Source organism: Bos grunniens, chromosome 2, assembly GCF_055505025.1.
Source record: "Bos grunniens cultivar Pamir isolate PY7600 chromosome 2, Bosgru_T2T1.0, whole genome shotgun sequence".
In the NCBI taxonomy this organism is placed as follows: Eukaryota; Metazoa; Chordata; class Mammalia; order Artiodactyla; family Bovidae; genus Bos; species Bos grunniens.
In genome coordinates, this window is record NC_141166.1 from 11,437,861 (window position 1) to 11,498,808 (window position 60,948).

Here is a 60,948-nt window from a genome sequence, read left to right on the forward strand (position 1 = left end):
TTCCATTTACCATAAGCTCACAAAATGCAGTCTTCTATGGAAACACTGAGGTCATACATTACAAGCTACTTAAGGGAATGATTTTAAAAAATTGAGAATCTAGTTCTCCAAGAAATCCTGGTTTGGGATATAGATGAAGAAGCTATTTGGAGGGATTTAGATGGAGAATGAATTTGGTAATATGAGAATGCATTTTAAGGACATAGCAAGATGACAATACAATTAGCTTAGTGCTTGGGTTTTGCAGTCAAATCTCAGAAAAGCAAATTAACCTCTGTGGCATTAACTTTCTCACCTGAAATAGGGAAAATGATCATGCTTGTTCTGTTGTTACTTTACTTCAACATTTAAAAATCGATTGTCCGTTATCCATGACTTCCTTGGTGGCTCAGATGGTAAAGCATCTGCCTACAATGCGGGAGAGCCGGGTTGGGAAGATCCTCTGGAGAAGGAAATGGCAACCCACTCCAGTACTCTTGCCTGGAGAATCCCACGGATGGAGGGGCGTGGTAGTCTACAGTCCATTGGGTCTGTTATCTAGTCTGAAGGTAAGAATAGTTAGGACATCGTCCCTTGGCGTGAAACAGCTTATGAATAACTGAACTGCAGTGGGGGGGGGGGGCGGGGAGGGGGGTCACACATAATACGTGCTTTAAAAATCTTTTCATTATTATTTTATTGTTAGGCTTCCCAGGTGGCGCACTGATCAAGTATCCGTCTGCCAATCCAGGAGACACAAGAGACGCTGGTTCGATCCCTAGGTGGGGAAAGATCCCCTGGAGAAGGAAATGACAACCCACTCCCATATTCCTGCCTGGAAACTTCCATAGACAGAGGAACCTGGCGGGCTACAGCCCATAGGGTTGCAAAGAGTCGAACACGACTGAGCGACTAAGCACGCAGACTAGAAGAGGGGTGGAGAGAGAAATGAAAGTGATTTGTAAACCATAAAAGTGCTTCAAAAATCCTCCCAAAGCCCTAGGGGATGAAAAGAGTGAGGAATCTCAGGAGTTTGGTTACGGATCTGGGTTTCAAGGTTGTCGAATTCTCCATATTTGGGCCTGAGTTCTCAGAATAGAACAGGATAGGATGTTAGGGCTGAGATCATCTGGTACAATTTTATGCTAATTGAAAAATTCTTGCCTTCTGTCGCCGTGCCATGACAATAAACAACACCGCCACCCCAGACTCTCCCATCCGAGTCCCAACGGCATGACGTCATCGCTCCGCCCCGCAAACTCCAGGGCGTCGCGTCTCTAAGCTACCTTTCAGCCGCCAGGTCCGGCAGCGCCTGCGCAAATGCGGGGCGGGTCGAGCCGGAGCGGTCGCGAGCGCGCCGCGAGGGGGCGGGGCTAGTGCGCACGCAGCTTCATCCCGTCCCCGCCCTTTCTCTTCCCGGTTTCCCTGTCAGCCTGCGGGTCGGGTCTGGCGGCTGTTTCCGGTAGGAGCGCGGTGCAGGGGCTAGTCGCTGTCTGCTCCTCGTCATGTCCTACGGTCCCTTAGACATGTACCGGAACCCGGGGGGCTCGGGGCCCCCGCTCCGGGACTTCAACAGCATCATCCAGACATGCAGCGGCAACATCCAGCGGATCAGCCAAGCCAGTGAGCCGGGGTACCGCGGCGGCTGGGGGGGCGGGGGCCGTCCTGACGAGGCTGCCGGGACGGCGGAGCCCAAAGCCACACCTGAGGCCGTCTCGGGCGCTCCGCTCTGGATACGGTGGCCTGCCATCCGCGAATCTGCCAGGCCCAGGCACCCTGAGGGTCCGGCGCCTCAACTGAAGCTCGAGTTTCTTCTCAGGAGTTCTGCCCTTAAGGTGTTTTGGGGCTAAGACAGCAGTCCTGACAGCCCCAGGGTGGGAGGGTGTGTTTGTCTGCTCCAGAGCAGTGAGTGAGTCAACCTGATGCAGCGGTCAGCCGAGTTTTTCCTGTCATCTGCTTCCCTCCACCCACTTCTCTTTGACCAGTTTGGATCGGGAGTTGTTTACTGGTTTAGACTTTACATTCTGCTCAGCTTCTGGCTTCTTGAAAGTCAGCTGCTTTCAATTAAGCAGAGTGGAGAATGCATGTGTTTTGGTGACTTTAATACAGTTCTTCCTGTAACGTTTGAAAGTCAGTTACAATGACTTGTATTCAAGGGGTCAGATGACTTCTACTTTAATAAAGAGAATTCACCAAAGACACTTCAGTTTACAGTATTTTGTCTTTTGTAGCAGAAGATTTGCGTGTTTTTGGATTTCAAGCTGATGAGTCTTTTGTTTTCCTTCCCCATCTAGTTACTCTTTTGAACAAGCATGATACACAGAGAAGCTCAGGGACATGGCCACAATCACATAGCAAGTAAGACATGGTAGAATTGGTGGTGGATTTCAGAATGTCATTGCTTGTCTTAAAACTGCCTCCCCACTGTTAGGGTCTAAATGAGACTGTAGATGAATGAGTTAAATCTTGTGCCTGAAGATCATCTCAGAGCCTTATAAACAGGAGGTCAGCAGCAGCAGCAACTACTTGGAAGGAATGGTATCATCATCTTTGTTGTTTATTATTGTGTTTTTGTGAGCTTGGCTGTGCCTTGTTAATAGGTAGAACTAGTTGGTCCTGAATCACAATTATGTTCTATATTTTAAAGAAAAATACCACTTAGCTTTTAAATTTAATATGTAATGTAGAATTTGAGAGAGGGAAAGTTTCTGATGGAAATCATTTGAGTCTTGGCGCCTTGAGAGTGGAAAGAAGACTATGTGATCTGTGAAATCCGAAACAAAAATTTACATGACCACTGGTGGGATTTTCCTGGTGGTCCAGGGAAGTTAAGACTTCATGCTTCCACTGCATGGGGCGCAGGTTCAAACTGTGGTTGGGGAACTAAGATCCCATATGCTGCATGGTGCAGCCAAAAAATATTTTTAAAATATATGACCATTGGTTCAGAAGTATAGTACTTTGTGTTCCAGTTTCCTTTTGTGAGGGAGCTGTAACACAGGCTAGATCAGAAAATTCTGATTCAAAGCCAAAAATTTATTGTTGAGACCAATTCTAATTTTAATGTCTATGTGTGAAATGTTCATTTTGTATGCATTTGAGTATCATGCATGTACTGTGTATAAGAACTGGCAGGGAGCCTTTGGCACACATAGCAACTGAAAGGATTTGGTGCTATAGAAGAGATATAATAAAATTATAGGTAGTCAGGAGAGACATCTTTTTCACTTGGGAGGGACCAGGGAAGGCATTATGGCATTTGAGTTAGGTCTGGCTGGAAAGATGGTGGAAAGGATTTGAACTTTTTACAGTAAATAAGAGAAGGGCATTTAAGGAGGGAATTAAATGAACAAGGCATGGTAGGGGGAAAGCATGTGCTGTGTATAAAAAAGTAGAGTGGTTTAATTTGGCTAGTGTGGTGGATTCTAGAATGGAGTGCAAAGTAGGCTTGGAAAGGTTAAGCTGGGACCTAGATATGAAGAGCTTTAATTGCTAACGTAATGGGTTTGGATTTAATTCTGTAGAAATGTGTAAATCGAGTTGGAAGGGAGAGACTGGAATCAGAGACACCAGTTAGGAACTGAAAATGAAAAGAAAGAAAGGATAGGAGAGGTGTCTTTGGTGATAGAGTTCATAAGATTTAGCTCTTGGTTAGGCATCAGGCTCAAGTAATAGTTGGATTCAGCCATTAATAACATTAATAGCTAACATTTTTGGTGCTTACTGTGTGCCAGGCGATGTACGTGCTTTACAGCGATGTAAGTGTTGATTTTGTAACAACCCTTTGAAGTAATTACCAGTATTATTTCTTTTTATGGGTTAGGAAACAGGATAAGAAACTTGAAACCAGATCTGTCTCTTACGACCAACATTTAGCCTTTTTATAATTTTTAATTAATATTACAGTTTTGTAGCAGCTAACACTTCAGCAGGTTAGAAGTGACTTTTTTTTTTACTCTTCATAGGAAGCTATGGGGAATGCCTGAGCTGTGGAACTTTCTCCTCTTGTGGTTGGTCTACCTCTCCTGCTAGATTGTTAGTTCCTTCGAAGAAATGAGACATGACTTATTCATCTTTATATTTCTAGTACTTACCTAAGATCTACCCATATGATAGATTCACTTATTCGCTGTTCAACAAATATTCTTTGAGCACCTGCTATGCACAGGGGATGGAGTGATGAGCAAGATAGACAAAACCCTGCCCTGATAGTGTGTGTGTGTGTATATATGTGTGTATGAATGTGTGTATATACATACATAGGCATACATACACATATATAACTAATGTTGAGAAATAGTAAGTGCTATGAAGGAAAAATAAAGCAGGATAAGGAGACACAAAGTAACCAGAGAAAGAAGTGCTATTTATTCTTACATCAGATGGTCAAGGAGGACCTCTCTGAGTAGACCCCTGAATGAAATGAGGGAGCCATGTGAGTAGCTGAGGGAAGGCATTCTAGGCAGAGGAAACTGCAAGAGCAAAGACCTCAGTGCCTCCAAGAATGGCAGGGAGACTAATGTGTCTGGACTGCAGTTAGAGAAGGAAGCATAGTAGGAAAAGAGGCCGTGGAGATAGCCAGGGATCATACTATTTAGGGTCTTGAGGCTCAGTAAATTGTATTTAGTAGATTTGAATGAATGAGATTTTTTCCACCATCTTGAAACTCTCCCTGCCTCATTTATCTTGTGCTATGTGGTTCCTACCACATCTTATGACCCTAGGCAGTGTGAGTTGGAATTTTCCCTTTGGGATTGTTTAGTGAGGCTCTGGGAGTTGGAAATGGGTAGGGTGACATTGTCTCTACCCATTTACCAGGCTGGCACCCATTCCCCAAACTTGGCCAGTGTACCTAAGTATACAGTATGGATGTGACACCCACCCCCCTCCACCCCCTGCTTCAGACATATGCCCACGTCCATATAGTCCTGCAAGGACCTGTATTTATTGAAAATATGAGAGAATAGCTTATTCTTTTTTCTCAACTTTTCAGCTGCATTTGTGGGTTTGGAATTGCTGAGCCTTTCAGGCTGAAATACGGCAGGCCACTGTGTGGGTTGTTACAGGTACAGCTAAGGTTGACTGCCTGGCACAAACGGTTGTTATCAGTATGTGTGGGCAACAGAAGAAAAATGTTTGACTCCGCCTGTTGTGAAATGAAGGGTCTGGGCAGATAGAGGGCAATAACCTAACAGGCTCCAAGTTATCTCTGAAGAGATTAAAGAACAGCATGTCTGTTCTTTAATGTTGCTAATTTATTGATATGATTTTGTTTACTAAAAACTTAAAAGCAGCTAAACTTTTAAAATTGACTGTTGTGTGAAATCCTGTGGGCTGTTCTTTTAAAATTGTTTGCCTTTGCTGTTTATTTTGTTGCCCACTTTGTGAAGTCTTCATGATCTCAACATCTGTATCCAGCAGCATAGTCTCAGTGTTTCCGTTTCCTTTCTAGTTCACCCCAATAATGCTATCAGCAGTATGTCTAAAATCCCTCTTACCTCCTCAAGAGCCTACAGTGCCTGGCTGTTGTTGCTGCATCAGGTCTTAGCATTCCGCTTTGCTTCCATTGTCTTTGTCATCTTAATCCAAATTAGCCATATTTTCTCCTATTCGTCACCCTTTGCTCCAGGCAGGCTATTTTTCTTAACATCCCTAAACATTGATTTCTGCAGCAAGTTTTTGCTCATTCTATTCCTCCTTTCTTCAATCGTTCCCTACCTCGCAAACCACCTAAATTATACAAATCCTTTGAGTTGTGCTTAAATCTTGCTCCTTGTAACTAAGCTTTCCCTTGCTTTTCAAAGAATGAAGTCAACAGGAGCCCGGGAGTTAGGCTCAGCAGATCTGTGACAGAGTTCTTGCTCCTCTATGTTGTCCCGTTAGCCTGGAGCAGTTCCCCTTTCTGTCTGTTACCCTATCTGTAAAATGAATGCTATTGGTAAAATGCGTTCTTTGAAAGTGCCTAGTATAGTGCCCGGCCGGAATAGCATTGGTTGAGTCCCCTGCTCCACCATAGTTTAGTAGTTAAGTGAGCGGGCTCAGGAGTCAGACGGTCTGGGTTTGAGTCCTGGATCTGCTTCTGACTAGCTGTGTAAGCATATTGCTGTACTTCTCCGTTTCAGTTTCCTCATCTGTAAGATAGAGTTAATAACAGTCTTTACTTCATAGGATCATGAGAATTAAATGAGGAAATTTATGTAAAGTGCTTGAAGCAGGCCTGCAGCATTGTTTAAGAAATGTTAACTGTCATTTTGTTTTTCTTTCTGAATTCGCAAGCTTAGCACTTACTTTATTGTGTATTCTGTAATTAATGCATGCTTTTTGACCTTGTTATTCCAACTGAGAGATCACTGTTAGTGTTGTGGGGATAGCAACCGTGCATTGTACAGCTCTCTCTTAACTACAGGGCCTGGCACTGCAGTGGATATGTGTTAATAGTTGGCATTCAGTATGTACTTAATTGATTTTTATCATCGCTAAGTACATTTTTCTTGGTCTCGAGTTTGATAATAATAGCTATGCTTGATTGAGTTCTTTTAAGTGCCAGACACTGTTCTGAATTCAGCTTCATATTGTCTTAATGTCAGCCTCTCAGCAGCCACACGAGGATTCTCTTGTTATTCCCATTTTTTAGGTGAGGAAACTGAGGCACAAAGGAGTGGAGCCTTTTACTAGGAATTGTGGAACTGGGAATAACACACAGGCAGTCTCAATTCAGAGTCTATGTTCTTAACCCGTTGTGTGTTCTGTCATGGGTGTGGTAAATAGAAGATTATACCTTCGATATTCAGTGTTTGTGTTCAGTTTAGTTTAGAGCTTTCCTATCATAGTGGCTAAAAAGTCAGGTCATTTTCATGATAGCTTTGCAAAAACGATGCAAACCTAATTTTCAGAGTAAGACGCTGAGATGACTTCATTGTCATGACTTATGTCGTAACGTAAGCTATCATGTTCTCATTTTATGTAAATACGATTCTTTCCTTGAATATATGTTTGCTTGTTTACCTTTATGGTAGTTGCTTTCAGTGTGTCTAGACTTTGATATGAACTAAGGTTCATTTGGAGATTCAGATTCTGCTAAAAGCTGATCTCAGCTAAAAGTCCACGAAGAGTGTTCAGTTTAGAGCAGTTCCTAGTGTGGATGTTAGCTGTAATGTGCAATAAATTGGTTTGCTTTGTAGTCTTATAAAAGTTTTAGCCAGGACATGCTTTTAAACATGAGAGGTCAGTGATAGGAGAAATTGAGGCCTAGTTTTAAAAATAACAAAATTGCTTACACAGAACTGAAGAACTTGTCTTTACATTTGGCCTAGTCATCTGGTTTCCAGATTATGTAGCATTTCATAGAGGATAGATACCCAGTGATTTTCATCCAAAATGTAACAAATCAGTCTAAAAGTAAAACTTTCATTTACTAGAATGCTTAGAAAAGGAGTTTTCTCATTAACTAAGCTGACCAGAAAACTCTTTAGATTTAACCCATTTTGATAAAAATTATTCCAAAAAGTATCACTTTACTTTTTAACATCTTAAGTGCATTCAAGGGAAAAATAAGTGTGTATGTAACTGTTTCTTTTTGTGCTTTAGGTTTAAGGGATACAGTTCTTTTCTTTTTTTAAAAAGAGTTATTTGTTTACTTTTGCAGCTGGGCTCCGTCTTCCTTGCTGCCCTGAGCTTTCTCTAGTTGTAGGGAGTGGGGGCTATTCTCTGGTTGTGGTGTGTGGGCTTCTCGTTGCGGTGGCTCCTCTTGCTGTAGAGCACAGGTTCTAGGCTCTCAGGCTCAATAGTTGTGGCACACAGGCTGAGTTGTTCCCCACCATGTGGGATCTTCCTGGACTAGGGATCAAACCCATGTCCCCTGCAATGGCAGGTGGTTTTAACCACTCGACCATCAGGGAAGTCTCAAGTGATACAGTTCTTGGTTGTGAAACAGATGGGTCATTGAGTCACTATTTTCAAATAAACTCTGATGTTGGTGGTTATGGAGGGCATTATACAAAGAATTCTACTTCCAGTAAACAAAGACATTACTGTCCTTATCATTTGAGTTTTGGGGCATCTTGCTGGAAACTTTTAGGAAAATATCAATATTCAGGAATTTGAATAGAATTAATGAAAGCTTGGATTCATTCTGGTGTTTAGCTAACAAGTGACGCTATAAAGTCCTCCTCCCTCCACCCAATCCCCCCATCCCAATTTATGTATCTCAGCAAACAAAAGAAGTCAGAAAAGACTAGGTAAAAAAAGTTCTCAGCTGAGTTTAAACCAAGAACAGCTGATTTTAAATTGACTTTTCCCCCATAGTCTGTAAAATCCCCTTTGCTGTCTAGGGCACTTAATACATTTTGATTGGTGATTAACAACTTGAAATTTTGAAATCTCTAGAGTTTCTAAAGAGAATGCTCTATGTAAAGACAGTCAATAAGATGAGATCTGTTTCTTTGAACTGCCATACTAGTAACATTTACCTCTATGTGTCACCCTGTAACCAATTATTTTCTGGAGGAGTGTGTATGCATGTGTGGTTATGCAAATACAAAAATGAGTAGAATGTGGTCCCTCCTCTCCAGAGGTGTATAGTCAGTCCAGTCCCATTTGTACAGAGAAGCAAAGTCTCTCTCAGCCAAACTCAGTCTTGCAAAAAAACTGCTTGGTTACACAGCATCATTCTGGGACTAGAGCTTCTTCATTATTGTTGACTTTTATCATTGAGCAGTGGTGGGAGTACTTAAGGGTCATTTAGTCCTTATGTAGTCATAGTAATTGAATGAGGAAAAAACCCCACCCACACAAATAGTAAGTACTGTGACAGACAAAAAGTACTCAATATGTGTTAGTTAAACCTGAATATCATATACAATTGGTGAAAGAGACCCAGCAACATGAAATGATTTATCTGGTGCCGTACATGTAGTTAGTGGTCCTGTTTGGCTTTAGAATTTAGGTCTCATTATTCCTAGCTCATGTTCGTTCGTATCTGCTGCCTTGAAAGTGGCATGACATAAAACTGAGGAAGTAAAGTCGTTCAGTTGTGTCCGACTCTTTGCGACCCCATGGACTGTAGCCTACCAGGCTCCTCCCATGGGATTTTCCAGGCAAGAGTACTGCAGTGAGTTGCCATTTCCTTCTTCAGAGGATCTTCCCCACCCAGGGATCAAACCTGGGTCTCCTGCATTGTAGGCAGATGCTTTACCGTCTGAGCCACGAGGGAAGTCTCAAAACTGAGGCTAACTGAATTAATCAGCAATTGCTTCCTGCTCCCTGGGTGCTGGCACTCTGCTGGACTCCGGTAAATATGCAGGAACCTTCCCAAAGGTGGCAGGGCCTTAGGGAAGGGAGCGGGTTGGAGCAAGGGCATCAGCCTATCTGGAGGACAGAGCTGTTAAGTTAGGGAGCTGTCAGATAAGCAGGGTGGGGCAAAGTGCAACACTGGCAAATGGAAGCCTGCCCTAAGTCACTACATTCTGTGTATTTCCTCTAAAGGAGGAAATGTAGTCTGCCTGTGAGAGAGTCTCAGTTCAGTTCAGTTCGGTCGCTCAGTTGTGTGAGTGTGTGTGACTCTTTGCGACCCCATGAATCGCAGCACGCCAGGCCTCCCTGTCCATCACAAACTCCCGGAGTTCACTCAGACTCAAGTCCATTGAGTCAGTGATGCCATCCAGCCATTTCATCCTCTGGCGTCCCCTTTTCCTCCTGCCCTCAATCTCTTCCAGCATCAGAGTCTTTTCCAATGAGTCAGCTCTTCGCATGAGGTGGCCAAAGTACTGGAGTTTCAGCTTCAGCATCATTCCCTCCAAAGAAATCCCAGGGCTGATCTCCCTCAGAATGTACCGGTTGCATCTCTTTGCAGTCCAAGGGACTCTCAAGAGTCTTCTCCAACACCACAGTTCAAAAGCATCAATTCTTCGGTGCTCAGCCTTCTTCACAGTCCAACTCTCACATCCATACATGACCACAGGAAAAACCATAGCCTTGACTAGATGGACCTTTGTTGGCAAAGTAATGTCTCTGCTTTTGAATATGCTATCTAGGTTGGTCATAACTTTCCTTCCAAGGAGTAAGCGTCTTTTAATTTCATGGCTGCAGTCACCATCTGCAGTGATTTTGGAGCCCCCAAAAAATAAAGTCTGACACTGTTTCCACTGTTTCCCCATCTATTTCCCAGGAAGTGATGGGACCGGATGCCATGATCTTAGTTTTCTGAATGTTGAGCTTTAAGCCAACTTTTTCACTCTCCACTTGCACTTTCATCAAGAGGCTTTTGAGTTCCTCTTTACTTTCTGCCATAAGGGTGGTGTCATCTGCATAGCTGAGGTTATTGATATCTCTCCTGGCAATCTTGATTCCAGCTTATGTTTCTTCCAGTCCAGCGTTTCTCATGATGTACTCTGCATAGAAGTTAAATAAGCAGGTTGACAATATACAGCCTTGATGTACTCCTTTTCCTATTTGGAACCAGTCTGTTGTTCCATGTCCAGTTCTAACTGTTGCTTCCTGACCTGCATACAGGTTTCTCAAGAGGCAGGTCAGGTGGTCTGGTATTCCCATCTCTTTCAGAGTTTTCCACAGTTTATTGTGATCCACACAGTCAAAGGCTTTGGCATAGTCAATAAAGCAGAAATAGATGTTTTTCTGGAACTCTCTTGCTTTTTCCATGATCCAGTGGATGTTGGCAATTTGATCTCTGGTTCCTCTGCCCTTTCTAAAACCAGCTTGAACATCAGGAAGTTCACGGTTCACATATTGCTGAAGCCTGGCTTGGAGAATTTTGAGCATTACTTTACTAGCGTGTGAGATGAGTGCAATTGTGTGGTAGTTTGAGCATTCTTTGGCATTGCCTTTCTTTGGGATTGGAATGAAAACTGAGAGAGTCTAATGTGACATAAAAAATATAGTTATTGGAATTAGCCCTGGATTTGAATTCTGGTTTTTATGGACTTCCCTGGTGGCTCAGGCGGTAAAGCGTCTGTCTACAACTCGAGAGACCTGGGTTCGATCCCTGGGTTGGGAAGATTCCCTTGGAGAAGGAAATAGCAATCCACTCCAGTACTATTGCCTGGAAAATCCCATGGACAGAGGAGCCTGGTAGGCTACAGTCCATGGGGTCACAAAGACACGACTGAGGGACTTCGCTTTCACTTTTATGACACTGCTTAAAACCATTGGTGGCTTCCCATTTCATTCAAATTGGAAGGCCTTGCTCCAGTTTACAGGGTCCTATGTATTCTGGCTCCCCTCCTCTCTCATCTCTCTCTAGTCACATTGGCCCCCTGTTTCTCCATCACAGCAAGTGCTCTTGCCTTGGGGACTTTGTGCTTCATGCTCTCTGCTGGAAAGCTTCTCCCCCAGATATTTTCATGGTTTGATCTTTCACTTCCTTTAGGTCTCTCCTCTGTGTCACCTTATCAGACAGGTCATCTTTGACTACCTCCTGTAAACTACTATCTTCTCCCTACCCTGTTATTCTGGCCCTTACCTGATTTTGTTTTTCTTTATAGCACTTACCACTACCTGATACATGCTTATTATCTCTTCTCCTAAAAAGGAAAGCTTCTTGAGAACAATATCTTCTAGAGCACATATCTGTAGAATAGGTATTCTAAATGAAGGAATGAGTTTTGCAACAGCGTGAGCCTCAGTGTACCCACCTGTAATAATGCTTATCTAAGTAGATAAGGGGCTTCCCTGGTGGGACAGAAGGTAAAGAATCTGCCTGCAGTGCGGGAGACCAGGATTCAATCCCTGGGTTGGGAAGATCCCCTGGAGAGGGGAATGGTAACCCACTCCAGTATTCTTGCCTGGAGAATCCCATGGACAGAGGAACCTAGCAGGCTATGGTCCGTGGGGTTGCAAAGAGTTGGACACGACTGAGCAACTAGCACAACAACAGTAAGATAATGCTTATCCAGAGTGAAGGAAAAGCACTCTTCTTCTGTTTCCTCCACTCTCAATACTTCTGACACCAGGTGTGTGGGTTTACCACACACCAGTGGTCAGTTTCTGTGGACTTAAGTGGGGTGTCCTACAATTTAATTCAATTCTGACACTACCTGGAGTTAGCATCAGATTCCACAAATTAAGGGCTTAGTCCCACAAGGCTCCCCCGACCCCACCCCCTTCAGATGCCAATTGTAAGTGTAGGTTCTTATCTGTCTTTCTGACCAGTGAGCTGTATTGGAGGTGTTCCCATGAGCCCCTCTTCAGGTTCAGCTCGTTTGCTAGTCCAGCTCACATAACTCAGGAAAACATTCACTTACTGGTTTATTATAGTGAAAGAAAGTGAAGTCGTTCAGTCGTGTCTGACTCTTTGCGACCCCGTGTACTGTAGCCTGCCAGGCTCCTCTGTCCATGGGATTCTCCAGGCAAGAATACTGGAGTGGGCTGCCATTGCCTTCTCCAGGGGATCTTCCCGACTCAGGGATTGAACCCGGGTCTCCCGCATTGCAGGCAGACGCTTTACCCTCTGACCCACCAGGGACTGGTTTATTATAAAAGGACATAATTCAGGAGCAGCCAGATAGAAGAGATTCCTAGAACAAGGTATGTAGGAAGAGCTCAAAATATCTATACTCTCTATGGGCACTGACACCCTCCCTGCATCTGTGTGTGGTCACCAGTCTGTGCTTGTGTGTGTGTGGTCACTCAGTCGTGTCTGATTCTTTGCGACCCCATGGACTGTGCCAGGCTCCTCTGTCCATGGGATTTCTCAGGCAAGAATGCTGGAGTGGGTTGACATGCCCTCCTCCAGGGGATCTTCCTGACCCAGGGATCGGACCTGTGTCTCTTGAGTCTCCTGCATTGGCAGGTGAGTTCTTTACCACTGAACCACCTGGGGAGTCCACCAATCTGGAAGCTCATCAAATCTAGTTCAAGAATTTATAGAGTTTAATCTGTACTTCCTCTCTCTACCCCCAGTTTCCCTTCTCAGAGGTTGGTGGGTGGAACTGAAATTTCCAACCTGCTAATTACTTGGTCTTTCCGATGACAAACCCTGCCCACCCTAAGGCTGTCAGGGCTTAGGTCACCTCAATAGGTAAACTCTGTATGCTCCAAAGGAGCCCTTTATGAATAACAAAGGACACTCCTATCACTCAGGAAATTCCAAGGCTTTTAGGAACTCTTTGCCAGGAACTGAGGACAAAGACCAAATATACTTTTTATTATACCACATCAACGGAGAAGGCCCTGGCACCCCACTCCAGTACTCTTGCCTGGAAACTCCCATGGATGGAGGAGCCCGCAAGGCTGCAGTCCATGGGGTCACTAAGAGTCGAACACGACTGAGTGACTTCACTTTGACTTTTCACTTTCATGCATTGGAGAAGGAAGTGGCAACCCACTCCAGTGTTCTTGCCTGGAGAATCCCAGGGACAGGGGAGCCTGGTGGGCTGCCGTCTATGGGGTCGCACAGAGTCGGACACAACTGAAGTGACTTAGCAGCAGCATACCACATCAAGTACATAGCCCAGTGTCTGGCACATGGTGAATGCTCTGTAGATGCTAATGTCTGTCCTCTTTCTTAAATTATTTGTTTGGCCAGTCAGTTGATAGCTTTGGTTCTGATTCCCATTAGACTTAGGTAAGAAGGACATTATACATCTTAGTGATGAAAAATGGTTATTTATATCTTACATAATGCTTTTTTAGCAGAATGCAATCTTCTATAGTGCTTTACATTTTCCTGTGGAACCATTAAGCTAAAAAACCCTCACTTAATAGAATAGTTATATTTTAGGAAAGTTTGTCAAAAGGCAACTTTTTAATCATGTGAAACCTATATTTCTGTTATAAAATTGGAGTTATATTTTGCTTAAAAGATGGTCTTAAAATAAGATAAGATCATGATTTGAAGTGTTACACACATATATATTCTTGACTGTGGAAACTTTTGCTTTGTAACACCCATTATGGCGCAGTGATCTGGGCTAAGGATGTTGACCTAAAACAGAAACTGCCAGATATTTCTCCAGCAAAGACAGGTTTATTCAGAGTTACCAGAGAGTTGCAGTTTGGGGTCTGCAATCAGGGCAGGCCAAGTGCAAGCCCCCTCCTAGCAAGGGAAGGGTAAAGAAAGTTGGGAAGAATACAGCAAACCCAGAGTCCAGGGCTTCTCACTGGCTTAGAGGCGTCTTCCTGCTGGGCTCTGCTGTCTGGTAGGTGTGAGAGCTCCCCCTTGGGATCTCCCAACTCTATTTAATTGAGGTTTCCGTTTGTTAATTTTTTGCAGGAGAAATAACTCCTAGACACTGTTAAGGGCTAGGTTGTTCAGTTTCCCTTAGGTGTAGAGTCACTCAGCAATCACCTAGAAGATTTTGGCTAATAATTATTTCTTAACAGACTTAGAAGCTATTAACACATCTGTGTTTCTGTAAGGTACTGGTCCTTACTAAGCTTGCCTTTTTACTACTCTTGGTGACCAAATTAAGGTCAGTATTATGACTGTGACCCCCAAATTTTTTATTTAAGAAGTACCCTATCATAAGGAACAATCAATTTTTAAAATTTAAAATTCTAATAAGTGGTTTCATTTTTATTGGACATTGAAGCCTTGTATATAATCTGTTCCTATAATAGATACAAATTGTTACAGTAAGCATTGGTTTCGTCATCTTCTTCCCCTAAGCCAGTCATTTAGCAGTCTGGTGTTTCACAAGTGGAACTGGATTAAACCTGAGAGGGTAGGAGAGCCCTCACAAAGGAACTGTCTTTTGGCCAGAGGAGCCCTGTACCTATTGTGATATATTATCTCTTGAAGTCCTGGTGAAACTTGGAGATAATTATGTTCCACTGGACACAAAGTACTTTGTTATTGTGTTCTGTATTCCAGTTTCTTGCAATAGAAGACACTTGTGAAGTTTCTCAGTCATGTGCAACTCTTTGCAATCCCATGGACTATAGCCTACCAGGCTCTTCTGTCTGTGGAATTTTCCAGGCAAGAGTACTGGAGTGGGTTGCCATTTCCTTCTCCAGGGGATCTTCCTGACCTGGGGATCGAACCCAGGCCTTCCGGATTGTGGGCAGACGCTTTACCCTCTGAGCCACCAGGGAAGCCCTATAGAAGACAGTGAATGCTTTTAAAATGCAAGCACGCAAACAAACAAAAAACAAACATACAATAAAATTTCAAGCTCACTAAATGAATGAAGCTCCCCCATCTTCTCTGCCAACAGAAAAAGAAAATAGAAAGTAGGACATAGGAAATCAGGGGCTCTATTCCTGTTGTAGAAGTCAGTGAGCGACAAGGGTGTTCAGATTCCCAGCCAGACTATTTCTGACTATCAGTTCCTCCGGAACTCTGCTTTCCTAGTCCAGGACTAGGGCCTTAAACATCTAGGATTCAAATATGACCATTCCTGATCTTAGCACAATATCTTGGTAGAGTAATCTGAACAAAGCCATGTACTATTTGTCTACAGACAGCATAATTAAAAGAACATAGGCATTGGAGTATGATGTCCCTGGGGTTGAATTTTTTGCTCTACTTCTTTTTGTGTGTGTGCTTACATAAGATATTTAACTTCTCTAAATCTGTTTCCTCATCTGCAAAATGAACATACATCTACTTCAGACTGTTGCTATGAAAATGAATAAGATTATGTATACAAAGCTCCTAATATAGTACTTGGCACATAGAAGTGCTCAATTAGTGGTAACTTATTATCAATAATAAATGTACATTGTCTTTCCAAAAATGTTTGCTGTAGAAAATTATTTTGTATTCATGAATTTAAATGTTTATTGTTGTGAATTGATACTTGGTATCAAGGCCATTCCAAAAGAGACAAACATTTTAACCAGTGCCACTGGAAATCTGGTAGAATGTGGAAGTTCTTTGGGAGTGACGAAAACCACCACCTTCTGCTTAGTGGCATAGTTACTCTCTAGGAGAAAGGTAGATCTCACAGGTAGATTTAGAAGAGAATAGTTTAGAAGATCAAGACCAGGGTCTTGATCATAGCATGCTTTCTATTAGTTGTACATTCTTATTCAGGATATGGGGAGAGACCAGTGATCTGAGAATTAGGGTGCTTGTTTTTTTAAAAAATTTTTCTTGGAGTATAATTGATTTACAATGTTGTGTTAGTTTTAGGTGTACAGCACAGTGAATCAGATTTTCCCTTATAGACCATTGCAGGGTATTGAGTAGAGTTCCATGTGCTCTACAATAGGTCCTTATTAGGTATCTACTTTATATATAGTAGTATGTATATATCAATCTCAAGTCTCCCATTTATCCCTTTCCCTCTCCCCACGGTGCTTGTGATGAATGTATTTTTCTTTTTAATAAATTTTTATTTCCTCCTCTCCCCAGCCGCTCAGATAAAGAACTTGATGAGCCAACTAGGAACTAAGCAGGATTCAAGCAAGCTACAGGAAAATCTGTGAGTAGCTTCCTAACAAGTTTGGGATTTGTGAGGGCCTTTTGGGGACACACTTAATGCTCTTGCTGCTTGGCGGCTTAGGTTTCAGGCCTGTGAGGTCAGCACAAGAGGCAGTGGGACATGAGGTCACAGCTGGATCTAGAAGAGGAGCAACAAAATACATTAATGGGTTGTGATCTCCCTTGCCTCTCAGAGTCCTTGGACTCTGCTTTTCTTCCTCCCTTGGACAGCTTAGCAGAACAATTTAGGGAAGTAGAGGGGGAATCCCTACGACTCTTAAACTGCATTCTCCCTACAGGAGCTTCCTTGTTGGCACAGGCCTCCTGATGATCTACAGTGCTTGTCTAATCTGTTGGATTTCCAACTGTATATAATATTAAAGAAGTGTATTCGGAATGGCCCGAGAATAGTGGAATAGATTCTTTTTATTATGTCCTGCTTGACTCTATTTCTGCTGTTAGAAGTTCTAGTTTCCATCTTTAACACTATTTTTGTTTCCTGTCCTAGACATTGGGAAGTGAGAGAATGACTTACTGTTAGTACTTTGAGCTTTTTTGATGGAGACATGAGGTAGCTGTTGGTATGTTAGTACTGTCCATGATGCTCAAGCTTTGGATTGACTCTTTTTGGGGGCTTTTGATTTTTATTTTGTTATTGTTATTTTTTTTGCTGTACCATATGGCTGGTTGGATCTTAGTTCACCAAGCAGGGATTGAACCAGTGCCCTCTTCGGTGGAAGAGGGGACCACTGAACCACCAGGAAATTCCCATTTTTGTTTTTTGGTTTTTTGATTCCCTCTTGGTTTTGACTCTCATGGTTTTTTAAATTTTTTTGGTTTTGCTTTTTTTTTTCCCTTCTATCTTGGAGACCCCTTTGCAGTGAAAAAATATTAGTAATCAGTAGTGTGGTTTCTCTGTCCTCCCTTAAAACCGTTGCAGAAATGGCCAGATAGTAGAAGAAACCATGACTGAAAGGAATCTTTTTTGTATTTCCAGTACCTTTCAATCCCACACATTTTTCCCTCTTTAATTTCCTTTCCCCTCTGCTCCTTACTTTTTTTTTTTTTTTTTTAAACACAGTATAGGGCTTCTTTGTTTTGGAGAAAAGAGCCAGAAAGTCAAGCATAAAGCATAGGTAGGGAGCCAAGGGTAAAGCTGAAAAAGCACCAGCTTTAAGCACAAACGTGGGAGTTGATCTTTGGAGGTTGTTCCCTAGGGTAGAAGCTCTGCTTCTAATGCACATTTCATCCAACCCCCAGGGCGTGGATTCTGTCACTAGTCAGTGGCCTGTGACAGACAGTAACCATGCGGAACTCTTGGGCGAATGAGCGTGAGAATTTTCAGAGAGAGTTCAGCGTGTTAAAACTATTAGATTGAGGTGTGGGGGCAGCTGCTTTTGTATTTCTATCAGAACTGCTGAGAATGCTTTTCTTTTCTCCCCAAAGAATTAAAATACCTAATCAGCAGTTTTCATTGAGGTAGGTTCTTTCTACTCGGTAATGTGAAGACAACTTAAAGTGAGTTTGACTAGGTGGTACTTCTGGAATTCTGTTGTGAACCTGAGCATCTGGGAACATCCTTCAGGTGCCCTTTCATTCCCTGCATCATGAGACACTCTGAGAACAGACTGATGCTAACAGCTCTCAAGAAGTGAGAATATCCTAAAACACATCTTTTCTCTCTTAGGCAACAGTTACAACACTCTACAAATCAGCTTGCCAAGGAAACAAATGAATTACTGAAGGAACTGGGGTCCTTGCCCCTTCCTTTATCTACTTCAGAACAGGTTGGTATTTTCTGGGGTTTTTATTTATTTTGAATAAGAAAAATATTGGTTTTTTTGGAGAGGCGGTATGTGAAACAAACTTGGCCTTCAAACTGAACCTCAGTTTCCTTATCCATAAAATAGATAAGTGTCTACTGTGACAACAGAAAGAATGCAGCTACCAGATCTTGGAAGGTATTAGTAGCTGCTGCGATAATTAGCAATAATATATTAGTAAAATGGGTTTAACTGAAGAAGAATCTCGGTGTTTGCATCTTGTTGGGATTTGATTAGCAGCTTTATGCTTTCTGGCTTGATTCTAGTTTGCTTGTATCCAGTGTCTATAAATTTCAAGCAAATGTCTTTTTTTACTTTGCAGTCACTTTCATGTCACATTTTTGTAGGTTTCCAGTTAAGGAAATGCTCTGAGAAATAGATTTCTCTGCTCAAGTCGTTTTCTTCAGTGGCCATTTAAATCCTTGAGAGACACAGTTTCTGTTGGAATTCATTGTTCCCTTGATTTGCCATGCCTTTCCTTCACTTGTTCTTGAAGTCAAATGTGTTCCCTCCGTCGTAGTTTGACTTTTTAACCTACCGTTCGTGGTCTGCCTCACATCCTATCTCTTCCAGGACAAAAATCTTCTCTATCTTAGACTATTGTGATTTTATTTTGCTTTAGTTTCTATGCCGTTCATGGGAGCACTTAACTTACGTTGTTTTTTATTAGTGAATTCTTTAAATGATGATATTTCATCTCTGATGGCTGTAAAGATGAAGCCTACCACTTCCCCTTCCTGGGTTGTCTGTGAATTGTAATTGTTGGAACATAATATAATTTTAGTGTATTGTGATCGCCATTTAAAAGAAATGAAAGAATAGAAATATCAGAGTGTGTAACCATGTAATTAAGGGAAGTACTGTTACATGAAACTTTTTTGTTTCACACATATGTGTATATACGATGCTAGATCAAGATGTCACATTTTTATTCTGGATCTCCATTAAAAAAGCTTGAAAATCGTCAGTTTAACTCATTCCTGACAAGGCGTTTAATGAAGTATGTGTTCAGTCTTTGGATTCTTGGCATCCCCTCGCACAAAAGACCAGAACCCAAACTAGGTGCTTTGTCATCGCGCTGCAAAGTAGTAACTTTAGCATAGCCGCCCTTTGACTCTGCCTGTGTGCTGTTTGTGTTGGTTGTTTCTCATACTGGACCAGTTCCCCTTGCCATTCATTCTTTCAAATTGTTCCCAAATCAACCCCTTTCCTCTCCCAGCTGTACACATAGGGAATACACTCTTGTAGATAGTTTTAGCAGTAAAAAAAGGGAATCTAAGAGTCTGATGTCAACAGAATGTGCTGTAGTCCACAGGGTCTCAAAGAGTCAGACATGACTGAGCAACTGAACAACAGCAAAGTGTTAAATAGTAGCCTAAGCAACATAGAAAGTTCAATCGCCTTTAAAAAAAAAATCTAATGTATTCCAAAATCAAATAGAAATTATTTTTGGATTATGCATCTTCTTGTTTCCTTCCATTATCTTGGATCATTCAGTTCGGTTCAGTTGCTCAGTCGTGTCCAGCTCTTTGTGACCCTATGGACTGCAGCTTGCCAGGCCTCCCTGTCCATCATCAACATCCAGAGTTTACTGAAACTCATGTCCATTGAGTCAGTAATGCCATCCAACCATCTCATCCTCTGTGGTCCCCTTCTCCCGCCTTCAGTCTCTCCCAGCCTCAGGGTCTTTCCCAGTGAGTCAGCTGTTCGCATCAGGTGGCCAAAGTATTGGAGTTGCAGCTTCAGCATCAGTCCTTCCAATGAATATTCAGGACTGATTTCCTTTAGGATGGACTGGTTGGATCTCCTTGCAGTCCAAGGGACTCTAAAGAGTCTTCTCCAACACCATAGAGCAAAAGAATCAATTCTTCGGCGCTCAGCTTTCTTTATAGTCCAACTCTCACATCCATACATGACCACTGGAAAAACCATAGCCTTGACCAGATGGACCTTTGTTGGCAAAGTTTGGATCATTAAGAACATAAATCCACAGAGGTATTATTTCTGGTGAAATATGAATCCTGGATTCCCTTCCTCCTATTGTGCTGAATATTCTTTTCCTTTTCAGTTGTTTCTTTATCTAATTAATCTTAGCCCTGTCACTCATCTTTTTGCTACTGCACTATCAAAACATACATCGTACTTTCACATTTCTTTCATACTTATGCACTATTATCAGTGATCTTCTAATTGCCAAATCCAGTGGGGTTTTTCTGCGTTTTTATTCATCTCTCTTTGTTTTATTTGATCCTCCTGTTCATCCTGTCTTTACTGAAACTTCCTTTTTCTTCCCATGATTTCCATAGTAAAGACGACAAAATAGTTTTCATGTCTCCCGACTCTGGTGACTCCTTTCTGGTCTTTTGTCTCTCTTACCCCAGGTTGAGTCTCAGCTTCTCTGACTCTGTGTCTTCCTAGAAGTGGGTGTGCCCCAAGGCACAACCAGTGATCCCCTAATTTTGTTATTTTATGCTTTCTCCCCCAGGAGTCTCTTCTACTTTTATGAGCTTCCTGTGACTTTTATGACTGTGGTCCCCAAATCTTTTTCCGTCCCTCGCCCCTGCACCTCTGAGTACTTGGCCCATATCGCTAATTCCTGCTCTGACATCTCCTCTTTGATACGCTAATAAATCCCTTCTGTTTCACCCAAACCCCTCACTAAGCTGACTGACAGTACTTACTGTCATAAAAAAAAGTTTGTGCCTTTTGACCTAATATTTCCACTCATGCAAATGTTCCAAGTTCTAAGGGAAAAAAAACCAGCTATGCACTCTGGAGCCAGGTTTCCTGGATTTAAATTCTACCCCTGCCATTTACTATATGATCCTAGGCAAATTGCTTAACCTCTGTGTGCCTCATTTTCCAGATCTGTCAAATAGGTACTTTAATAGTATAGGTTGATATATGGATTAAATGAGTTATTATATAAAGTAGTTATAACAATATGATATGTGATAAGCACTGTATAAATATTAGCTGTTACAATAGGCCTTACTTTAGCTTTATTTATTTGTAATAGTTAAAAATAGAACAATCTAGAAGGAATGCTTACTAGATCAACTTAATGGAGTATTATGTAGCAAAGCCTTCCTCAGTGATCAATGCAAAGAAATAGAGGAAAACAACAGAATGGGAAAGACTAGAGATCTCTTCAAGAAAATTAGAGATACCAAGGGAACATTTCATGCAAAGATGGGTTCAATAAAGGACAGAAATGGTATGGACCTAACAGAAGCAGAAGATATTAAGAAAAGGTGGCAAGAATACACAGAAGAACTGTACAAAAAAGATCTTCACGACCAAGATAATCACAATGGTGTGATCACTCATCTAGAGCCAGACATCCTGGAATGTGAAGTCAAGTGGGCCTTAGAAAGCATCACTATGAACAAAACTAGTGGAGGTGATGGAATTCAGTTGAGCTATTCCAAATCCTGAAAGATGATGCTGTGAAAGTGCTGCACTCAATATGCCAGCAAATTTGGAAAACTCAGCAGTGGCCACAGGACTGGAAAAGGTCAGTTTTCATTCCAATCCCAAAGAAAGGCAATGCCAAAGAATGCTCAAACTACCACACAATTGCACTCATCTCACATGCTAGTGAAGTAATGCTCAAAATTCTCCAAGCCAGGCTTCAGCAATATGTGAACCGTGAACTTCCTGATGTTCAAGCTGGTTTTAGACAAGTCAGAGGAACCAGAGATCAAATTGCCAACAACCGCTGGATCATGGAAAAAGCAAGAGAGTTCCAGAAAAACATCTATTTCTGCTTTATTGACTATGCCAAAGCCTTTGACTGTGTGGATCACAATAAACTGTGGAAAACTCTGAAAGAGATGGGAATACCAGACCACCTGACCTGCTTCTTGAGAAATCTGTATGCAGGTCAGGAAGCAATAGTTAGAACTGGACATGGAACAACAGACTGGTTCCAAATAGGAAAAGGAGTACATCAAGGCTGTATATTATCACCCTGCTTATTTAACTTCTATGCAGACTACATCATGAGAAACGCTGGACTGGAAGAAACACAAGCTGGAATCAAGATTGCCAGGGTGTATATTATCACCCTGCTTATTTAACTTCTATGCAGACTACATCATGAGAAATGCTGGACTGGAAGAAACACAAGCTCGAATCAAGATTGCCAGGAGAGATATCAATAACCTCAGATATGCAGATGACACCACCCTTATGGCAGAAAGTAAAGAGGAACTCAAAAGCCTCTTGATGAAAGTGCAAGTGGAGAGTGAAAAAGTTGGCTTAAAGCTCAACATTCAGAAAACTAAGATCATGGCATCCGGTCCCATCACTTCCTGGGAAATAGATGGGGAAACAGTGGAAACAGTGTCAGACTTTATTTTTTGGGGCTCCAAAATCACTGCAGATGGTGATTGCAGCCATGAAATTAAAAGACGCTTACTCCTTGGAAGGAAAGTTATGACCAACCTAGATAGCATATTCAAAAGCAGAGACATTACTTTGCCAACAAAGGTTTGTCTAGTCAAGGCTATGGTTTTTCCTGTGGTCATGTATGGATGTGAGAGTTGGACTGTGAAGAAGGCTGAGCACCGAAGAATTGATGCTTTTGAACTGTGGTGTTGGAGAAGACTCTTGAGAGTCCCTTGGACTGCAAGGAGATGCAACCAGTCCATTCTGAAGGAGATCAGCCCTGGGATTTCTTTGGAGGGAATGATGCTGAAGCTGAAACTCCAGTACTTTGGGCACCTCATGTGAAGAGTTGAGTCATTGGAGAAGACTCTGATGCTGGGAGGGATTGGGGGCAGGAGGAGAAGGGGACGACAGAGGATGAGATGGCTGGATGGCATCACTCACTCGATGGACGTGAGTCTGAGTGATCTCCGGGAGTTGGTGATGGAGAGGGAGGCCTGGCATGCTGCGATTCATGGGGTCGCAAAGAGTCGGACACGACTGAGTGACTGAACTGAACTGATGTAGCAAAGACCAAATTGTGAAGAGTATGTTAACATGGAAAATGTTTATGATATACTTAAAAGATAATATTTTTGGATAGTGAGAGGGAATGATGTTTTTTCCCCTCTCTTATTTAATGTTTATGTAAAAATTAAAACCTCAGGAATGGGATAAAAAGTCCCTCATCTAAATTTGCTTTCAGTGTTAACCATCTCTCTCCCAGGTGTGAAATGTGAGTCATCCTTTGACTTTATTCTCCTTTCCCCACAGCCAGTCGCATGTTTTTTAGACTCATTTCTTTGTGTTCTCATTATTGATACCATGTCTTCCTAACCCTAAACCTTGATTATTGTGGTCATCTTTTTGACTTATTTCATTTTCCCATTCCATTGTGTTCACCATCGTGGACTCATCTTTCTAAGTTATCATTTTGTACACATCATGTTCCGCTCATAGAAATCTTCATTGCTCTTTGTTATTTAGAGGTTGAATCCCAAACTCATTAGCTTGGCATTTAAAACCTGCAGCGGCTGGGCTTCCTTGGTGGTCCAGTGTTTAAGAGTCTGCCTGCCAATGCAGAGGACACGGGTTCAGTCCCTCATCTGGGAAGATCCTGCATGCCACAGAGCAACTAAGTCTGTGAGCCACAAATACCGAGCCTGTGTTCCGCAATGAGAGAAGTCACTGCATTGAGAAGCCTTCACACTGCAGCAAAGAGTAACCCCCGCTCTAGAGAAGGCCTGTGTGAAGCAGCAAAGACTTGGACAGCCAAAAATAAATTTAAAAAATAAAATAAAACCTGCTGTGGGGACTTCCCTGGTGGTCCAGTGGCCAAGACTCCGCCCTCCCAATGCAGGGGGCCCAAGTTCGATCCTTAGGAAACTAGATCCTGCGTGCCACACCTAATAGTTCACATGCCACGACTAAAAACTCCACAGGCCACAACTAAAGAACCCGCATGCCTCAGTGCATGCGTGGTAAGTCGCTCCATCATATCTGACTCTTTGTGACCCTATGCACTGTAGACTGCCAGGCTTCTCTGTTCATGGGATTCTCCAGGCAAGAATATGGAGTGGATTGTTGTGCCCTACTCCAGGGGATCTTCCAGACTAGGAGTGGAACCCCATCTCTTAGTCTCCTGGGTTGGCACGCGAGTTCTTTATCACTAGCGCCACCTGGGAAGCCCTGCATGCCACAATGAAAATCAAAAATCCTGCGTGTGCCACTAAGACCCAGTATGGCCAAGTAAGCAAATCTTTAAAAGATAAAAATAAAACCTGCCGTGGCCAGCCCCTTCCCTATTTTTTCAGTTTTATCTTTTAGCTATTCTCATGAAAAAAACCTTTGGTTCCAGTCAAACTACCTTTTTATAAATCCTCTGCAAATTTCTGCCAGCATACCTTTGCTCGCACAGTTACCTTGCATGGCTTTGCCTTTCGCCTTCTCTCTACCATTCATGCCTTACTCTTCCCTAAGTGTCCACCACCTCTTGAGGCCTTGACCACTTGGATTCTTACTGATTATACTTGCCTCTGTATAACCTGTAGTACCAATTGACTACAGCAGGTGCTCTCAGGATGTGCTTTTTGAGACATAGTATCAGTCAGCTAAGTAAACATAGCCTGTAACTCTGCAGAATAAGTTTTAGGTTCTCAAAGATTTTGAACCTCACTATAGTGTGAAGGCAAATGATTCTATGGTGTTCAGGTAAGCTGTGAACTAACTATAGATGAATACAGTTTTTAACATGTTGGCAAGGAAACAGTCTCTATTTGAGTCCAGTCTAAATCCATAGGTGTTTATTCTGCTTTTAGATTCTCCTGGGAACCAAAATTCTGAACTGTGGTTCCCTCTGAGATTCCCTTACAAGGTAAAAGACACCTAGTTCACAGGTTTGTCAGAATGAAAGAAGGAAAACTCTGACTTGGCCTTTAGTATTAACTAGAGATTTGAGTTAGAAAAGAGCAAGTTCATTCATTTAAGGAAGAGCCTATTTCATAGTTCTTTTCCTAGTTGGGAATTTTTAGGGGGTGTACTTTTGCTTTTAAAGGGAATTAAAACCAAATGATTCTGGGTTAGTATGAAATTTTAAGTTCTTGTTTAATTTCCCAGCGCCAGCAGAAACTTCAGAAGGAACGTCTCATGAATGACTTCTCTGCAGCCTTAAACAGTTTCCAGGCTGTGCAGAGAAGGGTGTCTGAAAAGGAGAAGGAGAGCATTGCCCGAGCAAGAGCTGGATCTCGTCTTTCTGTGAGTTTATTTCCAAAAGAAGACCTCTGTAAATTTCAGGATGTTCTTTCCTAAGTTTAAAAAAAAAATTTTGACCATTTGTCTTTACTTTCTATCCCTCCAAATAATAAACATGGACATTAGCTGCTATGAAAATGTCAGATTGGTATAACCTTTGTTAAAAAAGTGTATATACGGTCAAAGACTGGAAAGGAGTATGCACAAAGATTTACAAAAATGACAGGTAGAATTATGTGTAATTTTCTTTTTCCTTTCTCATTGTCATATTGATCTTATGTTAAAAGCTTTTTAAAAAGAAAGGATAAATCCGTTTCCTAGAATGTAGCAGGCTAGGTTATTTGGACTAGCCTTCTCTTTGAAAAGAATTAACAGATACTAGATTTTAACAACCCAACATCTCAAAAATATTGAAGAGCCATGAAAATATTAAGATCAAAGCCTAAGAGAAGGTGTGAACCCATAGAGATAAGCAGAGCACTGAAAAAAACTACTTTTCCACTGAGTACATTTACTGAGGGCAAACGTGAATTCAGTTTTGATGTCCTTATGGCATGAAGTCAAAGTAATGGGTCCATGCAAGGTGGATATTGTAAAAGAAGGTGCTGCTCAAATTAAACTGGGCCCTAAAAGAAATGAAAAGTAAGCCTTCCTTTCCCCTAGCAGACTGCTAAAAAGATTGCGTTAGCACTGAGGACGGCAAGAGGGAGGGGAAATCCAGACAGTAAATTGTACCACAGAGTAACCTTCAGGCAGATTTGCTGTCCAAATTCATACCACCTGAATGGTCCAAAGGCCTGAAGCTTCCAGTAGTCGTGGTCTGGTCGAGTACCTTCGTGCCAGACAAAATCATCTCTGTTCAGACACCTTTATTCTAGCCCCCAAAGAATACCGGCAAATAATTTCTGCAGTGTAGTGCACAGCCCAGGGTACACAAAGGATGAAATGTAACAGGGACTTTCCTTCCACCAGTGGTAGTGAGTTGAAACAACCACTGGAAAACATTTGACTGTAACTTCAGAACTCCTTATGACCCAGCCGTTCTACCCCAGAGAACTCTGTATGTTTGTACCAGGATATAAGTACAGGAGTGTTCATAGCAACATTATTTGTAGTAGTCAAAAATCAGAAACACTCCAATGTCAATTAACAATAGAAGAGATAAATATGTGGTGGTACTATAATATATTACAACAGGGAAAATGAACCATAGTTATATTTACATCAGGGATGGATCTGGCGTGATCTAATGTGATCCAATCAAAGCATGAAAGAATACAAACAGTATAATTCCATTCATGTAAAATTCAAAATCAGATACAATATTAAATATTGATATGTATCAGTATTTTAAAAATACAAGAAAATGGTGGCCAAAAAGCCAGGATAATGGTGACTATGGAGGAGAGGGAGGTGGTGGTTATTGGAGAAGGGCACAGAGGTAGGCTTTAGGACACTAGCAGTGTTTCGTTTCTTGATCTGGGGAGAGAGGGAAAACTAATAATAATTTTAAAAACCCCACTGTATTCCTCTGGGTGGGTATAATTTTGAAATTGTCTTTATTTTGCTTTTTGATTACTGTTATCATAAAAAAAGGGAAGGTTTTTTTTAAAAATAGATTGCTCTTTTAACTTTTTTTCTTGGTTGTTAAATTACAAAAATAATGTATCATTAGACTGATTTTTGAAGTCACTTTGTCACTTTAGAACCTGATATGCTTTAAAGGTCTATTTTTTTAAAAAAATCTTTACAAGTTCTGAAAATTTGTTTGCTTGCATGTTTTCAATTCTTCCTCTTAATCCACCTATCTCCAAATTTTAAAATAAGTTATCACTGTTATTAATTTTTATTCCTTTCTCTTACCATGTTCTCTCCATCCTACTTAGTATAGTTTTGATTCTGAACCCAAAGTGGAGTGCAGATTGGCTTTTGACTACTTCACACCTATTTCTCAGTCAAGACAGATTGCCAGAGCCCTGTGTCATCTTATAGATCCTATCAGAGCCAAAGGATGTTGCTTCTTCATACTGTAGCTAAAGGAGGCCATTGTGTGTATGTGAGTGTGTGTGTCTGTGTCTGTGACATGTTTGTGAATAACAGCAGCAATGATGCCATCTACTTTCTAGGCGGAGGAGAGGCAGAGAGAGGAACAGCTCGTCTCCTTTGACAGGTAAAGGAATTATTCTAAGGTAGATAGTTGAGATGGGATTTTATACTTTATACTTACTTTCAATTTTAAAAATGAGTGAGAAAAAAGGAGGAAAAATAAAGGGACCCCGGGGTCAGTTCAGTTCAGTCGCTCAGTCGTGTCTGACTCTTTTGCGACCTGATGGACTGCAGCACGCCTGGCTTCCCTGTCCATTACCAACTCCCGGAGCTTGCTCAGACTCATGTCCATCGAGTTGATGATGCCATCCAACCATCTCATCCTCTGTCGTCCCCTTCTCCTCCTGCCTTCAATCTTTCCCAGCATCAGGGTCTTTTGCAGTGAGTCAGTTCTTCGCATCAGATGGCCAAAGTATTGGAGCTTCAGCTTCAGCATCAGTCCTTCCAATGAATATTCAGGACTGATTTCCTTTAAGATTGACTGGTTTGATCTCCTTGCAGTTCAAGGGACTCTCAAGAGCCCTGGGGTAGGTAATTTATAATCCATCAAATTAAAAAAGTCAAAACAGTGGGCTTTTCCATGATCTTTGAATTATGAAAGGGATAATTTCAAAGTGAATAAAAAATTTTCAAGAAATCTCTGATGTCTGTGTGTTGAGGAGAGGGTTTGGCTCAAGAGGAATAAATAGAGACCCCCAAAACCTACAATTTAGGAGGGCTGAAATTTTACCTGTAATTCAGATATAAGTTCTTCAAAGTTCCTGGGTTTCTGTTTACTCATCGCTAAAATGGAGGCAACCCTGGAAAAAGCAAATGATTTTTTATCTACAAGACATCTCCTTTCTCCTCCAAACTGAATTAATTAATTCCATAGAAATGTATTGATGGTATTAGTTCAGAACATAAAGTATTTTGTCACAGGTATGCATCTGTCTTGCTGTCACTATACTGTGAGCACCTCAGAGGCCTGGAGTGCTCTCTCACTCAGTTTTGTATCTCCAGCACATGGAGAAAATTCTCTAAGTATTGTGGAGATGGCATGTGATTTATGTGTACTACTGGAAAGGTGCTTAATACTGAATTTTCAAAGTGCATGTCTCGTAAGTCATATGCCTTTCTTCTAAATATGGTACCAGAAAAGAAGAGTTGTAACATTTCATTAGCTTTTTCATTTTGGTTTTCTGTTATGAGACATTTAACAGCCTCAAAGAAATCCTTGAAAACCAGGAGATATGATTCTGTCAGACTAATTGGTGAGGCACTGACAGGTCACTTAACCTGCTCTTCTCTACCCATTTAGTACCTGAGATGGCAACACATTTTGCACTTTGAGAGTGCCCTGGGAGAGAATGGGCCAGAGATTTCAAATCTCTGCCCGCTTCTTGTCTAGCAAGATTATAGAGTATATCCCTGAATGGAAACAGCAAGGAGTCCCATCCCTTGTAATTCTGCCTCCTCTTAGTTTTGCCCATGAAAGTTGAGACTTGGTTTTCTTGGTGTTACCAGTTCTTTCCCTCTGGATGTGAAGAATGTAACCCCTAGGGACTTGTATTGTTACCAGAGGACTTGGAGGCCTGGTACTGTCTTTGGACAGGCTCTGCTGACTCTAGAGATGATATGTCTTAGGTCCACCTTTGCGGGGAGGAATCAGCCCATGTGCTTGTCTCCCTGCAGCCATGAGGAGTGGAACCAGATGCAGAGACAGGAGGATGAGGTGGCCATCACCGAACAGGACCTGGAGCTTATTAAGGAGAGGGAGACGGCAATTCGGCAGCTGGAGGTGAGGGCCAGGTCATGTTTTTTGTTTGACTCAGTGTATCTGCAATCTGGTTTTTCTCTCAGTGATTATGAGAAAGGATGAAATGAGTTGTACAGTTTGCATATTATGTCTCAGTGTAATCATGGTGAATTTGAACTACTCTTACGATCGTGTCAGGATTCCCTGGTACCTCAGCTGGTAAAGAATCCACCTGCAATGTAGGAGACCCTGGTTTGATTCCTGGGTCGGGAAGATCCGCTGGAGAAGGGATAGGCTACCCATTCCAGTACTCTTGGGCTTCGCTGGTGGCTCAGCTGGTAAAGAATCCGTCTGCAATGCGGGAGACCTAGGTTCAATCCCTGGGTTGGGAAGATCCCCTTGGAGAAGAAGGGAACGGCTACCCATTCTAGTATTCTGCCCTGGAGAATTCAGGCCACAAAGAGGATTCAGGGTCATAAAGAGTCGGACATGACTGAGCAACTTTCACACTTCACTAGGATGGTATTGGTCATGGTGCCTGAGGATACCTGGACCCCCTCCTCAGTCACCATATTTTATATGGTCTCCATGGGAATACCCATAGAGAACAGAGCAAGGCCAACAAATATTTTATTAAGACATTGTCCCCAAACCTCAATGCCAATCTCTAGGTTCGGTGGGCCTCTACGAAGAGCCCTTTGCTTAGTCTGAATAACCCAGAATAAAGACAGGCCAACAAATTTCCTCCATTTTTGTGCATCCGAAAGTCCAGTCCCAAATTGTGGGTATCCCATCAGTGCGTCAGAGAAACGGAACAATTTTTGAGGTGAGGGTTGAGAGAGAGGTCTCAAGGCCTTTCTTACCTGAGTTTCCAACTTTAATTTTTTGCATGATGACCAGTAAAATATCCTTAAACATGAGTACTTTTCTCCATGGAGATGGAAGACTGCCATCTTGGGGGCAGTGTGGGGAGGAGGATTGTAGAGAGGAGAAACTTTGATCTCCTCCTTGACCTTCGTCTGTGGCAGTGGTTCTGAACCTGACTGCACTTTTAGAATCACTTGGAGATTTTTTTTTTTTAATGCCCCAGCTCTTCTCATCCACCCACCAATTACTAGTTTGAACTGCGTGTGATTTTCTAATTTTTTTGTAGGTTAAAAATAGACAAACATCCACAGGAAGCCCTGGGTGAGGCCATTTTTTATCTTACAAACTTCCCAGGTAATTACAAAGTGCAGTCAAGGTTGAGATACACTGCCCTAGAGCCCTCTGTTTTTTTATTCTTGATACTTCTTTTTTTTTTTAGTTTATTTTTTTTATTGAAGAAAGTGAAAGTAAAGTCACTCAGTCGTGTCCGACTCTTTGCGACCCCGTGGACTATAGCCCACCAGGCTCCTCCGTCCATGGGATTCTCCAGGCATGAATACTGGAGTGGGTTGCCATTTCCTACTCCAGGGGATCTTCCCAACCTAGGGATCGAACACATATCTCCTTTGTCTCCTGCATTACGGGTGGATTCTTTACCGGCTGAGCCATCAGGGAAAGCCTGAAGTTTGACTTCAAAGATGTCATGTATTTTCTTTTTCATCTATTGCTACTAATCATCTAATTGATTCTTTAACATGAGAAATCCCATCCAGCCGAGAGTAGAATGAGATGCGTGGAGCTGAGGAGAGGAGTGTCATGGGCACTTCACATTCAACAGAATCAAGGTCTAATTCCTTAGCCGTTGCACTTTCGTGTCCAGTCATTTCCTGCATCTAACATGCAAACCCTGCTCTAACAGTGCAGCAACACACTCTGGTGTGTTTCTCTTCTGCTCCCACTCTATCCTTCCCACACTCTGGTCACCAAATATGTGTTTTTTCCCCCACATCAGGCAATTCTGCCACATTATCACGATGTGCTACAGTGCAACTTAGTTCTAATACTGTCTTCCTGGAGTTAGCCTCAGATCCCACAGATTGAAAGTTCAGTCCCACAAGACTGACCCCCTTTCCGAGACTTCAGGTGCCAGTCGCAAATCCAGGTTGTCACCTGTGCTTCTGACCAGCAGGTTGGAAATTGGAAGTTCTCACGACCCCTTCCTTGGGTTTGATTAATTAGCTGGAGCAGCTCACAGAACTCAAGAAAACAGTTTACTCATTAGGTTACTGGTTTATTATAAAAGGATACAGCTCAGGAAGAGCCAGACGGAAGAGATACATAGGGCAAAGTATGTGGCCAGGGGTACATGGCTTCCATGGGGCTTCCCCAGTGGCTCAGTGGCGAAGAATCTGCCTGCAGTGCAGGAGATTCAGGAGACGCGGGTTCGATCCCTGGGTCAGGAAGATCCCCTGGAGGAGGACATGGCAACCCACTCCAGTATTCTTGCCTGGAGAATCCCATGGACAGAGGAGCCTGGTGGGCTATAGTCCATGGGGTCACAAAGAATCAGACACGACTGAAGTGACTGAGCACACACATGTGCATGGCTTCCATGCCCTCTCCAGGCCCACTACACTCCCCATATCTCCATGTGTTCACTAACCAAGACGCTCTCTGAACTTCTGGTTACATAAGCATGATTGATTAAATAATTGGCCTTTGGTGATTGATCTAACCTTGAGCCCTCCTCCCCTCCCCAGAGGTTGGAATTGGGGCTGAAAGTTCCAACCAACTAAACACCAGGTTGGTTCCCAGGCAAATAGCCCCCATCCTTAGGGGTTTTCCAAAAGCCAAGCTATTAACATAAACTCAGGAGTGGTTGAAAGGGTTTGTTTTGAATAAAAAAGGACATCTTTATCTCTTTTATCAGTTAGAAAAAAATTTTAGGAGCTCAGTGCTGGGATTGGGACAAAGATCAAATATATATTTCTTATATCATAATATCACACCCATGTTATAGCCAAACTGGGCTGTTTGTTCTTTAACCAAGTTACCTTTCTATGTAAATGGCTTCTTAAGTCCTGCCTCTTCTGCCGTAGTCTTCCTTCTCTGCTTGAGGTAAATGCTATACCATTTATTAGTCATTTACCATATAATACCCTTTCTTCTTATCTTATTATATACTGATCCCTCCACCCCACCTCCACCCGCAGATAACTATTATTAAGCCCTTTTATACTGACAGCAACTAGCCAACTGTCCTAACTATAGTAGACTCTTAACAAGTAACTGAGGTGCTGGCTAGAACTGTTCTTGCCAAGTTGTGATCAGGAAGTCATTGCTTTGAAGGTATCTTTTTTTTAATTGTAGCATCTGAGAGGCAGCGAATTGCTTATTGAAAGAGTGTGGGCTTTAGGAATATCATCCTGGCTGCAGTGCTTAGTTTCCTCACTGATGAGTTGTATGACTAGACAAGTTACATAACCTCTCTGAGCCTCATTATCCTCAAAGAAGACACGAACTTCATAGAGTTACTGAATGATTAATTCAAACATCGTGAACTTTTAAAAAGATTATTTATTTATTTACTTGTGACTGTGCTGGGTCTTTATTGCTACCCGAGGGCTTTCTCTAGGTGCAGAGAGCTGGGGCTGTTCTTTGTTGTGGTGCGCAGGCTTCTCATTGTGGTGGCTTCTCTTGTTGCAGAGCACAGGCTCTAGAGTGCAGGCCAAGGATCAGACGTGTGTCCCCTGCCTTGGCAGATGGAGTCTTTATCACTGGACCACCAGGGAAGCCCATCACGAACTTTTAATTCTCAGTTTTGCCACATGCTAGCTGTGAGACCTTAGGACAAGTCATTAAACCTCTTTGAGCCTTCACTTTCCTCTTCTATAGAATGGAGATAATACATGTCTTATTGGTTGTCATGAGGACCAGTTACGCACACACGCTAAGTCACTTCAGTTGTGTCCGACTCTGTGCGACTCCATGGACAGCAGCCCACCAGGCTCCTCTGTCCACAGGATTCTCCAGGCAAGAATCCTGGAGTGGGTTGCCATTTCCTTCTCCAAAAGACCAGTTAAGTAATAGTTACTAATAGCTAACACTTACGAAGTGGTTATTGCATAGTTCTAAGAATTTTTTATTTAGTACTTCTGAAAACCCTATGAGATGGGTACTGTAATTGTCCACATTTTAGTAGGGAGGTCCAAAGAAGTTCTTAATTTAAGGTTGAACAAGACTGTGGAGGGTTAACAGTCCTCTGTAACTGATAGGCTCCAAGAGACTGTACTTCTAATTACCTACCTGGCATAGTACTCTGCATACAGAAGTCACTTAGTAAGTGTTAATAATTACTTTATTTTCATTTTCTGTTTATAGAGAAAGCATGATTTATAAGCTTTAAAAACACACGTGTTATGTTAATAGCCAGAACTTTAGGTAAGTAGAGGAAATGAATCTTCCAACATGTTACTTAATGTTGGTTAATTTTTTTGTGTGTGTGTTCCTTAGGCTGATATTTTGGATGTCAATCAGATATTTAAAGATTTGGCCATGATGATCCACGACCAAGGTGATCTCATTGGTATGTATTATTGATACCTTTAACATAAAGGTGAGTGGATAGTTTTTGTATGCAAAGAAGTCAGTAAGCTGTGTCTTAGAAATCTAGGAATACCATTCAAAAAATCACTAAATTCATTTTCTTAGAGATTTTCTTACATTGTCAAATGTGGAAGTTAAAATGAAGCTTCCATGAATAGTCCATTCACTTGCCATAGCCTCATGGTAAGTCTTTGGCTGTTTAGGGAAATAGCTGTCAGCTTCTCAGTTTTTATCTGCAGAAACTTGCACAACTATGGGATTCGAAACCCTTTTTTAAAAAAACTTTTTATTTGGAAATAATTTCAAGTTCACAGAAAGTTGCAAAAATGAAAATAACAAGGAACTCCTTTATAAGCTTTACTTAGATTTACATCTTATTAACATTCTACCCCATTTGCTTTTTATTTGCACTCTATATATTTACCTGATTTTTTTCTGAACTGTTTGTGGATGATTTGCATACTTCATAACCCTCTACCTCTAAATAATTCTTCAGTGTTTATTTCCAAAGAAGAGGGCTGTTCTCTTATGGGGCTGGTAACTTTTGATCTCATGGCTGGATAGTTGGAGTGATGGTTGTTAACAGGACCCTTAGCATCAGAATTCTCTTCAGTTTGCAGTCTTGAAACATCCGACTGTGCTAAAACATCCACTGCCCTTCTTTTTTGCAGACAGCATAGAAGCCAACGTGGAAAGCTCAGAGGTGCATGTAGAAAGAGCCACTGACCAGCTACAGCGAGCTGCTTACTATCAGGTAAAAGCAGGTACAAAAGAAAATCCCTCTGTGCTGTAGTCTCTAGGGGCCGTCGGAGTCACCGACACTGAGCAGCTGCAGCCGTTTGTTCAGTCTTAAGCTGGAGGCAGGTAGTCATAATTGCCATCGCAGCTCCATTTTTAGTATTTTCCTTTGCAGAGATCTACAAAAAAGGCATCAAACTTTGAATAAACTGACATAGAAGCCTCTTAGCTACAAAGGTATCCCCATAAGCTAGCATGATACCTAGTTTGGGGTAAGGCTAATTTTCTAACCTACACAGCTGAAATTTGTTTCAGTTAGGATAGTAATAGTTACAAAGTAGGACTTTGCAGATAATGTATGTTGACTGTTGCCACAGAAAATGGACAGAGACTCAACTTGGACTGCTGTTTATGTATGACTTAATTGGGGCTTATCATATGGGGGTTATTTTGCTGTGAACACCTAGGGGTTAATTGTTCTACTTTCTGTAAAGTGGTATTTTTCTACATATTATTTGAAACTCTGGTTTTACAAACTTTATCCGGGTCTTCACCTCAGTTTACACATGTTGTGAATGAGGTCCTTCTCATTTCTCCTCAATCTGGTGTTGCATGGCTTTTTAGAAACAAATAGCATTTAGTCATTTACCATGTTCCTAAGACAATTTTATTTCCCCGGGACTGTTCTTAAAGAAATTGTATTTAACAATAGTTTCCTTTTAAAAAGTGAGTGATGACTTTAATATCCAACAGTAAAGAACAGTCAAGTAAATTATATACATCCACTTCATGTTATTTTATGTGGGAAGTAAAAGAGATGTTTATGAAGAGTTTATAATGTCACAAATTTTATTCTAAAATATTGAGTGAGAAAACCATCAGACATGATACAGTATGGTCCCAATTATTTCAGATAAATGTGCCTGGATAAAAGATCAGAAGGAAATACAATTAAAATGTCAGCTGTTTTATCTGTGGGTAATTATTTTCTCTTCTCCTTGTCTGTTTTTTACAGTGAACATAAAATTTTATAATAGGTATAAAACCTTTATTCAAATACACATGTACAAATAACTTATTTTATAGCAAATAACACCTTGCAACATAGATATAAACAGTGCCTTTGCAAATTGTATTTGGGAGCATTGAATGAGGACTTGCACTGCTGTCTAGCACTGGTACCTTGAGATTTTTGAGAAGGTGTCTGCATAATCATACACAGAGTTTAATTTTGCATTACCAGGAGGCCGATTGATGAAGCACTCTTGGAGTCTTATAAACATTTTTTACTTGTTTCATGAGTGTCTTCTTTACATATTTCTCTCCTCAGAAAAAATCTCGCAAGAAGATCTGTATCCTGGTGCTTGTCCTGTCAGTGATTATTGTAATCTTTGGATTTATTTTGTGGCTAGTTAATAAATGAAGTGATTGCTTCCAGCCTTCTCCCGCTGAGCTGTTTCAAGGGCAAGTGCTTGTTGGAGTCTTGCCAGAACAAACTGATCATAAGAAAAGAGAATACACCAGAATGTCTTGTAATAATTTAGTTAGAAACTAACTACTAACTAGTCCTTGGAATTAGTGACCTATGGAGACAGTATTTATCAATTTGTGTATACATTTTATTGATTTCTCAAATTAAGAATTAATTTATGTGGATTTTCTTTTCTCTTGTATTCTGATTGCTCATCATCCCAAGTGTTTACTTAAAATTCCATTCTAGATATTCTTGTTTTGGTAGGATAACACTACAGTCTTGTAATATTGTCTTTTTATGTATATACAAGATTTACCTTTTTACTAGCAACTGAGATAGAATTACTTTCGGTCACCTAGCACATTGGAGTTTGTCAGAAACTGTATAATAAGCCAGCAATTTTTATTATTTAACATTTTAATTTGAATTTCTAAGAAGCCTGTTCCCTATATGCTTTGAAAAATTTTGGCGATGTATTTAACTAGAGAGTAAAAAATTGCACATGTGATCCAGATTAAATGAGAAGTAATGATTTGAGCTGGCCAGCTATTGGGGATATGTGTTAATCTGGGTTTAAAGTTTATTACTTGTTAGTATCATTGACTGCAGTTCATCCATATATACGCTAAACCATCTTGTCCCCTTTTGAAGAGGTTAATTTAATTAACATTATGATGCTCTGTGGCGTTCCTCTCCCACCTGTCTGTATAGAATGGGAGAAGTAGACAAAGCATGCTTTTGGAAAGCAAATAGGAATTGTTTGGAATGATTTAATCTTTTGTTGTTGTTGCTCAGTTGTGGTTGTACATTCCTGGTAAATGATGACTGTTGCCATCAAAAGGCTGCCCCCTACCCTAATAAGGTTTGCTGGGCATTTGGTGGCAGGGAAATTTTAAAAGCTAGACTGAAGTTGGTTTAAAATTTAGTCCTGTGAACTGGCAAGAAAGCAAAGAAAAGGTTCTTTTTTTGTAAATAATATTGGTTTGGAATAGTGATGTTAGAATTACCCTAATTTATGAACAAGAGGTTAATCTCTCCATGCATAGTTTTAGACCAAAAAAAATGTTTCAATAAAAGATTGCTGTCTTGTAATATAAATGTTGTCCACTCCCCTTTTTCACAGGTCCAGGGAAGTTACAGGGGAAGTAATTTTTTTAGGTTCTCAATAAATGTGAATTGGGCCAACAATTTCAGTTCATCCTTTAGTGAATTAGAGGATTTGGCTGGGTATATTTATATTTACTTCTTCCATTCCTTTTAATGTTACTTAATCTTCTTTTCCTAAAATAATGTGAACAGCAGGGAAACAAGGGCTAAATACTTAAGTTTCTTTGCACTCTTGCATCATTTCACCCTTATAATACAAATAAACATTTTAAAAGCTTCTATTATAAGTTTCTATGCGTTAACATCCTAATGCAGTAGATATCGGATGATGTGCTGTCCAGAGAAAAACTGAGACCTGCAAGAAAACTGGAGATCAGGTGAGGATTGGTTTGGGGGTGGAAGAGGCCCTTTCCTTGAAGAACAGAATAGAGCTGTTGGGGTGTCACAGAGGCCTAGGCAGCAGCTTCGGAGCTAATTCATTGGTTCTACAATCACTGCCCCTTCAGCTCTAAATTATACTTGGACCTGAATACATCATTTATAACACTCCGGGCAAGAAAAAAAAAGGCTTGATTGTAAAAAACAAAACACTTTTCAGTTTGGGTTAAATGAAGCCACCATAGTTCTGTTCTATAATACTATGTAATCCCATGGTGGTGTGGTAATAGTAATCATGGGTCTCAAATATGACCTTGGCCTAGAATTGCAATGGCCTGGAACTTGCCACCAAGAGGTTCTGCTAAATGGGCCTAACAAACCTGTCCACAGAATCATCCTTATCTGTGCTTCATCCACCTTGAGGGCACCATGGTTTAGGGCAGTGATGTTCTTAACTATGTCTTCACATTAGAAACAAAAAAATACTGATATTTCAGTACCCCTGCCACAAGATTCTAATTTAGTTAGCGGGGGTTATAGCTTGGATATAGGGGCTTTTAAAGCTCCAGATAATTCTCAGATATAACCATGGTTGAAAACCATTGGTTTGGAGGTCAAAAACTAGACTGGGGTACAGAAGGCCTGGAGAATCTTAATTCTCTCGTTTACTCACTATAGATATTTGAACAAGTTACTTAACCCATAGGCCCCAAGTGTCCTCAGTTGCTCTTTTATAGCTTTAAATTCTCTGATTATAAGGATCACAAGGGTTTAGTCTGAACATACAAATTCTGTTTGTGTCTGTATTCCTTTCCTTTTCTCTTTCTCCCTTTCTCCTTTCTTTATGGAAAGTTTTCTCTTCAAGTGAATTAAAACTGTAGTGCTGTAGTATAGGGTAGAGTAGAAGTGTCATGCGGGCCACTTCCTCTGTGAATATTCGAGAACAAGAACTTGTTAGCTGCTAGATCTGTGCTCCCTGAACAGGTTTTGTTTTGTTAAGGAGTGGAGATACACTCCCTTGTACCACTAGCAAAAATATCAAAATGAAATTATGCTTCAGTCAGTGCACATTAAAACACCTTGAGCCTTCTCCCTTCAGTTTTTTTTTTTTTTTTTTTTCCCCCTTCTTCTGTTCAGAGGCAGTTCTCAGTCATGGAAATGAAACTTACTTTTGGTCACTAAATGCAGACCAGAACCCAACTCAGTGTTAGATAGAACTCAATTTCTAGGAGTAGGAATCACCTGCTTCCTCCCTGCTTTTCTAAGCATGTTTAGGGTATCCCAAGGTTTCAAAGAATTTTTCAGTATTGCTTTCCAGCACTATGAATTACAACTACTTCAGAATCTCCATCTTGCCAGGGAATAGCTTGAAAGATTTTGATTCTAACCCTTGATCTGCTTTTAGGTCAACTGAGGAGTTCATTTGAATCCTTATCCAAAATGAAATTTGATTGACAAAATAGTACTTAATTTTTAAAAGAGATAAAGTTGGATAGGACTCTGATAATGTGGGACTCTGATTGAGGACCAAATTTTTACAGTCCATGGAGAAATGAGAAAAATAATGTTAGTAGGCTTTTTAAAGTGCCATCTTTGAGCTAATGGCATCACTTTTTAAAAAGATTATGAAAATGAAAAGGTGGTGATGTTAGGTCACAGTCTTCATTTAAAAATCTTAGTTGGCAAAATAAAAGTTGATGCTGCTGTAGTATTTTCTTTTTCTCCTAGTCCATGACGTCTCTAATGTCTGAATCACTCATCTAGACTAGCCCCATCGCTTTACAGCTGAAGAAGCTGAGGCCAAGGATGGTGGTCTGCTGTAGGAATTTAAAGGCTCGTGGAAGTGCTCTCCTTGGTCATTTGTGGGGTGATATTGAAGCCCTTACTACAGACAATTCACTATGCTAAACATTTTACATTTATCATCTTATAGCCACAAAACCATTGAAGAGATGTATTTTTCTTGTCCTATTTTTATGGATTAGGAAACTGAGGCGTAGTAAGTGGCCTGGCCAAGGGCACACAGTTTAGGAGCAGTGGCGCCAGGATCTGATCTCAAGCACACAGACTTCAAAACCAGACCTTTAGACCTATACACTGTCTCTGTTCATCATTAATACAAACTGTCCTTCCACCACCTCTTTCACAAAGCTTTAACAATCCGGAGTAATGGCAATTTCTATTCACTTTTCATGAACATCTTTTCTTTTCTTAGCACCTTGTAAATTTTTTGTTCACCATCCGGTTAAATGAAGTTTCCTGATGTACCATCTCTATACAAACAATTTTTTTTTTCAGTGTCTCCATCTGATCATTCATATCAAAGATGTTCTAAGGAAGTTTTTTTTTTTTATTTCAGTATATTCCTTATGTCTTTAGATTCTATTCTAAGGAAGTCTCAAAGTCTAAGAAACTAATCTTTTTTGAGATACCAAAACCCATTGGCAGCTAGTCTATCAGTCTTTACATTTCAAAAGGTTCACCTCCTAGACTGCTGTCCTCTAGTTTGCATCTGTACTGACATCATTGGTACCCAAACAAAGAGCATTTTGCTTTATAAGGCCTAGGTAAGTGTGCCATTACATCACATCAGCGGTCAGTGTGAATATTAGCTGTGCTGAAGACAGGGGAAATGGCCAAGGAATAAAGAATTATAAGGGTAAGAATATAGTTTTAGTTTTCTTGGGTGTATATTCAGCATTATAAGGGATTAAATAATGGACCACCCATGGAAGCTGAGAAATTGAAAGAAAGCTGACATGTTATTAAGGTCACTGACAGCTAGAAATGCCTTCAGTACCACCTCATGCCTGAAAAGGGCATAGGACCTCAAAGGCCCACACAATCTCTCCAGATAAAAGTACCTTCTCTTTTCTGTTATACTCAAAACACTTGAGACAATTTAATTCTTTTTAAGAATCAAGTCCTTGTGCTCAAAGAAGGAAGCTATAGCCTGTTTCCCTGAAACCAAGTTTAGAACTATTGGCCTAGTCTATCTTTGGAATCACAGGCCTGGAAAAGGGTTATATTAACCCGTTCATTAGATAAGTGATCTGAGGGAATTCCCTAGCAGTCCAGTGGTTAGGACTTGGTGCTTTCACTGCTGTGGCCCCGGGTTCAATCCCTGGTGAGGAAACTAAGATCCTGAAAGCCACACATGCAGCCCCCCCCCCAAAAAAAGAAGTGATCTGACCAGTTAACATCCTTGCTGGATGAGTTTATTGTGCTTTTGAAGACCAGTGGAACATGTGATTCTCCTAACAGTTGATCATTTTAAATTCTAAGTTAATATGCTACAGTTAAATCTTGATGCCTGGAGATGTCACCCAGGGCAAAATCTTTTGAACAGGTTGATGTTAGATTTAAAATCTAGAGGACCAGTAGTAGGGAATCAGGACAAGAACTCCACCATAGAAAGAGATAATCTGCTGTGCAATGCCTCTTTATAGGTGAACAGTAATTTTGCATTTGGTTTCCTTAAAAGAAAAAAACAGGTTGGATAATCCTCTCATGTTTTCCACAAAACTGAAAAAGTGCTGGGCTTCAGTTGCATGCTAATAAAATAAATATAATCATATCAACATCAAAGTGTGAGAGAGAGTGATGATTCAAGAGCATGGGCTTTGGCCTCATACAGATTTAGGTTTGAATCCCACTCGTTCTAGCGTGATTCTGGGCAATTCAGTCTCTCTGAGCCTCCCCTCAGGGATCATAATACCTATTTCAAAGAGAGTTTTAAGGATTAAATGAGATGATCCATATAGACTAAATTCTTGCCCAAATAAGCACTCAGTAGACATATGCCAGTACTCTTGCCTGGAAAATCCCATGGATGGAGGAGCCTGGTGGGCTACAGTCCATGGGGTCGCTAAGAGTTGGAAACGACTGAGCGACTTCACTTTCACTTTTCATTTTCATGCATTGGAGAAGGAAATGGCAACCCACTCCAGGGTTGTTGCCTGGAGAATCCCAGGGACGGGGGAGCCTGGTGGGCTGCTGTCTATGGGGTCACACAGAGTCGGACACGACTGAAGCGACTTAGCAGCAGCATTAGACATAAGCCATTACAACCAGAAGCCCTGCTGATGATCTTTCACCCAGCTGTTGGACAAAAGCAGACCTGTATCCTGTCTTCGTTATACAATCTAGTCACTATGACCAAAATTTTAAAATCCAAAGAGGCCTCCACTTGATTAAATAACCTTTTTCAGTCATGCGTTTTGATGATCTGGACGCCTGCCATCTGGTTGGATCCGTCCCTGGCTGTTTGTCTATAGAGTTTACACGACCCCGAAAGGTAGCTTCTCAGGACCATTAGAGGAGACACAGCAGACCGGTGTTTTTCCAATCCCTAAGCCCTATACCCTCTAGCTTCTCTCCATCTTGGGAGTCAAAAGGCTGACGGTGCGAGCCCAGGGCAAGGGTGGCATCACAAGACTTCAGAGCCTGGGAGCGTCTTTGCAAAAAGAACGTAGAGGGAAACCGAACCCCTCCCTACGAGCCCATTTTCCTCAGACAACTGCCGGCCGAGAGAAGCCCTGGCCTCCGGGGAAGGTCAACTCTCTCAAACCCTGAAAAACACCTCTAAACGGGATCCCAGTGTCCACCGCTACTACAGCGCCCTGTGCGTCGGTGCGTGCGTGCGTGCGTGGGTGTGTGTGTGCGCGCGCGCGCAGACGCACAGGTCGCTGGGAAGCCGCCTCTCCCCCCTCTGGGTCTTCCAGTTTCCCAGCGTGCTTCGGGCCCGCCAAATGGGAGGGGGAGACGCAAGATGGCGGCAGCCGCGAACTCCGGCTCCAGCCTCCCGCTGTTCGACTGCCCGACCTGGTGAGTGGCGGGGCGACCAGCGCTGGAGTGGCCAGGCCTGCGCTGGCCTGTGCCGGCCGGGCGGCTGATTTCTCGCAGCGAGCCGAACGGCCCAAACATCTTAGGACTGACAGAGGGAGAAGTGTCCGTCGGGCCGGGCGGCGTGTGGAGGAACCTGGAGCTTGGAGCCCGGGCCCAGAAACCGAGGAAACCCAGAGTTGGGGGCTCTGAGGCGCTGGCTTAGGGAGCCCCTCGGGAAGTCAGCCGGCTGCCGGGGCGCTTCGGGGCCTTGGTCTCGAACTTACCCCAACTCCTGACTGAGTGCCTGGTGCTCTTGTGGAGCCCGGTACCTGCCCCCCGCTTTCTGTCCCGAGCGCGCGCGAGCTAGCTTCCTGGCCCCGATCCCCTTTCAGAGCCTCGCATCCCGCGGTTGTTACTGCAGCCTGGTGCGGCCCTTGCCTATCTCTCGCTGACTGGGAGCTCCCTGAGGGCAGGAACAGCTCTGACCTACTCCTGTGCTCTTAGCCACCAGCGCGAAGTCGGGCACCAGAGGGCATCCTTGCTTGTTAGGATGAACCCCTTTCCTCCCTTCTCAAGTTCTTGGGAATAATGGAATAATTTTAGTCTTTGAGTGGAGTACACGATTAATTATATAAATTGCCCGGTAAGGCGACCCATCCGAGTTAGAGCTGTGTCTGCTCGTCACAGTGTATTGTTTGTGTGTGTTACTCTCTGGCTCCGTTATATTGAATCCCTCAAGGGCTGCCTAATGTATCTGTAGAGTCACAGTTCCTAGGCCTGAGCCAGACACATAGTAGGAGTTCAGAAAGCATATTTTGGATGTAACTTGGCTTTCCCTGGTTTCCAGACAAAATGGGCTTTTGTCCAATGCACTGTCCTCCCAGCAACCACCATATAGGAGTTGGGTCAGGCTTGTGAGATGACTATGTTGTATCTTCAGCTAGATGTAAATGGATGCATTTGTGTTTGTGTGTGTGTGCACGCAACGCGTGCGTAGATGTTGGGACTCTGGTAAGATTGTTCTTCAAACTTCAGAGGAGCAAACACAGGAAACAAGGGAATGTGTAGCTATTTTCTGGGTCCCTCTGCACTTCTGTAACGCAGAGCTGCTCCAGTCTGCAAATTGTGTCCATTTCGGTTCCTTGCCACATTGATTTCAGAATATTTACTTATGTCTTCTAACTATAAGTTTACTGGGCCAGGATAGTAAATTTATAGTTAGAAGAGACTGTATAAGATCACTTATCATTTCCTTAACGTCTGGTGTGCACCAGACATTGTGTTAGGTGCTTTGACATATATTTGTCTCCCTTGGATGGTATGATTATAGGAGTATAGAGAAAAGTTCCCTTATACATGCCACTGTAGAATGACCTGTTCAAAGTTAACAAATATCTCTTGTATTTATTGGTACCTGGTTTCATGGCATAGTTTTGGATTGCCCTAACTGCCTAAATTACATATCTGGTTTGACCTCAGTTCAGGACAATACCCTCTGTTTCTTCTGTGATGAGTCTACCTTGATCAGCCCCAGACACCAACTGATTTATTCTACCGTTGTATGGTAATTATTGGTAGTGGCAAATCTTAGGCTCAAACTCAAAGTGACCAGACAACTCCGACTATAGTACTTGAATTATCTGTGCTGCTTTCTCTCCAAGGTAGATAATTCAGTGTTAAAATACAGGTTTCTTTGGTGCTGCTCTAAATACAGATCCCCTGAAATATGTTTTAGAGCAGTTGAATCACTGGGGAGGTAAGTGTCAAATGCAGAAAGGAGCTATAATAACAGTAAAGTAGATGACATTTCTGCTTGAACATGAACTAATTATAGGCTGGTAAGAGAGCTCCAGTGTTGAATGGGATAATGATTGTAAATGGCATTTACAAACTCACCCTGAAAATATTTTTTCACTGTTACTTTTCAGGGCAGGTAAACCCCCTCCTGGTTTACATCTGGATGTAGTCAAAGGAGACAAGCTAATTGAGGTATGGAAATACACGTCTTCCCTTTTTTCCCCACCACACTAAAGATTCTTGCCAGTGACTCACTTTTCCACCCCCTCTCCTGTGCTTTGTTTTCCAGCAATGCTACTTTTGTTCATCCTGATTTTTTTTCCATTAAAAGCACATAGTGATAAAACACATGCCAATGTGTATCTCCACAGATACTCAGTTTTTTTGTGACTTCTCTTACCTTCCAAATGAAGGGTTTTAATAGATCATGGGCCTGTAGGCCTCAGTGAAACTGGATGCCCTATAACTTGGTGAATTCCTTCTCTCTGAGTATGTGGAATTGTGTGGAAGGTGCAAGATCTGCAATAATTAAAGAAAGTGAATTATATAGATTGAATTCAGCTTTTAAATTGCTTTTATGACATTCAAGCTAGAAGATAATAAACTAAGACACATGTTCAAAAAAGAGAATGGAAATGGTGATGAAATTCATTCATTCATTTAAACATTTACTGAGTGCTTATTATGTGCCAGTCTTTGTGCTCGGCATAGGGAATACAGCAGTGAACAAAATGAACATGGTTCCTGTTTTCAAAGAAATCATCTGGTGGGAAAGACAGAACCAAACAAAAATTTACATGATTATAATCAAAGTAAGTACTATAAAGAACAACTGTAGCAGAATTCTAGCTTTTCTCCAAGTTTCTAGAATGAAAACCACATAGAACTGCAAGAGAACACGAGTTTTGTTTAGCTATTAGGTTGTGTGGATTTTTTTTTTAATTCTTTTGTTGCCATTTATTTACCAAGAAATGGGGATTAAGCCCACTGTGGCCATCGAGTTGTGAGTCTCCATGTCTTCAACCAATTTTAGGTTTGCTTGCTCAGATAACATTTTAAGTTCAAGGCCCTATTGTTGAGTGCAGTTATTTTTCTTTGGTGTATATAGTAAAAACATTGCACTCCATAATGAAAACTGTCTGTGAGATCTCCTGAAGGCTGTTGTATAAATACATTGTTTTCACCTTCAGGATGTTGTAGTGATACATGTATTTTGCAAAACATTAAGGCAGAAGTTGTGATTAATTCATCAAGCCCTTAGCCAGTCAGTTAGAACCACTTTGTCTTGGGTTCTTCTGTCTTAAAGGTTACAAAATATCAGGATTATTCAAGGGAATAATTTAGCTAAAATGTCTTCTTTTTTTTTTTTAAACTATAAACTGTTCCACACATATAAAATGTTGCTGAATAGACATACAGAAATCTATTTTTTTAACCAGAATATAATAAATCTTTAATTTGAAATAGGGAGAAACAGTAAGGAGCTTTAAGAAACTTTAAGGATAATATCATAATTCTTTTGAGAAATAATATATATTTTCAAAGCACTCTCAACTTGTCAAACATCCCTCTGATTACTGGTTTCCATTAACTGGTAATGTCTTTCAGTGCTCTTAGGTATGCTGAGTTGCCACAAAGGTGTCATGTTACAATCCATAGGTATCGCTGTGTTGTTTCTGAGAGAAATAGACTCCAAATCTGCTTATTATTTAAGGATTTAGGCAGCACTTGATACTAACCGAGCTATCTATGTCCAAGCCTTATGTCAGAGGCCTGTGATGTGTTGTGATAGCTGGGTTTAAGAAGTGCAATATTAAAACAAAAGCCATGAGTCTTTTAAGCCCAGGGTGTAAAGATACACTCTGAGTTATAACTCAGAGGCACAACTGGATAATGGTATTAGCCATAGCTAGTTAAGCAGTTGTGGTTTAGTGACTACTGAAGGGCCAGTGCATCATTCACCTGGACAGAAGAAGCAAATTGTCTTAGAATTCACTCATTTTCTTGCTTCTGAGGCATACTGTTTTTTTCCTCTACATTTTCACACTTCTGTAATTGAGATACCTTTAATTGTGAATGTGCATATTTAATTTGGAGGCTTTTTCTCTTTCTTCTCTAAACACCTAAATCTCTGGTATTGACACCTTGTGGTGGTGGTGTTTAGTTGCTAAGTTGTGTCCAACTCTTTTGTGACCCCATGGATTGTAGCCCACCAGGCTCCTGTGTCCTTGGCATTTCACAGGCAAGAATACTGAAGTGGGTTGCCATTTCCTTCTCCAGCGATCTTCCCAACCCAGGGATCAAACTTGTGTCTCCTGCATTGGTATGTGGATTCTTTACCACTGAGCCACCAGGGAAGCTGGGAATCATAGAAAGGTGATCAATTTTGTATTAGAACCCAAGAGCTGGTGGTCTTATGACTGTTTAAGTCCAGCTTGTGAGTTCTGTGGTTAGCAAATTTAAGTTTGTGAAGACATCATGTATGTGCATATAGATACGAATGGGAAATGCATCTATGAGATTCAACTTGCATAGATATTACCTAGAGAAAATAACATGTTGACATTTTAGGGCTCTCACAATTCTAAAGCAATATCTTATTTTTAACCCAAGTCTTAATATTTGGGTCTAAGCAGGCATGGGATGATTGTGGGATTGAGCTGTCAGACTGTTGTTAAATCTTGATGCCCCCTAGCACTAGGGGCCTGGAACAAGCTCTCCCAGCAGCAAGTGGGCTCTGCTGGACAGAGTTTCCCAAAGGTGACCCCCATCCCTTTGAGCCTTAACGTATAAGCTGGCAAGTAACTGGGTAAGTGTTTAAAAAAAAATTAAGATTATGACCTATACTACTTGTTCACTCCTTAAATGTTTTTTGCCATATGGTAGATTTTTTGATGCAGGAAGAGTGAAGAAAATATATAGTGGTTATAAAAGCTTAGACTGTGTGAAATCAGACCTGAATTTGTAATCCAGTTTATAAATATCTAGCAGTGTGAACTTGCATATATTAATTAATTTCTTTATGCCTCACTGTTCCTATCTATAAATATAGGAATAATAGTACCTCCTTGCCTCACAGAGTGGCTGTAAAGATGAAATGACATAGCATAAAACTCACAGCACAATGTGTGCACTTAAGTACTCAGCAGTTGTTAACTGTTACCAGCATGTGAGGTGCATTTCTGGTTTTGTAAGAACACTGAAGCACAGGGGAGAATAGCAGCCCACCGTGAGTTCAGTGACATAGCCAGGAACGAAAAATAAGCCTCTTGATTCCTAGCCTGGTACCATCCTAATTTGACTGTACTTCCTTGCTCAGCTTTGTGCTGTCTTCTCTCAGGGATTTTAGAAGGAGCATAGTGTGAAATGTGAACTAGAGCTTAGTGAGACATTCTGTTTAAAGAAAAAAAAACAGGGAATTCCCTGGCATTCCTGGTTAGGGATCGGCGCTTTTACTGCCAAGGGCACGGGTTCAGTCACTGGTCTGGGAACTAAGATCCTACAAGCCACTTGGTGCAGATAAAAATAAAAACTGTAAAGGAACAACATAATATATATGAATGAGGGTTATTTTTCAAAGGCTCAAATTGTAGACCTTAAGAACTGAATGAAGTGTTAGCAAAAATTTAACCTACGGTCCTTCATCTGTGACAGCCCAGTCCACAACCAGTATGTTGGAAAAGCTTTACTGATCTAGGATTAAAAGAAAAAGACAGTGTAGTGAGTTTTTCATAAAGCTAAATTCAACTCAAAGAGTGACCCTTTATCCTTTTCCTCCCTGCTTTTTTGTTAAAATGACCTTTCTTTTATAAAATGATTGGTGACAATTTTAAAAGAAAGTTCTTTTTTGGCAAAATAAAAGTTAACAGTGCTACGTCAGCCCCTGCAATTTTTAAAATAACAGTTTGCTGCTCTGCAACATCCTCTTTTCTGCTATTATATTGAGACATTATATAGTTCTATTTTTTCCAGTTCCACAGGAGTGGTTAGAAACATTTTGGAGTTCTTCTCAGAATTATTTCAGACCCATGGCACTGTTGTTTAGAATATTAGCGTTGCAAGTTATTCATACCTGAATTTAAATCCCACATCTGCTAGTTAACCAGCCTGACTGCCTTGAATGACTAGATTCATCTCTCTGAATTTATTTTCTTATGTTTAATAATAAAGGTGATAAGCTTCCCTGGTGGCTCAGACGGTAAAGAATCTGCCTGCAATGCAGGAGACCCCAGTTCGATCCCTGGGTCGGGAAGATTCCCTGGAGCAGGTAATGGCAACCCACTCCAGTATTCTTGCCTGGAGAATTCCATGGACAGAGGAGCCTGACGGGTTACAGTCCATGGGGTTGCAAAGAGTCGGACACAACTGAGCAACTAACATTTTGACTTTCTATAATAAATGTGATACTTAGTTCACAGACTTGTTTTGAGGATTAGATGAGATAATGCTTAAAATGCCTAGCAAAAAATAGCCCTTCAATAAATGTAAATCTGTACAATCCAGTTTCCGTAGTGTTGTGGTTATCACGTTCGCCTCACAATAAATGTAAATCTGTACGTTCTCTTCCCTCAAACCTGGAAAATCTTTGCCCTATGAAGTCATACCATATTTGGACAAAGCAAGTACTCATTTAGAGTTAACTCTGAGTAATGCTTTTTTGTGCCAAAATGAAATGGGGCCATAAAGGTAGATCTAGAGGCTCATACAGTGATGTCTAATGTAATTCTGATTTCAAGGGGGTTCCAAAAATATTTTGGGGCTCTGGCAGCATGATTAGCATATAGGTAAGTGTTTATACCTCCCTTCCTTTGCGAACCAGTTGATAATCTTCATTTGAATATGTATTTTTCTGAAAAGAGGTCTTATTCCTTTATAGGCATGCCTTAGGTTTTTATTTCCTGCTCAACCTAAAGTTAAGTGAAATCTTAAATTTACAATGAAAAGAAGACAACCTCTCTTGCAGGCCATTTACATCTAATAGGATTAGGGAAAGTTCTTTTCATTTCGGCACTCAACATTTGACCACTGTATTTGGGGATAATCATTGCCAACCCCCAAAAATGTTAGTAAATTTTTCTGAGCTCTTTATCTTGAAGAATAATAGGAAATATATATACATATACATACGTATATATATATTTTTACTTTGACAAGGAATTTTATGTTAATATGCTCTACTTTTATTGGAAGACTTTGCTAAACCCTGTTGAAACCAGCTTTAAGTAGTATTTTATATTTATTTAGAAACTGATTATCGATGAGAAGAAGTATTACTTATTTGGGCGAAACCCTGATTTGTGCGACTTCACAATTGACCACCAGTCTTGCTCTCGGGTCCATGCTGCCTTGGTCTACCACAAGCATCTGAAGAGAGTTTTCCTTATAGATCTCAACAGTAGTAAGTAACTCATATCCCATCCCATTTTACACATTCCCTTTTGGGCAGTGTGGAGATGCTCTTTGGGTTCTTCAGATTTGAAATTGTGTTTTATTGTTCATCAAAGAAGTTTATGTTTGGTTTTTGAATAAGTCCTCCATTCCTGTGGTATTTCCTATTTTACTGAAGTAATTGATGAGTGGAGAGAGAAGAAGATTTTAGGGAGTACTTTCCTGAAGAGACTAATAGGTATAGAGAGAACAAAAAAACACCTAGGAACTAGGGAATGTGTTTATAGGCCCCTGTGAGATTGTGATCCAGTTTAAGCAGAAGCTGTGGTTAGCTCCATTAATGTAGCAGAGTTGTGGGTACAGGACATTAAAAAAAATCCTTATTTTGAGCAAGTTCATTTTTTATAATAGGTTCTTTATCTCAGCTACATTTTGCTTTGACTATTACTACTAATATCAATTTTAATTCTCTGAGCACACCCTAACTATAAGATTTTCAAGTTTGTCAGAGATAATCTCAGAAATGCAATTGAAACTTGATTACATGAGGCCTTGAAGTTTGTTCATTTTCACCTGTGTATAATTAATTGCAGCATGGAACGTAAAGGATCTCCTTCCTGGGTTGATTGTGTTTTACTCCTTTTCCCCCTCCCCATACACATGCACACATTACCCCAGTATGGTTATGATGGTTTTTGGAGAGCCTTGTCTCATAAGTTCAGTTCAGTTCAGTCGCTCAGTCGTGTCCAACTCTTTGCGACCCCATGAATCGCAGCACGCCAGGCCTCCCTGTCCATCATCAACTCCCGGAGTTCACTCAGACTCACTTACTTGAAAATTTATGTCATCTTTTTTCTCCATTTCATAATATGCAGAATGTAGACATGGAAAAATATCCAGACTCTCCAGTAGGATTTTTGGCCTACCTTGCCATTGGTATTGCACGTGTTTCAGCCAGCCTCATTTCTTATCCTGGGGAATCCCCAAGTATGACTGCTACCAGTCCAGCAGTTCCTGTATTCCTTAGGCTTGGGGCTGGAGAGGTCAGACTGCAGCAGTTCCTGTCCTCCTCCTTGCGGGGAATGGCTTTTGCTGGGTTGGAGCCTTTCCTGCTGGACCCAGAATGGAGTCAGTCTGGCAGCAGAGAAACTTGTTATGTGGGGTAACAGCAGCTCTGTAGATGTGTAAGAAATCCACTGTAGTGATAAAGGATTCAGTGAAGGAGTTTCCTTTTCAGTGTGACTCATGACAAGGGATGCAAAGTGGACCCAATGCCATTTCTGTTTTAAAAAGCAAAACTGATGTGCTGGCAGAAGCTTCTCTTCTGCAACTCAGGTTTGTTTTTTGTTTGTTTTTTTCTTTTCCTCTCTTACGTTTCTGATTTGGTTATTCCCAGCACACGGCACTTTCTTGGGTCACATTCGGTTGGAGCCTCACAAGCCTCAGCAAATTCCCATCGACTCCACGGTCTCATTTGGTGCATCCACACGGGCATACACTCTCCGTGAGAAGCCTCAGACATTGCCATCAGCTGTGAAAGGAGATGAGAAGATGGGTGGAGAGGATGATGAACTCAAGGGCTTACTGGGGCTTCCCGAGGAGGAGACGGAACTTGATGTAATTCTATTGTCTGTGTCATTGTTACGTCTTGGAGACTCTGGTTTTTGCAGTATGTAGCTGTTCTGTGTAGCTTGAAATCCAGTGACTTAGCAGCTGGAGGTTTTCTTGAACAGAGTGATAAGCCTTTGCCACTTTGCCAGTGTGGTGTGGCCCTTGGAAATCTGCATTGTGTGGGTTTGGTTAAATATATCCAGGGCTGACTAACCAGTAGACCCTTATGGTTGTCTTGGGCACCTTTGCTGCATGTTAGAAGCCAGGCTGGGAGTTACATTTCTTAAGAGCTATACTATCCAATGCAGTAGCCACTAACCACATTCCAAGTACTCAAGAGTCACATGTAGCTAGTGACTAACCATACTAAATAGCTCTGATAGAAAACATTTCTATCATCCAGAAAGTTTGTTTGAACAGCACTGGCTTACAGAGATTGAAGCTTTCATTCATTTATGTAGCTTTTTTGGATACCATCCAGTCAGCCCAAGAATCTTCTGAGTAGAACTAGACTGCTTTTGCTCTGGACCTGGCTGCCCTGAATTGTACAAGATTTGACTTTGATGTGTTAAGGTTTTCCTTGTCTAGAGTTGACCCCAGTAGTTGGTGGTGTAGCTTTTGTCTTCACATGTCTGTCACTGTATTGGTGTGACTGGTCTATCCAGGTAGATCAAATGCCTGCCTGTCCGTAACCACCCACACACATTTACTCTTCTTGTATACAGAGGCAGTTTCCCAAATCTTAGGAAGAAAAAAGCACAGTAGAAATCTTACAACTCAGAAGTTACTTGGTTGTAAATAAGTAGCCTTATGGCCAGGGGCCTGGCTGGCAGTCCCTCTTGCCCATTCTTTTCCAGGCTGCTTCCATGCCTCCTCCTGTATCTCTAGGTCTTGTTCTCAAGACATTTGGGATGTCTCAAACTGCAGCGCAGATTGAAATAAGTCCAAGGGATTGAAAAGAGGCAGGCAGCAGTGCTGAGGCCAGGTTAATCACTGAGATGGATGGATAGTTATGAATAGAAATGGGGCCAGACAGGGATGGGGAGTGACAAAATATTAATGCCAAATATTCAGTGCACTGGCAGCGTCCTAGCTAGTTTTAAAGGAGCGAGCTACTGGGAAAGAAACTGTCAGTTTTTCTTTCTCATCTGTTTTGTTACTTAAAACAGTTCTTGAATTTCTTCCCAGTCGCATTCTTTTAATTCTCAGCATGAAGACACGAAAACCTTCTTCAAAAAACCCCTAAACCTCAATTCAAGGGTTTTTGCACAGATGTCTTGTTTTCAGCTCAAGGTCCTTTATCCCCTTTTGAATATCACTGCCTCACTGGTCACTGAAGATGTTCCACATTCTGTCAAATGAGTCTTGCTGGTATTAGCTATTTAGGGACAGTAATCTTTTCTGGATGCAAAAGAGAATTTCATCTATGTGAAGAGGTCAAGGTTAGCTCCTAATCCCTTCCTGCTCTTTGTTTGTTAATATTCTCCTTCAAATTCCTTGTGTACTCATTCCTGTCTTTCCTGTGTGAACTCTGGCCCAGAACCTGACAGAATTCAACACTGCCCACAACAAGCGGATTTCCACTCTCACCATTGAGGAGGGGAATCTGGACATTCAGAGACCAAAGAGGAAGAGGAAGAACTCACGGGTGACCTTTAGTGAGGATGATGAGATCATCAACCCAGGTGAGATGTCTTCCTGGTTTTTTCTGATGAAAAGGCTGTGATCCTAGAGAGTAGTTTACACAACCTGTAGGTCAGTTGTTTCTCAACAAGGTTTAGAATAACAGGTGCTATATTCAGGGGAGATATTTTTGTACAGTACAGGCATACTTTGGAGATATTGTGGGTTTGGTTCAAGAATTTCAGTAAAGCAAGTCACACACAGTTTCTGATTTCCCAGTACATGTGAAAGTTATGTTTACACTACGCTGTAGTCTGTTAAGTGTGTGGTAGCATCACGTCTAAAAAGACAATGTACATACCTTAATTTAAAAAAATACTTTGTTATTAAAAAACACCAGCCATCATCTGAACCTTCAGCAAGTTGTAATCTTTTTACAATAGTGACAAGGATCACTGGTCATAGATCACTGTAGGGAAGTCGCTCAGTCGTGTCCGACTCTTCGCAACCCCGTGGACTGCAGCCTACCAGGCTCCTCCATCCATGGGATTTTCCAGGCAAGAGTACTGGAGTGGGGTTCCATCGCCTTCTCCGACTATAACAACTGTAATAATAATGGAAAAGTTTGAAACGTGAGAATTACCAAAATGTAACACAGAGCTAGGAAGTGAGTGAATGCTGTTGGGAAAATTGCACTGAAATACTTACTCGATGCAGGATTCCTTCAAATTTATCGATACAAAAAACTCAGTGTCTGTGAAGTACAATAAAACAAACTATGCTTTTTCATTGATGGAGTGCCCTGAACACTCAAGCATTATCCAGTTGCAGTGTGAAAGAAGTAGCTAGAGCAAGGCCCCATACAATTCAGTATATAGAGCATGGCTGTAGTTCTCCTTTGCTGATGCAGTATCATAGCAGAGTTTAAGTATAGGTTAGAGCAGACACTGTTGTCTTCCTGGGGATCTGTGTATGACTGATAACTCTTAAAATTGGACAACTTACTGCCACTATTAACTGCACGGAAGACTTGCCTTTTTAAGGCTATAACTTCTACTAAAATACTAAATGTGTTTTGTAGTCTTAAGGGAGAAGGAGACTCCCAGCTATAGACAGTGGTCCCTGAATGCTGGGAAATGTGCATGAAGGAGAGCATATTGGGGGGAGGCACCCTGAGGGTGGGTGTTTGCAAGGCTGACCTTCAGGAGGAAGGAGTGGGTGAAACCAGAGCCTGTGAGTAGCAAGTATTTGGCTTGGCATTAAAAGCAACAACAAATCCTTATATTTAGAAGAAGAATTAAAAGAATTCCTGTGAAAGATTGGAGCATTCATTCTAGTGACTTTTGTTCACTTTCTGATGATGTGTGAAGTGGAATGAATAACTTGTCAAAGTAGTGAATGCCCAAGGGAAATGGCCAGTCAGGAGCTGAATGACTGATCTAGAAAGTTTATTTCTGGATGCCAGATAAGAGTTTCTAGGGGTTGGACTTAGAAATCTGTAGTTTTAATAAGCTCTTATTTGTACTGATAAACAGCCTACAGTATGGGAATGACTGAACTAGATAATTCATTAAGTCTTGAAGACCTGGGGTCTGATATGTTCTGTTTTTTCTCTTGAAAATTATTGTGGAACTTCTCTGGTGGTCCAGTGGTTAAGACTCTCTGCTCCTAATGCAGGGGGCATGGGTTCAGTATCTGGTCAGGAAACTAAGATCTCACATGCCACATGGTGCAGCTAAAAAGAAAAAGAAGAAAGTTATTGTCCTGGAACTTTATGAAGGCAGTATGTTCAGGGAGAGTGTGGCAGAGTGTTTAAGAGCGTGGGCTCAGATCAGAGGGCCTGGGTGTGAAATTCACATCTCTGCTTGGTAGCTCTGTGACCCTCTGGCCAAGTGACATATCAGAGTTCTGGCCCCACAGGATTGATGGGGAGATTAAATGATTAAGTGAAAATACCTCAGATATGTGCTCGGCACTCAGTTCAGGTCAGTCACTCAGTCGTGTCTGACTCTTTGCGATCCCATGGACTGCAGCACACCAGGCTTTCCTGTCCGTTACCAACTCCCAGAGATTGCTCAGACTTAGGTCCGTCGAGTTGATGATGCCATCCAACCATCTCATCCTCTGGCATCCCCTTCTCCTCCTGCCTTCAATCTTTCCCAGCATCAGGATCTTTTCCAATGAGTCAGTTCTTCACATCAGGTGGCTGAAGTATTGGAGCTTCGGCTTCAGCATCAGTCCTTCCAGTGAATATTCAGGACTGATTTCCTTTAGGATGGACTGGTTTGATCTTGCACTCCAAGGGACTCTCAAGAGTCTTCTCCAACACCACAGTTCAAAAGCATCAATTCTTTGGCGCTCAGCTTTCTTTATAGTCCAACTCTCACATCCATACATGACTACTGGAAAAACCATAGCTTTGTCTTTTGTTGGTAAAGTAAATGTCTCTCCTTTTTAATATGCTCTCTAGGTTTGTCATAGCTTTTCTTCCAAGGAGCAAGTGTCTTTTAATTTCATGGCTGCAGTCACCATCTGCAGTGATTTTTGGAGCCCAGGAAAATAAAGTCTGTCACTGTTTCCATTGTTTCCCCATCTATTTGCCATAAAGTGATGGGACTGGATGCCATGATCTTCCTTTTTTGAATGTAGAGTTTTAAATCCAGCTTTTTCACTCTCCTCTTTCACTTTCATCAAGAGGCTGTTCCTCTTTGCTTTCTTCCATAAGGTGGTGTCATCTGCACATCTGAGGTTATTGATATTTCTCCCAGCAATCTTGATTCCAGCTTGTGCTTCATCCAGGCACTCAGTAGCTCTTGATAAATGTTAGCCATTATCCCAGTCATCATCTGCCAGCCCTTTTGCATTTACCTGTGCAGACTTTCCTATACCAGAAGTAGACCTGGCAAGGAACTTCTTGGTAGATCTTCCAGGAGCAGAGATTTCCTGCAGTGGATAGACTCCCTCTTCAGGAGTCGAATAGCTCGAGAATGAGGAAAGGGTGAGAGGACCGAACACCGTTCAGCCAGCACAGGACAGGGTCTCCTCGATGGCCTCGTCCTCACTTCCACAGGCCTGTTGTGTTCGTGGGGCACATACCCTGTTAGCCATGCCTCTTGGGCTCCAGTTGCTCTTGCATTTCATTTAGCTTTCCTGAAGGGCTGATTGGAACAGGGCTCCTATGGTAATGAGAGAAAATAAGGGTGCCTTTTTTTTAGAGACCTTGTCTCCTTCCTGATGAGCCTGGGTACCTTTTCCTCTTTCCTTTTCCGTATAGAAGCTGTTCATTCGTTTGTTCATTGAACAACAATTGTTTGTGTACGTAATTCCAGGATATATTCTTTAGAGGCATCCTAATATGTGAAAAGCCAAACTTAAATAAACCAGGGGCTCTTCAGTTAAATAAGGAATACTTTATATCCCAAAGGGACTCACAGGAGTGTTTCTTTAAATAGCAAACACCTTCAATGCATTAAAATAAGGTGTACAATGTCTGCTAGAGAAACAACTCCTTTCCTACCACTGTATTAAGATAAAAGGGCCAGGGAGTTGTTTTTTCTAGTAATGATAGTAAGTCTGTGCTTGCCTGTTTCCCCACACTTCGTCTTAAGTGAGGAAGCTGTTCATTCTAGGTCATCCAACCCAGTGTCCCGTCTGTGCTCCAAGATCACTACTTTCATACTTCTCTTGAAGCACCTCCATTGTATTGTGACCCATCTGGCTTTACAGCTGTGAGCTCCTTAAAGACAGGACCGTGTTTTGCTCTTTATTTCCCTGCCTTCTGTCTAATAAATGAGAGACTGATTGCAAGCATGTTACCTGACCTTAGTGCTTTCTTCTGGCAGAGTGAATGAATGAAGCTAGAAGCTTTGTAGGGTGCAGTAGTGTGTGTGTAAGCTGTGAAAAGCTCTCCCGCCCTGCCAGGGCAGGGGCTTCAGATCTTTTAGTGAGTCTTCCTTGTACAGACATGCATTGGAGATATTATGGGTTCCGTTCCAGACCACTTCAAAAAAGCAAATGTCAAAGCAAGTCACGCAGATTTGTTTGGTTTGCCAGTGCATATGTAAGTTACATTTACAAGTGTACAATAGCATTATGTCTAAAAAGTAGCATTATATCTAAAAAAAAAAAACCATGTCCTTGTTTCTTTACAATGCTTTAAATACTTTATTGCTAAAAAATGCAAACTATCATCTGACAATGCAGGGTTGCCACCAACCTTCAATTTTAAAAAAAAACCCTGCAATATCTGCAAAGCACAGTAAAGTGAGACACAGTACAGCGAGGTATGCCTGTGTACAGGTGTTCAGCTCGAAAGGCAAAGTTAAGTTGGAAGCCCTGGGTGTGAATCCTTATTTTGTTTTTCGCTTATGAGCAGGTGTTAGCAAAGTACGTGGTGTGTGACCTCTTGAGGTGTCCCTCTTTTATTACTAACATGAGATTGATGATGTCTGCTTTTTTTTTTAATCTCCCCTCAGAAGAGGGAAGTATGTGGAATGGGAAAGTGGTCTAGAGCACAGGCCTGTTTCTGGCTGCTGAGATTTGTATCCTGGCTCCTCTCTGGCGAGGTGACTGGGCCTGTCATTTTCCTCCTCCAAGCCTGAGATTGTTTTCTCATCTGTTATATGCTTACTCTAGTGGTACTTAGCTCATAGGGTTGTTGTGAGGATTGAACACATACCCAGCAAACACTTGAAGTGTTGGCTGTATTTTACTGTTTTAATATGAGTTATTGTGATGACTGTTGACACTGAGCCGTGTGACGTTAATCCTCCCGGTTGATTACTGAATTAACCTGCCCTCATGTCTTTTTGCAGAGGATGTGGATCCCTCGGTTGGTCGCTTTCGGAACATGGTGCAGACTGCAGTGGTCCCAGTCAAGGTAGGAGGCATGTTTGAAATGTTTTATCGTCTGGGTTAAAAACCCACTCTTCCATGTGTAGGCTTAATTTTAAAACACGTTCTTTGCTCCTTTCTTGTTTTTCATACTGTGGGAATACTTTTACCCCATCTGTGTGTCGGGATCCTGGAGTGCCATAGAGAAACTACAGGTGACGAGCCAGCTTAATGCTGCATGTAAATTATGATGTGATGCAAGTCTGTAAATTTACCTCTCAGTGGGGTAGGGTGCAGAGAGACCCACCTTTCTTTAGCCTTCCCTTCTTAACTCAGAGTACGCTGTTAGGCAAAGAGGAGGCATAGTTGCCTTCTGCATGGCATCTCTGGCTTTTGCCATGGCTTTATTTTGTGAACAAGAATGACACAGATAGGAAAGCCAGCTCACGTTGGGTTAGGTTTAAAGATAGCTCTATTGAAGAACCAAGAAGTGGAAGCTACAGAGATGTTCTGAGTGCTCAACACATGGAGAACTACCTGACAGCCAGGGCTCCAAAAGGGAACAATGGCCCCTGGAAGCAGATCCCTGTTGGCAGAGGTGTTCAAATGGTGATTGGAAGATGCTGGTCAGAGCTGCTAGAGAGAGTTGGTTTTTTTTCTAATCTTCAGAATATATTAGATCAAGAAATGAGTCAAGTTTCTGGTTAGTCTTTGTTTCAGGAAGATCTTTCATTGAACTTTAGTGCAATGTGAAAAACTACAAGATGAAATTTTTTCATACAACTCCATACAATTTGTGCCACATTTCCCCTTGAGTACCTTTCTCTTCTTTCTTCTTCCTTTGGAATTTTCTGCTGTCTATTTCCCCCCAGAAAATAAAAATTAGAATACTTGCAACCATCTGTTAATCACCTTTGTTTCCTAAAAGGGCATTTTAACATCAAAAACAGAGAGAGAGAGAGGCATGACCTTAGGGTAAAGAATAGTCACTTAAACTGGATAAGTCTTACTTTATGAAAAGTTCACACACTGGCCTCATTTTTCTTGGTTTGACATAGGATGGTGAACAGTTTGTGTGGAGCAGTGTTTGGGAGCCACACGTTAGATGACCACTGTAAGGTCTCCTCAGGCCCTGAGATTTGAGGACAGTGAGATGGGTTGTTTGGGAAACAACCGAGTTAGAGGTTCAGGGGCCTGTCCCAGTTTTTCTAGGACTGCAGTAGAAGAACCTAACAGCACTCTTCTGTCTTACCTCTGTCTCCTCTGTAAACCACAGAAGAAGCGGGTGGAGGGCCCTGGCTCCCTGGGCCTGGAGGAATCCGGGAGCAGGCGCATGCAGAACTTTGCCTTCAGTGGAGGACTCTACGGGGGCCTGCCCCCCACGCACAGTGAAGCTGGCTCCCAGCCACACGGCATCCATGGGACAGCACTCATTGGTGGCTTGCCCATGCCATACCCGAACCTTGCTCCTGATGTGGACTTGACCCCTGTTGTGCCATCAGCAGTGAACATGAACCCTGCACCAAACCCTGCCGTCTATAACCCCGAAGCTGTCAACGAACCCAAGAAGAAGAAATACGCAAAAGAGGCGTGGCCGGGCAAGAAGCCCACACCTTCCTTACTGATTTGATATTTTTGGTCATGGAGGAGGGTGGGATTGGGTGGGAATGGGGTGGAAGGGTGATGGGGGGAGCTAATGAACTAGGGAGAAAAACTTTTCATGTGTGCAGTATCGTCTTTCAGAATGTCTCCTGGGGTCCTAACCATGTAATATTAAAACGGGGGGTGAGGTTGAAATATCCCAGAAAGACCTGTCTTCAGAACACTTTCATTGCAGAGAAATGTTTCATATATCCTTTTAAATAGATTGCCCTGGCTTTTCCCCAGGCTTTCCTTTTCTCCTTTTTTCTTTTCTCCCTCTTTCTAGGGTCATTTTTCTTTAAGGTCACGTACCCCAGGGAGAGACTCTAGGCCCTCAGGTTGAATCCAGAGCTGTGGGGGTGACAGAAGCCCCTCCAGCCTTGTGGGTCCAGTAGCCTAATTTATACCTACTATCCCTGCAAGTCCAGGTAGCAGAAGGGTTGCCACGGATTCCAGGTTGCTTAACAAGAGGGTTTAAAATTCTCCAGTTAAGCTAAGATTTAAACTCAAAAGTGTTTTCCTGGGTCAGTGGTTTTGAGGTCCAGCAGTTAGGCTTTTCTCTTTTGTCCTTTCTGTTCGAATGAGAACATTTTGATTTTTCATCTGACCAGTGCCATAGACACGGGTTGATAGTTTTAAACTTACAGTATTGTTTGAACTTTACCTGTTTTTCTTGTCAAATCTGAGTACTTGCAGAAGTTTCTCACTTGATTTCAGGGTACTGTCCTCTACTCTCTAAGGTATTACTTTCCTTTTTGAGTGTGTTATGAAGGCAATTTTTAAAGGATATGACCAGTTAGAGCAATTCTAATTAAAAAGGAAAAGATTTTTACTTTGAAGTAACGGATGTCTCTAAGAGGACATTTTTAGATGATGGTTCGGAGGCTCTTTCCCCCACTCGACCCAGAGCTCCAAGACTAGAAGACCTGGCTAACAAACATAGGAGACGAAGGTAGGACACATTGATAAGAGCTTTGTACAGAGATTTGTACATTTGTGTAATAGGCCTTTTCACGCTTTATGTGTAGCTTTTTACCTGTAACCTTTATTACATTGTAAATTAAATGTAACTTTTGTCATTCTGGTGCAGTTTGTGATTCAGTTGCCATCACCTACTTCCACTGCCATGAGGGAATATTTGTCAGAGGTACAGCTGTCAGGCTTGGGAGGTGACGCTGTGTCCCCGTTTTATTACCACAAATAAAGATGCCCCCTGATGAATTGGAAATTCTAATTAGAGATTCCAGTCCCCTGATGAAGCCTCACTGAGCAAAGTGGGTTAAGACAAAGACGGGTGTCCTTGTGCCAGTGTAACCACCACCCTCTGGCTGCAGCTGCGTGCATTTGTGCTACAGCTCAGGAAGCACAGGAGTGAAAGCAAGCGAAGTTGAGGGTGTTTAGAGGGGATTTCAGCTGGAGTTTGAACTGGATGGATGTGTCTTGCATACTAGAACACTGTGCAGCAAGTGGACTTTGTGTATGGTGAGACAAAGTATGTGACTTTGTGATGAAAACGCCAACAAGGTTCCAAATCCCTTAGGTTGAGAGTGTGGACTCACAGCAGGAGCAGCCTGGTAAAAGGAACAGAGATCTATAAAATCACAGCTAGGCAGAAGTTTAACTTCTCTGCCGGCTCCCGTAACGATGACTGTCCTCATCTTATGAGGACACCTTCCTGTCGTCACAGCAAAGGTTACTATTAGTGCTGGTTAAAAATCAGTCGTTGAGCACCTGCCTACTGTCAAGCAACCATCTGCAGCATTTATTTAATTTTAATAGCCCTAAGGAATACTGTTTTTATCCCTGTTTTACAGATGAGAAAACAGGCTTCTGATTTCATGTAGTGAAG

General features: G+C 41.7%; 2 protein-coding genes and 1 non-coding gene across 5 annotated transcripts; all 3 read left to right on the forward strand.

Moving 5' to 3' along the window:
* Positions 1-1,416: 1,416 nt before the first annotated feature.
* On the forward strand, positions 1,417-36,992 carry STX12 (syntaxin 12). Of its 2 annotated transcripts, none has more exons than XM_086331002.1 (9): positions 1,417-1,602; positions 16,292-16,361; positions 18,048-18,147; positions 25,231-25,368; positions 27,492-27,535; positions 29,146-29,251; positions 33,590-33,662; positions 34,354-34,436; positions 35,751-36,992. In XM_086331002.1, the coding sequence occupies exons 1-9, from the start codon at positions 1,485-1,487 to the stop codon at positions 35,841-35,843; spliced, it is 825 nt and encodes a 274-aa protein (XP_086187128.1). In that variant the 5' UTR covers positions 1,417-1,484; the 3' UTR covers positions 35,844-36,992. The 2 variants fall into 2 exon arrangements, with proteins under 2 accessions (XP_086187128.1, XP_086187135.1); XM_086331009.1 differs by lacking the exon at positions 1,417-1,602 and adding an exon at positions 2,277-2,337.
* Positions 36,993-42,128: 5,136 nt separating this feature from the next.
* Positions 42,129-60,178, forward strand: PPP1R8 (protein phosphatase 1 regulatory subunit 8). 2 transcript variants are annotated; one of them, XM_086330976.1, is made up of 8 exons: positions 42,129-42,206; positions 44,135-44,195; positions 46,246-46,326; positions 49,248-49,401; positions 50,788-51,008; positions 52,543-52,687; positions 57,440-57,504; positions 58,735-60,178. In XM_086330976.1, the coding sequence occupies exons 1-8, from the start codon at positions 42,151-42,153 to the stop codon at positions 59,086-59,088; spliced, it is 1,137 nt and encodes a 378-aa protein (XP_086187102.1). In that variant the 5' UTR covers positions 42,129-42,150; the 3' UTR covers positions 59,089-60,178. The 2 variants fall into 2 exon arrangements, with proteins under 2 accessions (XP_086187102.1, XP_086187113.1); XM_086330987.1 differs by lacking the exon at positions 46,246-46,326.
* LOC147377498 (small Cajal body-specific RNA 1) lies at positions 45,726-45,891 on the forward strand. Its single transcript, XR_015153922.1, has one exon.
* Positions 60,179-60,948: the final 770 nt, after the last annotated feature.

What these genes read in the sequence shown, in the direction of transcription:
- STX12 (XM_086331002.1), top strand. Translation starts at nt 1,485, where the DNA reads ATGTCCTACGGTCCCTTAGACATGTACCGGAACCCGGGGGGCTCGGGG. An exon ending in CTTTATCTACTTCAGAACAG is followed by an intron (nt 18,148 to 25,230) that starts GTTGGTATTTTC and finishes TTAATTTCCCAG; the next exon opens with CGCCAGCAGAAACTTCAGAA. An exon ending in CGGCAATTCGGCAGCTGGAG is followed by an intron (nt 29,252 to 33,589) that starts GTGAGGGCCAGG and finishes TGTGTTCCTTAG; the next exon opens with GCTGATATTTTGGATGTCAA.
- PPP1R8 (XM_086330976.1), top strand. Translation starts at nt 42,151, where the DNA reads ATGGCGGCAGCCGCGAACTCCGGCTCCAGCCTCCCGCTGTTCGACTGC. An exon ending in AAGGAGACAAGCTAATTGAG is followed by an intron (nt 44,196 to 46,245) that starts GTATGGAAATAC and finishes GGCATTTCACAG; the next exon opens with GCAAGAATACTGAAGTGGGT. An exon ending in TGATGAGATCATCAACCCAG is followed by an intron (nt 52,688 to 57,439) that starts GTGAGATGTCTT and finishes GTCTTTTTGCAG; the next exon opens with AGGATGTGGATCCCTCGGTT.